The sequence below is a fragment of the Grus americana genome, chromosome 2 (genome assembly GCF_028858705.1).
Source record: "Grus americana isolate bGruAme1 chromosome 2, bGruAme1.mat, whole genome shotgun sequence".
NCBI classification, from domain to species: Eukaryota; Metazoa; Chordata; class Aves; order Gruiformes; family Gruidae; genus Grus; species Grus americana.
In genome coordinates, this window is record NC_072853.1 from 43,532,466 (window position 1) to 43,603,821 (window position 71,356).

The 71,356-nt window shown below is 40.5% G+C and overlaps 2 protein-coding genes across 5 annotated transcripts; one reads left to right on the forward strand and one right to left on the reverse strand.

Annotated features, from left to right (window-relative positions):
• The first annotated feature begins 777 nt into the window (after positions 1-777).
• Positions 778-28,965, forward strand: TCEA1 (transcription elongation factor A1). Of its 2 annotated transcripts, XM_054817421.1 has the most exons (10): positions 778-1,053; positions 7,241-7,303; positions 12,435-12,540; positions 20,644-20,731; positions 21,756-21,904; positions 23,751-23,807; positions 24,807-24,961; positions 26,453-26,599; positions 27,538-27,609; positions 28,657-28,965. In XM_054817421.1, exons 1-10 carry the CDS (start codon positions 985-987, stop codon positions 28,663-28,665), a joined length of 915 nt encoding a protein of 304 aa, XP_054673396.1. In that variant the 5' UTR covers positions 778-984; the 3' UTR covers positions 28,666-28,965. The 2 variants fall into 2 exon arrangements, with proteins under 2 accessions (XP_054673396.1, XP_054673395.1); XM_054817420.1 differs by lacking the exon at positions 28,657-28,965 and having other exon boundaries at positions 781-1,053; positions 27,538-28,602.
• Positions 28,966-34,249: 5,284 nt separating this feature from the next.
• RGS20 (regulator of G protein signaling 20) lies at positions 34,250-57,173 on the reverse strand. Of its 3 annotated transcripts, none has more exons than XM_054816325.1 (5): positions 56,844-57,173; positions 41,268-41,416; positions 37,126-37,209; positions 36,043-36,277; positions 34,250-34,823 (listed from the first exon to the last, which is right to left on the reverse strand). In XM_054816325.1, the coding sequence occupies exons 2-5, from the start codon at positions 41,411-41,413 to the stop codon at positions 34,635-34,637; spliced, it is 654 nt and encodes a 217-aa protein (XP_054672300.1). In that variant the 5' UTR covers positions 41,414-41,416; positions 56,844-57,173; the 3' UTR covers positions 34,250-34,634. The 3 variants fall into 3 exon arrangements, with proteins under 3 accessions (XP_054672300.1, XP_054672299.1, XP_054672301.1); XM_054816324.1 differs by lacking the exon at positions 56,844-57,173 and adding an exon at positions 55,464-55,877; XM_054816326.1 differs by lacking the exon at positions 56,844-57,173 and adding an exon at positions 53,556-53,625.
• Between the last annotated feature and the right edge of the window lie 14,183 nt (positions 57,174-71,356).

A 71,356-nucleotide genomic window follows, 5' to 3' on the forward strand; every position in this document is an offset into this window, starting at 1 on the left:
GTGCAATCTTTCTGTAAGCTTCAGGTATGCTTCTCAGTTTCTTGAAGTAAATGGTTTAATGATGCTGTTCTTTTCAATAACGAATCACAGTAACAAGCCATATAACTCGATGAACAGAATTCCATTGATACTATAAACTTGTCCCATGGGAATACGTACAAGATTTAGACTAGTCTTAAGACTCAGAAGCACTGTAGTACATTGCATTGGCCAAGTATCACACTGTAAAACCTTATCTCCATCTCTGTTGGACTAACTCTAAACTTGTAAATCCCGAATTTGCTCTAAAATTGCGATTTGAAATCCTCACTCCATTTTATACAAAAATAACTCTTTAGGGATAGACTTTTAAAAAAAAAGAAACCTCCACAACTTCTCAGTTACAGGGAAATGGGGATTTTCCACCCATTTGAACCTAACAAAACCAAGGGTCTACTGTAATTCTGAGCCTTCTGACCGCTGAAGAAAAGCTTGAAAACAGGGAGCGAATTCCCGGTGCCGTGTTTCGCAGTGCATCGCGCGTGTGCGAGCAGGACAGCACGCTAACGAGCTGTGAGCGGGTGATACAGTGTAAGAAGTCAAACCATTTAATTGTACTTCTGTTGAGTTTTGTGCATATTTTTGGGGGTGTGTGGGGAGGTGTGTGCAAGACTCACCCACGCAGCCTTCCTCCCCCCCCCCGCCCCCACGCCGGGCGCCCACGGCTCCCGCTGCCGTGCAGCCCCGCCCCCGCGCCAATGGTCTCGGCCTGCCGCAGCGCTGCCTGGCTCTTGTGGCCGGCGCTCGACGCGCGCTGCCTGGCGCCGCCGCTCTGGCTGCTGGGTCGGGGCGCTGCGCCGCGGCCTGCCCCCGCTCCTGCCCGCAGAGTTCGGCGGCGGCCCCGGGAGCTTCCCGCGCCCCGAGGGCAGGGCAGGGCACGGGGGGCTGCTCCGTGAGCTTCAGCTCCCACGCGCCGCGCCGGACCCCGCTCGGGCCGCTGCAGCCATGACCACGGAGGACGAGATCATCCGCATCGCCAAGAAGATGGACAAGATGGTGCAGAAGAAGAACGCGGTGAGCGGGGGCGGGACGGGACGGGAGGCGGCTCGGCGGCACGGAGCCGAACCAAAACACCGCGGGCCCCGGCCGGCCCCGCGCTCCCTCCTCCTAGCGGGCCCGGGGCCGTCGCCCTTCCCGCCGCGCTGCGCCGGGGGCCCTTCACCCGCGTCTCTCTGTCTCTCCCCCCCGCTGCCTGGCGGCCTCGGCGGCTTCCTCGCCGCCCCGCGCGGCTGGCGGGGTACGGCGGCTCCCCCCGCACCGCCCCGCAGCGAGACGACGTGGAGCCGCCGGCCGGCGCGGCCCGCCCGCTGCGGGGGGGGGCTCTGGCCCTGCCAGCCGGCCCTCCCCGGCGGATCGCCCCGGCCGCTCTCCGCAGCGCCGGCCGGCGGCGGGTAGGGAGCGGCGCCTCCGCCCGCTCCAGCGCGGCTTCGAGCCATGGGGAGGTTCCTGCCCGGGCACCGGACCCTGGCTCCGAACGGCGTTTCCCCCTCCGCTTCCCATTCATTACAGTCGCGATATGGGCCTCGCTCGAGAGCTGAAGCGATGTGGGAAGCCCCGTCAGCTAGAGGAGGGTGCCCGCAGGGGTGGTTCTCCTTTAGATAGCTGGTTTTCGCTTTCAGGTGTGAAGGTTAGAGTTTTACGTGGGGTGTGCAAACTAAAATATGAACGAAGAACTCTAATCCTGCTTCAGCAGGGTGGCCAGAGGTGTGTGGGCAAACTTCTGAAACAGGTGGGGGATGTAAGCCACTTTTTTTTTCTTCTTTTAACCTGAAACAAAGTATGAGTATCACTTTAACTGTGTTTATTAATTTGGGGAATAACTTCTGCCTCAGAATGGAGGTAGGATATAGTTAGGTACAATTCAGTTAACAGTTTAAGCGTTATTCTCACGTACGCCCTTGATATAGAACTTACTTAGATAACATGCAACATCTATACTAACCCATACAAAAACATCAAAATAAGTAAAATCAGAGTGTGCAGCAACAGCCAAATACCTGGGTATGGCTACACATAAAATAGCATACAAGTAAATTGTAAACTGTTTACTACTTCTTTATCAGGTGGGTACATTTTTATTCTCTTGTAATTTGTGTGATTGCTGCTCTTCCTGCAAGCTACTATTTTAGTACATAAAGTTAAGGGGTTTTTCTGTGTGTTATGATAGTGCATTAAATGCTCAGTGTTGGTGACAGTTCAGAACTGGGTGGTGTGCAATTTCAGTTCAGAGAAGTCTTTTTTTTTCTTGGTGTTTAAGATAACAGAAATTACAAACAACATTTTTTTAATAAGATTTGAATTTTTATAGAAATACTGATTGCATTAAACCAGTGAAATTTGCTTCGTTCAGAATCCAAACAAATTCCTTGCAAGTACCCACAGGTCATGCTTCAGTGTGTTTCAAAATCCTTGATGTTCAATAATATTGTATGGTTTAACTCTGATACTTTCGAACCCTCTGATGATTCAGTGTGGAGACTGGAGCCTTGTCTAGCGGAAAGAGTTTTTTACAACCAACGTTTATTCATTTGATTTTTTTTTCGCTTTTTGTCCCCTTCCTCTTTATTTCTATTTCCCCATGCTTTTCAGCACAAAATAATTCACTGTCCTGACTCTAAAATTGAAGTAGTGGCTCTTTCCTATGAGGTGTTGAAAGGGTGAAAACATGCAGACTGTGAAATGTTTAAATATTGTGGTAATGAGAATGATAAAGCACAGTCAATTCAGTTTTATTTGGAAGACTTCTGATGATTGATAGGAAGAAAATGGCAACTCCCAGGTGATATGGCAATGACTGTTGACACTGAGGAGCATCACTGCAGCGATCCCAGAGATGCTCCTGGTGACTACAGTGTATTTCTCTGTGATCTGGGAGGCTTAGGAGTTTGGATGTAATTCCTAGCAGCAGCTGGGGACATGCATTCATGCTGTAGCATGTGTAACCTAATTAACTTTCAAAGCTCCAGGGAGCGGTGCAGTGTCAGAGCTGGGGTCAGCATGGACCTGATGTGGCCAAACGCAGCACACACAGCTGGGCCAGGCTGTGCCTGGCTGGAGCCAGCGCCCGGGTCTTCATCTTCATCCCTGTCCCAGGAGCGAGAATGTGGGCAGCACCAGAAGCAGTTGCGCTTTTGTACTTTGTTGGAACAGAGCTCGTTCGTTCCAACTCGTTACTGCACACAAGTGCTCTGTTGTTAGATGCTGTCTCAAAAAGCTTCTAAGGCTGAGGGCTTGAGCTGCCTTTGTGGCCAATAGCAGAGATCTGAGTTTATCCAGAGCGCGTGTGTGTACTGTGATAAAAGCCCTTAGTTTTATGATAGGGGAGGACTTTGTGTTTTTCTTACTAGTCTTTGTCGTGGATAAGGCATTTCTTTAATTGCACAGTGATTTCCTACCCAATCCTGCCCTGCAGTTAAAATGCTAACTTGAGCAAAATTATTAAGATCATTTCTGTGAAGAGGTACTTCGTTGTCTCACAACCATGAAGCTGACTTGAGAAATGCATTCTTACATAAGTACCCACTGGATAACGATGCTCCTGGCAATCCCTTGTATTCCTTTCTCCATTTTCACTCAAGAACAGGTATTTGGTGTATGTCTTCGAATGAGAATGATTTATTGAAACCCATCAATAAAGGAAAAAAAAAAAGCTTTGATACTTTTTCCACTTTGAAGTTGTCAGGACTCAGATGGCAAGAGGTGCTTCATCTCTCACATAGAAGGTGACTCTGTGACTTGTGGCAAAGTGCTGTTTGGCATTTCTTTTGATGACTTGAAAAGGCAGGCTGTGCAGACACCGTTCCTGAGTCAGACTCTTGGTGATTTGCCTCGACTAAGGATTTAATTGTAGCTGTGCAGATTTCATAACTATTTTAGTGAAGTGATATATGCAGTTCTTTTGTTTTAATGCAGTGCTGTATTTAATATACTGTGAGATACATATTTCTGCTGTTACCTCAAATATTGGTTGCATGTTCGAAATAGATATTACTCCTCCTTCAGAATAACTGTGGTTGGATCAAAACACATGTAGTGCCTTCCTTATAGCCTTTGTTGTACGTAAGTACACTTTTATTAAGCTGCTGTAATGAATAGGTACAAAAAATAAGGTTGCACCCATGGATTAAAAAAATCAAGAACAGTTGAGTAAGCTTAGAGAAGAAAATGTGAAATTGTCCATGTTGTTAAATGTTTGCTCCCTTAAGTAGAAACAAGATAACTGTATAGCTCTGCTGTCTTCAGAAATGTACTCCATTTTCTATCACCTGAAGCATAGATTTAAAATATGAATATAGAACATCAGTCTGGTGCTATGATCTGGTCAACTTAGAGAAGCTGAGAGGAGTAAGCTACTAAATCTGTATGAAGCTAACTTCTGTTATTTCAAGTAACGAGGTAAACTGGAAGTTAGCCAGCCTAGTGGAACACGGCATTGCCTTTCATTTCATATAAAATTATAGAAATGCCTTTAAAAGGTAATGTTCTTAATGATTGAGTTTTTGGGGGTTTTGTTGTTTTTGGTTTTTTTTTTGAAACAGAGAAGCCTTGCTTTAGAAAAATAGGAATTATAAGTTTTACTGTGCAACTTCCACTCTGGTTTCGAGGAAAAGAGGGTATTTACTTTATGCTAAGAAAAATGGTTATGAAAAACTGTTTAGTTGCTGTGAGTTTAAACTCAATTTAATTTTAAATCATCTAAATCTTGATACTCTTAATACAGCTGGTTAGAGAAGAGCGAAGGCTTAGAAAGCATTAGTGCATTAGAAATTTTGGTAATTTGGTACAGAAAACAGCGTGAAATATAGGTAACATCTGTGTAGAGAGCACCTGGAGTTTTGTACTTGTTCCATGGTTTGTTACTCTCCTATGTATCAAGTTACTAGTTTTAGAAAATATTTAGACTGGGAATACTAAAGTTGTTTTGACATGTACAATTGGAAAGGGATTTTACAGAGGCAAAGAAATTTTGACTAGACTATTTCTAAGATGAGGTGAAAAGAGTGCTACTTTGCATTGCAGTATCATTGTTATGCTGAAATTGCAGACTAAATAACCTGTGTTTATTTTGAAATCACACACTGTGTACAGTTTGCTAATAACTTAATTGGTTTGGAGGTAAATGTTACTGGATTGTATTTTTGAAAATGGCACATTGACTTTTGTCATTCGTTTTGTTTTGGCTCAGAAAATTTTCTTGGATTTGATTTTGTTTTGTAGTAGCAAAGATAATTAACTTGCTTTACTTGGATCTGTGTTTGCACAGAAGAAACCACACTTATGGCTGTTTAGAGAAAGAAATGGTTTAGTATGCAAAGTCAATTTAGCACCTGAAAACAGCATGACGTTTCCCAGTCTTGCATCATTGCTGCTAAAATTCTATGGTTAAAACTGGAGAAGTTTTGTATATCATGAACAAAAGCTGAATAAGACTTTTTGCTTTCATGACAAAACAGTAAAACTTTAATTTTATAAGTGAATTGGGTTTATGTGAGCTGGGATGTAGTGAAATGTTTGGTTTTAGAGGCTTCTTTCATGTCAGATGTGTTTAAAAAACAGAGGTTGCAGCAGACATTTGAAAGCGTCCAAAGCTGTGCCTGTTTGGATGTGACACAGAAGTTCCACTTTCATCTTCCACAGCCTCTTGGTGGTTATTTTATGTGCTATCTTTAGTAGTTAAATTGTAATCTCCTGCTGCATCTGCAGGTTTACAAGAGTTTCCTTGCAACAGGTGTCATATTTATTAGAAGTTGATTAGGGAGAATTTAAAAATAAAAGCAAGCAAAATGCATATTAAACAAAGTAGGATGAGTTGAGATAGAGGTAAGGAAAGAGAAGAAAATCAGCATTCCTAAGATCTGCAAGATGGAAATTTTGTGGGGTTTATTTTAAGGAAAAAAAAAAAGAAAAGAAGGGGGGAAGATAATGGACTTAGCCTGGTAGTGTGGCCTCTTACATCTGAAGGTGGTTGCCTTCTTGCCGTTCATGGCTCTCAGGTTCAGAACCATAGGCGCTTGAATAACAGCACAGTCATCTCAGCTTTTAGGACGTTGCTGTAGTCTGACAACCCCTGTGCACAGGAAGAAGCAAATGGTGCAGAGCTTTACTGAAGCAGAGGTTGTAAATCATCAAGCATGTAGAAGTTGAAGTAAATAACAGAGCTCACGTGTATGAAAACTTTTTAAGTAAGGCCACCGTTGCCAAGGAATGAATTGTTAGTCAGAGTAGATGTGTATAGAGTTTATTAATGCCTAACAGTACAATCTCTGGAATTAACTCATTTATCTAGCAAGTCACTGCTTTCACAGTATTGGCTTGTACCTTTCCTTGTGATCTTAGCAAGGGAAAAGGAAAAAAGAAAAAGCCATGACAGCTGAATAATAAACAAGTTCAGATGTTAGAGCACGTCAGGATGTGCTGTGGCTTCTAGTTTGGAATATGTAGATGCTTGGCCAACCTGGTGTAGGCAGAAGAATGTTGTCTGCACTTATCTGTGCAGCCTAAGCTATGTATTTCATTGAATTAATATTTAAACTTGAAAGCAAGTCTTGCTCAGGTTTTTTTAATTTGACCATTTGTTGTTAGACAAACTCACAAAGTTGTCTTTTTCTATTGGGGAAACTATAGCTGTGTGTCTAGTGAAATAGTGTAGTCTATGATCACAGTTTTTAAACCAGTAATTATTTCTGGCTTTATCACACCACCGCAAATACAGTTAAGAAGGTTGGCTATATATGTTTTACATGTATATATGCACTAGTGATGGACTACGCAGAGCTTCTCAACTCCCAAGTTCTTGTGCTAAAACAGGCGAGGTTGTTCTGAACTGAAAATTGCTGGTGTTGTCTGGCTTGTTTCTGATGCTGTTAAGTGAAGTACCCTTGAGGCTGTTTTCTTGAGGATGTGTCTTGGTTAAGTAGTAATTGATAGAATGCTTCAACTGGAATTTGAATTATATGGGTTAAAACTTCTCTAGTCTTTGAGTGAATACTTTGATTTCTGAGTTAAGGCCTGTTAATGCTGAGTGTTTGTGTAGCAGAACATTCCTTGTCCTAGGGTTGTTCTGTCGATAAATTGGGAACTGATGGTTTGAATCCAATCTGGGACCTTGAAGGCAGATAAGAGTATGTTGTTGATGTTTTATTTAAAGTACCTGATTGCTACTAAATTGACATTTTTCTTTTTTTTTCTTTCTCATTTGCAGGCTGGAGCTCTTGATTTATTGAAGGAGCTTAAGAATATTCCCATGACCCTTGAGTTGTTGCAGGTATGATTTTTCTTATTGTTGTTATGTTGCAGATATTAACTCCATAATGATGAAGCTAACAAATTTGGAAGAAGATTGCACTATTAAAGTAGATTCCTACGTAGAAACTTCTTGAAGAATTGGTGTTATTACAGGGTAACCAGTCTTATTTCACCTTGATTTAGGGCACTTATTTTAAGTGTATTCTTCCAGTAGCAAGCTCTTAAAGTTTATCTTTCTGTTTAAGTTGAAAATAGTGAATATCATCATGGACAAAGGGAAAGAGCTGCTTATAAAGTTACCTTACATATAATCTTAGGTTCTTACTAATACAAATATGATGTGTTTCCTTCCTTCTGAAGGAGAACGCACCCAGTTACAGCTGATACCTTCTTTTTTTATGTAGTTAGTTCTGGTTTGGGATTGTAAGTGAGGAGAAGCACAATTCATACCTTCAGGCAAGTTGTATTTGACCATTTCCTTCCCCTGCCCCCAACTCTGAGTAGTGTATTTCTTAAGGTAATCATAATACTACTCCTCTCCCCTTTTACTCCCCTGGGCAGGAGTGATGGTATGATACAGTCTCTCTCACTTGCATGCATGCTGTCTCTAATTTTGCTTATATCTACATCTCTGACATAGTATTTTGTATATTATTTATAAATTCTTTCACAAAGTAACTCAGTGAACTTTATTTGCATGTCAAGTTTCAGAGTTTGTCATGTAATTCATCAATGAACAACTTTTGTTCCAAAGTAACTAAATTTTTTCCTATCTCTGCAAATTTTCCAAATGGCAGAGGTAAGTGTAAGCTGACTTGCTGTGGTAGCCACCTAAATTGGAAGAGACCGAAAAGTAACTTTTTTCTAAGTGACAATTAATGGTCACAGATACAGAATTAGCTATAAAGTTCAAATCTTAAGTGTCAGTAACAATGTCATACTTGACATATGCATCCTGTATATTTGCAGTATGCGCTTAGTATGTTATTACTAATACTGTTTCTGATAGAAAACAGGAATTTGAAAGTGTCACCTTCACGTGTGAATGAGCATGGCTGATATGATGCTGCAACCTTCTCTTCTATATCCAACCTCCTTCCTTAAAAAAAAAAAAAACCCAAACCAAAACCGCACTGAAAAAAAACCCTCTCAAGCCCCAAAACAACAACAAAACCCAGAAAAAACCCTCTGTTAACCTGATTCTTTTGAGTTCTTTCTGTGGATCTTAATACTTGTGTATATTTGTGTAATAATATTTTTTTGCCTTTGGAATGAAAAATCTCTCTGGAAGTGCTCTGGAAATTCTGTGAATGTTGTTATGCAAACCTGTTTTGCTTAGTGTGACGAATGAGACAAGAAGGAGAAGCTTTACACAGGACAGCAGAACAATTTTACCCTTAGACTGTGAGGATCTGAAGAATGTACAAGTAGATAACTTTTTTTTTGTTGCAATGAAAACCTTAGTAATGTTATCAACAGAGGAGGACTCTTAATCTTGCTAAGTACAAACAAACTCAACTGTCTGCCTTTTAGGGCACTTGTGTGACCCTGAATTAATTTGTATAGGGTTGCATATTAATTCTGTCCTGTTTTCTGTCCTACTTGAAAGAAGCTTATTTATTCCTATCCATACAATAAGTGCCTGTTTTAAGAGTGAAATAATATTTGCAGTAGAAGATTGTTTTTAATCTGTATTCGGGCAGGCACCAGATGAGTTTGTAAAGAAAATTTCTCTGTGTTACAGTAGGTCTAAAGGGATCAGGTATTTTAGCATACTCTTGTGTAGTAGATGGACTGTAGCTTAGTTAAGAAGTTTTTCTTAAGTATCCACTGCTGTATTCAAAACAGTTTTGCTGCATAAGATTGCATTTAGGAACATGTTTAGACTAAAATTTACATTATTTTTGTTGAAAGTTTTATAAATATGTTAAATCTGCTGTAAATTTTCTGTTAGTCTCCCAAATTTGCTTAAGCACTGAAGGACTCAAAGCAATAGTTGAAATGCAAAGTAATTGTACGTGTGGCTTTGGTAGCGGATCATTAGTGTGCTAATGTCAAGAAGGGCAATGATCATGAGAAGGTGGGTGCGATAACTTCCTCTATGTGGATTGAGATATCTATTGATGTGTTTGAACTGATGAAATGCAGGACGCAACTGAAAAACATACTTCCACACTCATTTTTAAGCAGTTTTGAAAGCTGGCTACATTGAGAAAAGAGCTGCTAGCTGATCAGATAGTTTCATTATTCCTGTGTAATAAGAGAAATGATGATTTTTCCCGTAATGTGACTGTTGCTTCAGTCTGAGCTGGCAAGGTTGTCTGAACAGTTTACAGGTGTGTGGAATGGGAAGGTGCACATCAGTAGTCTGGGCTTGTGCTTGTGTCTGTCTTGCCTGAATTTTGTCAGAGAAAGCTGAAGTGGTTACAGACAATAATACAACTGTGTCATATCTAATGACTTTTGTGTAAGCAAGCTGATCCTTGCTCAGCTAGGCAGGGAGCCAGTGGCCTTCCTCACATGTGATTTATCCGGTGGTCAGAATTGCAAATCTGTTTAGCAGCCACTGCACAGTGTTAAAGGCATTGTGTCCCTGGTGCTAATTGTGGGTCGTGCGCAGCCAAACGGTGACACAGGCGGTCTTTATTTTAACAAACAGGTTTTACTGGAAATTACACACATGTGTACAGAACTAGGCTATGATGTGCAGTCCTTGTTAATGACTTCTTGGCAGTTCCTTGGCGAGCTGGGGAGACCAGGTAACCTGGAGGTGGTTATTTTTCATGGGTTGATTTGGCTCTCCTTTCCTCCAGGTGCTCACCAATTCTCTGTCCTCGTGCTCTCTTACAGTTTAAAGTTGGTGACAGTTCTGCTTGCTTCAGTGGATCCCTTTCTTCCCCAACTATTTTCCCTTCATTTTGTCCTTCGGTCTGGTTTAGAAAAGAGCAGCCGCCACTGTATGCTTTGTTTTATGTTCAGGCAGGGGTTACTTAGGCCAACTGTTTGCTTGTACCAACTGAAGGCTGCTTGGCCTACAGCTTGAATGCTTCGGGGGTTAAAACAGCTGTCTCTGAGCCTCTCTGCTCTAGAATTTGAAGTGGGGAAGAATAAGCCATTAAAAATGCATTTTGGATAAGCTGAGGAAGGTTTTTGTGTATTTGCACGCTTATAAACTGGCACAGAGATAAAGCCGTTCCACAGGTAACACTGGGCTAGGCAAAAATACCCGAGTTTTCCACTGAAAATGGCTCTCACAAGAAGAGCTCCATAGGCTGAGGAAATTTCAAATGCTGACAGCTGGTTTGTCATTAAAGCACAGTCGTTTTGAGAATATAACACTGATCTCTTGTGAATTACCTGTGTCAGTTTGCAGGCAAATAAATTGATTGATCGTTCCTTCCCCCCTGTTTAAGTGAGGCCAGATCAAGTGCTCTGGAAAAGCAAGCAAATGAACTATGAGTACTGCCTTAAGAAAGCCGGCAGTTTAGACAGCATGATCTGTTTCTCTTGTGTGATCAGAGGAGGAAATTAATTTATCCAATTAATTCTGAGTTTTACTTGAGTTTTTGAATTTTACTTACATAATTAAGGCTGTAAGTTGGTGTCTGTCTTTTTTGCTGTTGAGAGTAGGCTGTAGTTGTGCCCGGTTATCAGTGGAGGGTTATTTTTTTTTTTTTGTAGATATATTTTTCTCATTCAGATATGATGAGTATTTTATGGAGTTCCAAGCACTTGTTATTCTTTATTGTCTGAACATAACGTCCAGAGTATGTGTTTAACATGTCAAGAGAGTTGGCCAGTACTGTTAATCTGAGTGAGCAGGGTCCATCTTGAAACACTTTAGCTACAGGTGAGTAACTATCTTTTTTCTTTAATGCAAAACATGTATTTAGAGCTGATGCTCAGACCTGAGCTTATTTGATGTGTTTCTTTTGCTGAAATAGCTACTGAATATTTCAGTACATTTCCAATCGTTTAGCACATCCATGGTGCCCCAAAAAGTGTTGTGTGGGTTGTAAAGAGTAATTTACAGGAACAAATCATTTCCATTTTTAGTGAGCCACAAAGATTTAAATTTTCCTTTAAAGGAGAAGGAAATTTGTGATCATCTACTGCAAAAGTAAGTGGAATAAATGATATTTAGTGAGTCTCGTTAATAGTAAATGTAACAAAACCGAGCATCTTAAGAACAATTTAAAAATTGTAGTCATCAATCAAAATATGAAATGACAATAAAATACTTGTTTGTATTGTTAAACACTTTTTTCCTCTCATGAAACAAAGAGTGTGGAAATGGTCTACTTCTTAGATTAAGACGTTAAAAGTCTAAAATGAAACTTCTGTTGCTGTTGAGCTAAATTTATGTCCTCATCTTGCGAGTCTTAAAAGGAGTGGATTGTAAATGAGTCTCCTCTTGGCTCTGTAGGTGGCAGTAGTGCCAAAGGCTTCAAGCCTCTCGCTGTCATGGCCTTCTCAGAGGGGTGTTTCTATCTAAAAGCAGAACCCTCTGGGCTAAAGAGGTTAAAGAATCTCAGTATTGCCAAAAGTACCAGGAATCTAAAATGTGGTCACTCCCAACTGATGTTACAGCTTCTTCCGCAGCCACTAAAAGGGCATTCTAAGAGTATGAAGTCACTGAAGCAGTTGGCAAGCTTCTGATCATGCCAAAATATACATACAGTCATTGCTTCACAGAAAAATAAGGTTTTGAGGCTAGAACCTTTGCTAAAAATGTTATATAACATTTAGATGTGTGTGATTTTCACATTGTTAGATGTCTTGAATGCCGTATTTAATTTAGGGAAGTAGTTCTACAGAGCTTTTTGAAGCTGTTTGGGAGCAAAAAATCTTCCGATTGACTCCCCTTAACCCTCCTGCCTCCCTCCCTTCCCCGCCCCCAAACTTCTGTGATGGAGACAAATGGTAATACTGTTGTATTCCTTTTTAAAATGTCCACATTGTTAAAATTTTGTTTGGTAAAGGCTTGCAGCCTTTCATCCTGATATTCTTAAACCTATTAAACAAAACCTAAAACAAAGAAAAAAAAGATAATTTAAAAAAATGATGTCAAAGTACAACTTTATATCTGTTAACTTGTTAAATTATCTTCATGTCACCTTTTATAGTGTATATTTTTATTTCTGTTGCAGTCTACCAGAATTGGAATGTCAGTGAATGCGATACGCAAGCAAAGCACAGATGAAGAAGTTACATCTTTAGCAAAGTCTCTTATCAAGTCTTGGAAGAAACTGTTAGGTATGACAACACAACCTTTTTTTTTTTTTCCCTGCTCTTGCACAGTTTAACTGTATGCAGTTTTGATGCAAATCCTTCACACTGCCTTGCTTTAGACATATTTGTGCTCCTGTGTAAGTATTGAAACTTTCTGCACTGATGTAGTTGTTTTTTACTCTTTGACTATCACCAGTGCGTTACTGTGAAAGTGTATTCACAGAAAAAATTAATATATTTTTATCAGGGCTGGCAAGCAGTAGGAAGTCAGCTTCTGCGACATGACTAATTTCTGAAGTCTTGTTGCCTGCTGTTGAGCTAGGGTGACTGTACTGCAGTACTAAGTGCTAACGAACCTGATCTTGACTATTTCCTTTGTCAAATGTAACAAGTACTCTGAAGAACTTGTGCAAAATCTCATATGAGAGTGTGAAGGCTTTGAAGTTTGGTTATAAAGTGATTTGTGAAGAGCAAAAAAAAAAACCAGTAAAAAACTAACGTTAAAAGTCTGTTAGAAGTTGCAGGTAGTGAGAAATAGAGCTACACTTTCTAAAACCTTCATAGTTTTTAACAACTAACTAGTGAGTTAATACTTTTTGTTTAATTTCCCTTAAAGCAGTGATTGCAGTTAATGAAACCCTGATAGCAGGGTTTTATTCAAGGTTATTTTGTAGTACTTAATTTTAATGTATTCGAAAACACTCAAATCTCAAACTGTGTTCAGGTATTTTTGTTCATACACTGTGCTGTACTCTATTTTGTTTCTTTGTATCTAATTTTAGGTAAACTAAAATTTAGGAAGCTTAATTTTTTGAAATAGAAAACAGTTTACATTATTTTCTACTGATGTAAATATTTGCCATTCTGTCCAGAAAAATATGCTAAACACCAGGAGGTGTTAGAGTCCCATGTCATTTGAAGTCAGCCTCATTTTTATCAATTATGAGGTATTTTATCAGATACTTTATTACTCTCTTGTAAATGGTGTAGAAATGACTTTGTATCCATCTGACAATATATGTCTGTAGAAATGGACAATTTGTCACAGCTTTCAACTTCTATATTCTAATAAACAGCAACCTCCACAGTAGACATATTTTTAACCTACCTTTAAAAGTTAGATAATAGTAATTAGGTTAGTTTTAGTAATTAAATCTAGATAATACTAGATATGCTGATAAGATATTTACAAAAGTCATTTTAATGATTTTTAAATAAATTAAATGCATACTTTATAAAGGATCTGATCAGAGTTCACTGGTAAATAGTGAAAATTATGTGCTTTTTATGTTTAAATTTCCACTTAGAGCTTGAAGTTCAACTGTATTATATCCAATGCATAAAAGTGGTGAGATACATAAGTAAATAGACTTGCATGTTAACTTGAGTTACTCTAAAGATTTCTAAAAGCAACAGCTGGATTGAGTGGCCTAGCTCTCAAGTTATTAATTGAAGTTTAAAAAAAAAAAAGACCCTATCAAAGTTTTGTTGTGTTTGTTTTTTTTCTCTAAAGTTCAAATTTTTGATACTGCAACTTAGTTAGGCAGCAAAGTAGAGGAAATATTCCTCTCTTTTTCCCCACAGAATTCTCAACTTTTGGGAGTGCCCTAGGATACTGCTTTTTTTTTGGGGGGGGGCTAACCCTTCTGGGTATCGCTGTCCTTTGCTCAAAGGAATTGCTATTTATTTGTTGAGACAGCAAAACTAGTCTTCTGTCTCTTTTTTTTTTTTTTTTTTTTAACACAAGATCTGAAGTCAGTCCAACTTGTTTTAATATGTTGTTACTTATAGCTGACTGATCTTTAAGTCTTCAAACACTGTGAAACAGAGGTAGTATTATTCCTATCTGAGGACCCAAGCGTGTTGATGCTGTAGAGATCTGGAAGAAGTCTGTGGTGCCTGATGGTCAGGACAGGTCAGTCTGGGTGTAGGCTGCTGCTGAAAGGGGTGGTTCTGGCTTCCCCTTGGCACAGGTGCCTCCTTGCTCCATCCTGTGCTACACAACTCATGCTCAAGTGGCTATCCAGGAGACCAGAGGTGGGAACTGACCAATTGGAAACCAACCATTTTGTTCATTTCTTCCAGCTTAGATTTCAACTGTATCAATTTTTTGGTCCAGTCTGTTTGCAGTTACTGTTTCCTGCACAAGGATTGCGGCAGTAAGGTACAGTTGGGGCAAGGTGGACCTTCCCCTTTTGATGGCTTGCCACATTCAGATTGTTTTAAGACAGTTGGGAGAGTTTACTGAAGGCTGCTTACATCAGATGAAGTCAAACGTGAGGAACTGGAAAGTAAATAGCAAATATTTTTGATTAATCAGAACTGAATACTTTTTTTTGAGGCAGTGGGTATGTGACCTTTGTTCATGCTCTAATTTTTGTTACAGGACAGATATTATTGTGCCAGGTGTAGTATGGTTATGGTTGTGCACGTATATAAAATCAAATTATTCCTGAAAATACAGCACTGCTTGTATTCAAAACTTACGTAGTAAAATTCTCCTTGATCGTAATGTAGACCTTATAATAAAGCATAGTAGGGCAAATATTTCACCTCTCGTTTCACCACTCGATAATTCATTAAAACTTAAAATCTTAAAACTGTGGAAGGTAGGGTATCTGGGCTGTGCGAAGTATGGGTGGGAATCTTACAAAGTACTCTTATTCTGTTTTATCATTAGTTTTGACTTTCTCAGAAGAATATGAAATACCGTATGTTGAGCTGCTTGAGAAATCAGTTTCGATTATGCTGTTTGTAGTGCATGTAAAATGGTATGGATCAAAGATGGCAACAGAAGCGGACAGCTGTTAATCGTACCAAGCATTGTACTCAGAGATCTGAAGTCTTTGTGAGTTATTTTTATAAATGACATTTTGAATTTAGGCAAGAATTGTTGACTGTTCAGGCTGCATGTACTGTTTAAGTTCAATGCTATTGGAACTTGTTTTAAGAATGCATGGGAAACATGAGAACAAATCAAAGTAAGGTTGTGAATCACCAGATGTTTGTGGCTTGACCAGAGCCATGCCAGGTTACCGATGGTTTTCCAGGCGGGTGGGAAGCTGCCCAGCAGAGGGATTGCAAGTGTTGTCTGAAGTGACTCACTGAGTGAGCTGCAGTGGAATATCACTTTCAGATGTTGCTGTAAGAATGTTAAACCACACAGCCAAGTTGGTTACAATTTACAGAAAAAAGCAAATTCTGCTCTCAGAATAAAATACTGTTCAGTTATAACACAGAATTTGCAAATAATGATTGTTTTGCCAAGTAGATGAGTATATAGAGTATGCTATGCGGATAATGAATCTATGCATACCCATTTAGGCTATGAGGTGTGTTCCTTTTTATTAAAAAAACCTAACAAAAATTCTTTAAGGAATTTAATGTCCTCCATCACAAATAATTACTTACTGAACTCTAAAAGTATACAGCGAAAAAGAGTGTCCAGACCTCTAAGTAGACATAACTCCAGTAAGTTTATGTACTGAACTGGAAATGCAGAATGACTGGACAATAATCTTAACATTAAGTGGAAGTGTGATCATCTGTTGCCAGTAATAAAAACTAAAAATGGGACCACGAACATTTTGAAACGCCTATTTCAAAAAGTGCATGCCTGAGTAATTTTATTTTAAAAGAATGTTTAAGTGCTTACTGTTGTCAAGGGAAGATAACACCAGCTAAACTTCACAGAAGTGTTTTACTCAGATGACTTTGTTCATACAATCCTTTGTTATTTCAAACCTGGGTTTGATTCTGCTGGAGTAAACTGGTACAGCCTGAGTATCTTACAGGTATGTTAATGCTGTCATTAGGTAAAGTTGTTCAAGGACATCTAGTAACCTACTGGCTTTGCTCAAAAAAAAAAAAATTGTTATTGACGAAAGTTCCTAAATTACAGTCTAACAGTGTTTAAGAGTGTTGTTTACTATTGATAAGAGGACTACATGTCTTCATAAGATATCAAGTAGAATTAAGTGCAAAAATAATTTCAGTAGTTTCATTTCCATATCAAGTATGAGCCGTGGAAATGACCTCCTGTCAAATGTATATTTGGAACTGTTCCACATACAATTAGTAGATCTTTGTTAGGATTATCAATGGAGAGATAATAACACATGATGCAAATTACATTGTACTATATAGGAGAAAAAACATGTATAGCAAAGAAATTAATGTGTCATGCTCTTTTGTCACTTATGATAAAAAATCTTTTAAAATGGCAAACAGTTAATGATTTTGTCATTTATTTATAGATTTTTAGATATTATTCCTCCCTATGCTACTACTAGGAAGAAGCTTTTCTGATCTTACCTTCATGTCTTACTACGTATTGCAGAGGAATTGCTGATAAACGTAGCTGCTTGTGCATCTCAAGATTATTTTGGTCAGGGTCTGGAAAATGGGACCTAAAGAATTATTAAATATGAGGGTCATTGTTAAATTAATGACTATGCCATCTGTTACCTGTTCTCAGATCGCTTTCCTCTAACTTAAATGGAATACTCAGAAAACTTTCCAACTTTTGGTTGTGATATCTGAATTAATAACATAAGATAACCCACTGTATTAAATTCTTATGTGCTTCTAGGGAATAACTAGCCACCTTTCATTAACATTTCTGAAAAATTCTTACTTTAAAAAATTAGTAATTTAAAGTTAAATTTATAAATTAATAACATTTTTATTTTCTGATTTTTCCTTGTTACTAGCAGATGTCTTGAGTTCATTTGTAATATAATTAGAAGAATCTACAATGAAACTATTAATGGCTTGTAACATTCAAATTAATTGTATTATCTCTGGCCATATATTATTACATTAAAAATTTTGTTGTGGTAACAAAGAACACTGTCATGTTGTGTTTTATCCTGGAGAGTTAGGGGAGGAGAATGTAGAAGTATCTTTCAAATGAATTGCAAGTCCCAGATAGAAACTGCAATGCACCAGTCAGAATTTGATAGTCTTATTCCAATGGCTAATAGTCAGTTCATGTTCTTTGTATTTTAAAGAAGCGTTAATATAAATTAGTTTAGCTTACAGGGTTTTTTATGGCCTTCTGAAGCTGCAGTAGCTAAAACTGAAGTTTTTAATCCTAAACTTGATGACAATTTCAGTTTATTTCTGAAAGAAAAGTTTTGGTAAATTTTAATAGCTGTACGAAGTTGAAAAAGTAATTATGCCTCTTTAAAGCAACTTTATATATATTATATAAATATTTATGATGTTCTATGGACTTCCTGATGTGATTCACTTGCTCATTGGAATTTTTAAATATCTTTCACAGAAGGGCCATTTTTTTCCCTCTTACTTGTTAGAATTTCCATGGTTGTTTGTAGTTCCCATTAGCTGTCATTTTTTCCTTTGCATTAGAATCTGGCTGTTGAATGCAAAATAAGTTAATTAGTAGGGACTTTTAGTTTCTCAAGGATAACTTTTTTTTTTTTTTCCTTTCCCTAGGGGACAGTTGAAATGTTGTCTAGCAGGCTGTTAATTGCATTCCGTTCTTTTGTCAATACAGTATTTTAGTAAAATAAGAAATCCTTATTAATGTGTGAGTTTAAGAATAAATACTGCTTGACACTGGATCTCCTCTCTTCGGTGCTTTCCAATTTATGATCCATAAGAGTGAGTGACTTAAACACTTGGGTGAATATTTTGAGCGAACAGAGAATATTGTTAACTTTATTTTCATATTTCTGAAACTGGGTTAAACAAAAGTGTCTATAAACTCTTCTCAAAGTGATTACAGAAATTGTAGTTTTGAAGACGTATTTGTGGAAGATGGTCCAGTTGTCTCCGCTGCTGAAGTTAGACCTTGGTTTGAGAAATGCTTGCATAGACTGGTCTGCAGGTGTAGAAGAGCTGTGCTTTTACCTCTTGCTTTATCCCTGCACCTCTCGTATATCCTGCCTTCCATAAGCGCAAGAAGCAATCAGGGTATTTATTGGCAGATATTCTCAGGTGCCTGCCTTCTCTGATGAAATGGTGCTGAGCTAATGGAAGCGTTTGATAATCTAAAACTACTTGCCAGCTATACCATAGTGATGTATTTGATGCAAAATAAGCAGGAGATACCTAGGTCAGCTCTGAATCTGACAACTTGTGTGCCAGAAAAAAATGTGGAGGTAAATGGGCTGAAGCAGAGCTGAGCTCTAAGGCAGGTCTGCTGCTTTGCAGAACCTGAGCTGTACCCCAAGATACCTGTTCGATCTATCGGTTTGTCTTAAAGCCTCTGACAAAAATGATCGTGTACCTCAAAAAACCGATGAGAGTAAATGCAATTACATGCATTTTAGAATATTTTTAAAAATTATCATGTAAGCATTTGTTGCCATAGAGAGTAGTCATGTGAATATGCATGTTAAAAATGGGATTTGTTTTCTTTCTCTGAGTATTGTGCACGTTAGGTGTCATAGCAAAGAACTTCTGTGATCCATTCAATTTTATAGCCTTGTTTGCTTTGTCAGTGAAATTACTTTTTTATAAATAATAGTTGATTGAATTGATATCTTTATTAGGATTTTTTGAATAACACCTTTATCTTATTAAAGACAATCAGTCCAAGTGCATCATCTACTGTGTTTGATTTTTCCTTTTTTTCTTCAATGTATAAATTTCTCAAGGATTGAATACAGAGTTACAAACTGTGTATGAGAAAATCACTAAACTTTTAAGCTCCTGAACGCTGGGGAAATATTCTGAAGAAGTATCTCTGTGCTTGCCTGATGCCTATACTGTTTTGTAGGCATCTCTCTTTAGGTGCAGCTGGAGACAGGATAGTAGATGGGTGCTTGGTCTGATCCAGTTCAGCTGTGTCTGTGGTGCCCATTTATGACGATGATTTTTTTTAAAAAAGTGATATTTGATTTGATAAATTCCTTAACTCAAAAGGAAAAGATCAAAATCCTGTTTAGTTTAATATCTTTTCTGTGTAGCTTTAAATGTAAATTGTTCCTATTTAAAAATAAGCTAATACATTAATTTTCTGCTCTCTAGGAAAAAAACCCAAAACCCAAAAACATCTCAGTGCTTGAATACGAGACCTGAATTTGTGTTCCATACCACCAAGTTCCCCTGAGGAATGTGGGATGGGGCTCTTCTGGAAATGAAGATACTTTTAGATGCTTAAACAAGGATTTAGATACCTAGTTCAGGACATCTTCATGGGAAAGACTGTATCAGGTTCCCCTCCTTTTCTTGATCTGCTTTTAGTTCCTTTTAAAGTTTGCAGTATATGTCTACAGATTTAGAACTGTAATGGCAGCTTTATGAGGGCTTGGAGAGAGGAATTCACAAAATCTAACTGTGAGTGAGTGATGCCAATCTCACTAGGCTTTCTCTGTAGGCAGTGGAGAGTTAGCCTTTCTAGAGAGCAAATCAAAGCGGGAGCTCGATTTAGCCACTCTGAATTCTTCTTTACAATAGAAGGGTGTATGTGTTCTTGCTAGGCTAAAGTTAAATATTGTGATCACCCTTTTTAATAAAGGCTTTCATGTTTATTCTTTATAAAATCATCATTAAACATAGCCTGTATGGGAAAGGCAAATTCAAATATTTTTAAACACTAAGGCAAATAATTTAAGAGCTATCACAGAAAATACTGTGTGGAAAACTCCTTCAAAAGCATATGAAAATGATCTTTATATTTTTTGGCAACCATGGTAGCTTTCACACCACAGTTCTATTTGGTTCAGTCCTTTGGTAGAAATCCTGTGAATATAATTAAAAAGAATGACATGTATTTAGTAGGAACTTATATTTAAAACATGGAAGACAAACCCCAGAAACTTGATGCAGTAGTTTAAGAAGATATTGTCTACCTCATGCAGTGGAGTTGGCAAAAATAAATCATAAAAGTATACATTTTTATCATGTCTTCCCTGTCACTTGAAGCAGATGCTGGACTTGACTTGAAGGATCTGCAGTGTTATATTTTCCATTTGCTTGGTTGGGGAGGGTGTTGGGGAGTGGAAGGCTGTACTGCAAGAGAAGGTCAAAGCAGAGAGTGGGAGCTGATAGCATTTCCAACTGGTTCAGGCGAAATCATCAAAGATATTTTACCACTGCTTTAAATCGGTTACTATTTCTGGGTAAAAGACAGTTTCTCATGTTTTGTACTTCCAGATGGACCTTCAACTGATAAAGATTCTGAGGACAAGAAAAAGGAGCCTGCATCTTCCTCACAAAACAGCCCTGAAGCAAGAGAAGAAAGGTGCTTAATTCTTCATGACTGTACAAATAATCTTACTCAGTATAAATTAACATTAGACTATTTGGTCCAAATTTGTCATATTAGAGACAGCTTCCACATTCTTTTCAGAAATACAGAGAGTTGTACAAGAACTGATCTGTTGATAGGGAAGTAAATCCTGCTGCTGCTGATATTAAAAAATATGAAAACCACAGGTCAAAATATGGCCAGACTAGTTACTGTTTATTCTATCTGTCAAATACTCCTTCCTTTCTCAGTACTAGCGCTGAGCTTTGAGAACTGCAAAACAACTTTCAGTCACAGCTTTGTGGTAGTTGCAGAGGCTTAGAATGCTACTTTTGTCTCTTAGCTTTTATGTTTATTAAACAGTCTCACTCTGCACTTTTTTTGGTAAACACAAAATAAATGTTAGCAGAAAAAGAAGCCCATGTTAATCACACTGTAGCAGCTGAAGAACATTTGCAAAATAGTATCTGCAAGGCCATTTCTTCTGTATGTTTCTGGTTTTAGTGAATCTGTTTCCAGCAGCCATTTTCAAATTGAAATTTAACCTCTAACCATTTGTCCAAAACTTTTGGGTTTACACTTTGCAGAGCTACATTAATTGTTTGTGACCATGGTACCACTTTAGCGCAGTAAGCAAAGTGAGTGCAATGCATTCACTGCAGACTGAATATTTGTGTGATGTATCTTTGCTGTTTTTTAAAGTAAAGTTCCAAGGGAACCAAAAAAAATAAATTTAGGTTCATGTAGAGTATTGAGAATTCAAATGTATGTGCCACATAATGGAATTAAATACTTGCTGTGTCTCTGTTGTGTGGACTATCCTGGTGAATATTCTAAAGACACTTTTAAAATTATATTGACTCTAGAGCTATAAGTAGCTTTAAAAAGGTGGCCTGTGTTCTTATTTTTGGAATAACATTAAATGGATATAGCAAAAGACCTGTGTTTTGCCCTGGAACAAAGTTATTTGAAGAGGGGGAAAAACATTAATATTAGTTTTCTTTTTGCCTTTTTTTAGCAGTTCAAGTAGCAATTCCAGCAGCAGGAAGGAGGAGGGTAGTGCTCCCTCAAATTCTTTCATCCCTTCTTTTCCCCGGGCTCCAAGCACTTCGGATTCTGTGCGAGTGAAATGTAGAGAAATGCTCTCTGCAGCTCTCAGAACAGGAGGTGAGCTTTGTAGACAATATTGTTAACTATTTCCTCCTTGTGTCTTTCAGTCCTTTCCACTCTCTTTTTCTCCTGCCCCATAGGGTAGAATAAGCACCATTTATGTCCATTTGTTTGTGTATACCCATAGACCAGTTCACCCAAGTTGCAAGTAATTAGTAAACTTGACAGCATGGGAATGTATTGCAATCCATTTTTGTTGCTGATGATATGGGATGTTTTGCGGCTTACATTCATCTGATATCTTGCCTGCAGTGGAACTTCTTTTCAGGAAGTTTATTGTTTCCTTAATGCCTCATTTAAATCCTTTTGTGGAAGCTGCTATTTTTTTGTCTTATGTCTGACTGAGAGTGCCACTATATACGTGCCTGCCTTTCTTACACCAGAGATCCTGCGGGCCTTCAGATTTTGGTTTTTGAAGGCTGCCTTTCTGTTTGGATGTAATCAATAAGAGTGTCTTGCGTTGCTCTATTTTCATGCCTTTTGGGTATCTGTAAATTCCTTGACTGTTTTGGGTTTTTTTTCTTTTTTCTTTCCATGTACACTTGGGTGTCTTTAAACCAACAAATTGAATGATATGGTAGATAAGGAGCAAACTGAAAGTGGGACTCCTCAGAATGACCTGATTTTTTTTCTTGTGGGTCCTTCTCTTCTACCAGAACTTAGAACCCAACTGCTGTTCCTCTGTTCTTAGCTTAGTGTAACCTGACCCAGTGTAAGCAGACTTTCAGACTCATCGCATTTTTTTCTTCGCTTTTTTTAGTCTTTAATTCACATAAATTCAGATACAGACAGTAATAAAAGCTGACTAAAGACAATGAATTTGTGGTTCTTTAGATATGTAGTTCATAGACTTCTAAGATAATTTGTGACCAGAAAGTTGCATATAGCATCTTAGTATTCGTAATTCTATGTAGTCTTAATTTTAGCTTGTTTTCCAAGAACTTTTTTTTTGCTATGTTACTTTCTACAGCATATATAAACTGATCATCCATGGGTTGAATGCAGATCTCAAAAATAAGGTTATTTTTTTGGTTTTATGGCCTTCTGCATGAGATCGAAGGAGAAATGGTGTTTGGATTACTCATTGAAGTACACCCATGTTAAAATGAGAAGGAGGAAAACACATACTGTATCTAATTTGTGCTAAACTGTCTTGGAAAGGGAGCTGTCTTTATGAGTAAGGGTTTTGGTCAGAAACAGTAAACAATTATTTTGAGACATTTTAGGTTGAGTGTTGCATTGTCTTCAAGATTGCTATGGTTTATTTATTCTAATTTACATGTCTTATGACACATCTCTGCATTTTAAAAAAAAAACTAATAATATTGTTTTGGTTATTTAATTACTATGTTTCTAATGAAATCTTTCTCTTGCATGCAAGACATTAATTGCTTATGCTTGTATTGTGTGGACTGAATTGACGGAACACAAGAAAAAATGTTTTCTTTTTATAATAGTCTATTCTATGCACAGATACACTGTGGAGATGGGTATTTGCCAAGCCTATTAGAATACTTAAAATTAGCAAAGTTTTTTTTTTTGTTGTTTCTGCTTGTGTTTGCAAGTAGATGTCAGATTTTTGTTTTTGTGAAAGATTAAGGGTTGTTCTACTTTTTTAAACTTCTGTTGGTCTTCATTTCACTTATTTTTGTTCTTCCAAATACTAAGTTAACAAAGTTTTGAAAGGATAAGTATACAGTAAATAAAACTTGCCAATACAAAAGGAGAATTCACTGCAGTTGTTTCATAATTTTCTGAGTTTCAGAGTTTTGAATGGGCTCTTGGGTATAGAACACTGATGAGATTGTTAGGTTGCTAATATTTTAATATTTGTTTTCCTCAGATGATTACATTGCTATTGGTGCTGATGAGGAAGAGCTGGGTTCTCAGATTGAAGAAGATATCCTTTGTTGTACATCTGTATGCTCTAGAACAGGATTATTTTTTAAAAGCATTGATAATGTTAAAAATTAACTTGATCTATATATTGAATATTTTTTAATTGAAAACAAAAATAGCAAACTGTTCAACACATCAGTGCAGAAATTGTGTTTAAAAAAAACTAGCGCAACCTAAATGATGTGCCTTAAAACATGTAGGAATGTGTGTAGGTGAATATGTGTGGGTATTTTTCAGTTCAGTGTGTTTTCCTTGCAGCAGTGATACTATATCTTACTGAAGCATTCTGACATAAAATGCGAGGCTCTTCTATGTTATTTTGAAATCTTTTCTTGTTAACAGTTTTAATCTTTTTCTAATGTCTTTATTTCATTTTTAACAAGTTTATTTCTAAATGAATTTGGAATTTTCAAAAGGGTTGTTCTGGTAACAGTGTTTGAATAGTTACAGAGCAGAGGTCTGGGCTTCTTTTTATTTTAGGGTGGTTTTTTTTTTTTTGTGGGAGGGGAGGATATTCTTAAGCATAGAAATAGTCTAAGCTTCCTGATTCTAACTTGCTAATGTCCTTTGGTAATTACAGTCAGCCACCATTCCTGTTAAGGAATTTCCTGTTTCTGTTGCAAACTTGGTTTAAAATTCTATTAGTGAGCTTGCCGGTGTTTGAATATTTGGTTTAGAAATCAGTTAATCCTCATGGTGAGGTCGAGGAACTGGACGTAAAAGTATGGGTGACTTTTTGCAATTTCAATTGAGATCCTTCTGCCCAAAAACTTATGTTTCACTGACCATGTGCTAAACTATGATTAGGCTTCAGAAGGATGTGAAGTTGGCTGTGTTGAACAGGAAAGTAGCTGTTGGTAGGGGTTGGGGCAGGGGGAAGGACTCGGTCAACAGTGGAGAAGTACATTGCTTTAGAAAAGTTTCCCCCCAAAATGAATCCTTTATAGTGCTCTGTTTTACTTGTTACTTGTTAATGTTCTGTTCCTTAAATCCAAAGCACCTATTTTTCAAGAATTAAAAAACACTGATATGAAATACAAAAATAGGGTACGAAGTAGGATAGCAAATCTCAAGGATGCAAAGAATCCTAACCTAAGGAAAAATGTGTTATGTGGGAACATTCCTCCTGACAAGTTTGCCAAAATGACAGCAGAGGTAAGTAAACCATAGGTCTTGAACTATTGGGTTTATGTCCTGGCCTGTATTTATTAGCCATAAAAATAATTTTTGTAAGCTGCCTGCACTTCTGAAAGGCTATGGCTTGTTTGTGGCTTGCACAGTCTGAATTAGACAGGGCTGTGTTGGGGCAGAGGGAAGGTAAGTGGTGTCTGGTAATGGTTCCTAAATACCTGATTTTGTCTGGAAGTCAGAAGGCAGGTAATCTGCCTGTCTTGCCATTTGTTTTTCAAATGCTAACCTCTGCTGTTATACTCCTATGCAAAGTATAGCACTGTGGTTTTAAAGATCAGTCCCTCTGCTGTTGGCATTTTCAGTGTTCATTTAAAGCTTATCTCAAATTTGGCAGAGTACTTCAAATGATTTTGAAGGAAACTCTTCACAATAAATAGAAAAAGCCATAAATGGTAGGGGAGAGAAGCTAGGAGAATTGCCCTTTATATCAAATTGAATTTAATGTTATTGAAAGAACATTTTGGAGACTTAAATAGAAATCAAAATAAATCTAGGAAGTCAAATGAAAAATTAGATTTTGTGGGAGCTTTACATACAGGTTAGAGAAGCAGGCTGATAAAGGAATGCGTAAAGAGAAGTAGATTGTATCTTCAGTGCATATTTTGAGGTGTTTTTGTGGTGCATGTGTATGTACGTATGCACAAACATACATTTTGTGTTGTCCAGTGCCTGTTCTTTGTTTTAATTAATGTCTTGGATATAAAATTTTAATGACTGAAAAACCCCTTAGTGTTAAGATTACTTCTAAAATGAAACAGCGTTAATAAAAGATTTGAATTCCACATCTGCATGGAATGTGGAGTAAAACTTAAGAAAAGTGGAACAACTGGCTTTTTTGCTGTGCACACTTGATTACTGCGCATTGTGCAGATCCTGCACATTTAAAGGAAAATTGGTGAATCTGAGGTCTTTGGTTTGCATTTTGAAATTAAGTGTGTACGACTTCTGGTAACATATGGTAAATTGTGGCTATATTGTATTTCTCAGTACTAATATGAAAATAGTCAAAATAGTGTAAATTTTTCTTATAATAATCTTCTGTAGGTCAATGAGGTAATTATACAAGAATCTAACCTGGGGAGAGGACCTTTTTCCTCCTCTCTAGAGAAATTTAAAATCATCCTCTATCGTGTGTCTCTATTACATTTCTGAACCTCAGAAACGTGTTTGCCTAGAAATGTTTCTAGGTGTTTGATATTGTAACTTTTACAGATTTTTTTTTTATTATTTTTTCCCCCAGCTGTGTAAAAATGCTTAACTTCTTACGGCTTCTGCGCTGTGAAATATCCCAACTTAAGTCATGTAAAATTTAAAATATGTTGAATTATTTTGCCTTTCAATAGAATTGTTGTTCATGGATTCCAAATCAAAAACGGTGTGTACTCACACAGTGGTAACGACTCGTTAAAACCAAAAATTCTCTAGTAAACTCTCTCTGCTTTTTGTCCATAACAGGAAATGGCAAGTGATGAGCTGAAAGAAATGCGCAAAAATCTGACCAAAGAAGCAATCAGAGAGCACCAGATGGCTAAAACAGGAGGTACCCAAACTGATCTGTTTACATGTGGCAAGTGCAAAAAGAAGAACTGTACATACACCCAGGTACATGGTTATTCGTGCTCTTCATTTCCCTTTTTCAAAGCTTCAGTTGTGTATAAAGAATGCCAGAGAAAAAAGTTTTAATTACAGAATGAACTCAATAAAATGCTAACAAATATGTGCACACAGTGGGATTTACTTTGGTGTGCTTACATAAAGAATGTTTGTTGTGTTATTTTAACAAAGGTTTTATGCAAATCCAAGCTGAGTATCTATATAGCCTGAAACCTCAGTTTCTTTGCAATGCTGAGGTTTTTTTTCTAATTCTTATTACATCTTATTAATGTGGTTTTATGTGGAGGAGAGCTAATTTACTGTTTTTAATGTGAGTAAACTTTTCTTTACAGAGGGAATAAATAGCAGAAAATAATACATACATATATACACACACGTATATATTTGTTTATATATATAATCTACCATTTGACCAAGACTAGACCCTGATTTAAAATCATTCCTACAACCTTTTTCTATTTTAATTAGGAAATATGTGCAAGAAGGGCTTTAATTTATTTAGTAGTACTTCAAGACATGTAATTTTGATCATAGGATCAGTTACATTTATAGTTTAATCTGTATATCAGATGCTTTAAATAGGAGACTGATTTTCAATCATAAGACTTTTAAGCCTTTGCATCAGTAAACATATGTAAAGCTGTACTGAACATGTAGTTTTACTGCAGAATCTTTTCCTAGAAGTGTGTAGACAGTTTCTGTGCTGAAATCGATATTTTGAATCTGTCAAAACATAAGTTTGATTGCTTTATAGTCTAGACAAAAAAAAAAGTTTCAATTGATGTAGAAAGTTAACTTGTATTTTTATCCAAATGTGTTTCCTTAATGTTAAACTTTGATTTTAAACCTTTACATTGAACATATACTAACAAAAGTTGAAGATACTAATTTTCCTTTTCTGTTCTGGCTCTTTGCCTTTGCCAAAGGTTCAAACCCGCAGTGCTGATGAACCCATGACAACGTTTGTTGTCTGTAATGAATGTGGAAACAGATGGAAGGTAAGACTGTTAGACTGCTCTGCGTATTTGATAGCAGACAGCCAGGCTCTGTGCTTAATTTTGGTGTACAGTAAATGACAAATGAGTTTCTGTTGACTTTTGGTTACTTCTTAGTCCATTAATAACATTACGTGCTGATATTGCAAAATAGCTTTAGGTTGGAAAAATATTTTTGACTGAAGGTGTGAGATCACACAAGTAGGGCAGTGGCAAAGGCAGAGAGAAGTCAGGACATTGACTAGCCCTCGTGATATTTAGTTAAAATACTGCTTTGCCATACAAGGTAGTGGCAGGTTAGTCACTGGGTTTTCTCTTTCTTTTCACCCAAAGATAGTCTAATGATTTTTAATCTCTGCTTCAATGAATGGAATAGACCTTTTTAGGCCTTTTGTTGTAGTTTTTTCTTTTTTTTTTCCTACTCTGAAAAGAAGGGGATAAAAAAAGAGATGACTGCTGCCATATTCATGTCAGGATAAGTGTAGGGCAGTGATAACTTGACTTAAATTTTTTTTAAAGTTCAGGAAATGGAAATTGTAAAAGCTTCTGAGGAACACTGATAGTCCAATAAAGCGAAGAAACACTCAAATGAAGGCCTGTAAAATATACAACCTTACATGTGATAGCATGCAATGTGAAGCATGATGTCTTCATTCCATTATTTTTCTGTGTTAAGAATGCTGCAGCTCTGCAGAACTGTGTTGCACAGCATACATTAAGATTACTGCATAAAAAAATTCTGCTATGCATCTTGTTTTACATATCTTATTTTACAAATCTATGCTCAAAGATATCTAATAATTTATAAAGCTTAGAAATTGTTTGGTGCATACCTGGAAAAGTTCATTTGTCCTTAAAACCTTCTGTAAGTTGGCAGTTACAAAAGTGTCCATATAAAGATGCTTGAGTGAAGGAATGGTTATGATATAAGCAAATGCTTTAACTAGTAATTTCCATATCCTAAGTATGGTGTCATATTTCTGTTTCTTCTTGCAAAGATGTAGAAATAAGCTGTATGAAGATCTCATAAAAATTCTTTTCTTTTGACAGTTCTGTTAGAAGAAGAAATTGTCAAGACATCTGGACCAGTATGAAAGAGGATTTTGTAATTAGCTTTAAAAACTAGGCTAAGCATCTAGCTTCCTGCAAATGAGAGATTTTTTGGGTTTTGTTTTCTTTTTTTTTTTTAAAGCAGCATACATGCCTGAAGTTAGCCTTTGTTTTGACACAACCATCATTTCCTTAAATGCTTTCCTATAGCTGATAGTCAGTAGGGCCAGGTTGCTCAATTGTATGGTGAATGTTAAAATATTTTTTCATTTTTATAAGTAAGTTGACATTAAACTTTTACCAATTAAACATTTTGGTAATTGGTTTGGTTTTTTTCCTAACTATGTGAATAATGTACTGTAATTTTTGCGGTCTGAAACATACACACTCCTCCCATATGTGTTTTACCTCTCATTTGTTCAGCTGTAAGAATGGAATTTGTTTCTTGCTGCTGTGTTTGCTAGTTTTGCAAAGAGAAAAGGTATCTAACTTCATCTAATTACGTTAAACTCAGTTGTTAACTAAATCACGATTTAGTTAACTCTCCAGTTTGTACGTATTGTTTCTGAATTAGGACGGAATTTGTGGTCATGGGGTTTGGAAATTTATTGGTGGATATGATGACCTCTTTTGCAGCGGTTGGTTAAGCTTGTTTATGTAACCAGCTTTGATCAATGCAATATATTTTATTTACCAAAGCATGTCTCTTACATTCTATCAGTGGGTATTATTTCTAGGAATGTCTTAAAATAGTTGGTTAAATCTGATTTGAGTGTTCAGTTTTGCTTAACATGCTTGATAACCAAGTTTAGTTTAGACTTTGTAAATAAGCAAAGGCATTGTGTTGCAGGCTGTCCTAGCAACCACTTCATCACAATATAAACTGGCTGGGGAGGTAATATTAAATTCACTTCATATAAATGACATTAATTTTGTTCATGAACTGAATTTTGAGATGTAGAGTATCTGTCAATCATAGACCTGCAGGCGAGAATAAATTAAAGTTATGGTCTCTTCCATATGTGGAACAATACAAATACTGCTTTGTTAGAGCCTGCTTTTTAATGGTGCACATGTTTAGAAGTATTTTCAAATGCGCTTTCAAGGAAAAACATGTCAACATCTTTAGAAGATATTAAATTCTTTCATTATACCTAAGTTATCTTATTAAATTTATCAGAGCCTGGGGGTGAGGACTTTTATCTTGGTAATGTATGAAGGATTCATGGGGGGATGGGAAGAGTATGTGCGGTTGCTGGTGAATAAATTCCTTGACTGTAAAGGAAAACCAAGATTTTCTATGTCAAATATTTTTGTGTGATGGTGGCGATCGTAACAAATGAGTTAGAAATAGTATGATGATACTTGAGCTTTGCAAGACAAGAAGTGTTTGGTAAATACTTTATAGAGCAAGCTTTTTGAGTCAGCTTGTGCAAGGAAGGACAAGTGGCTTTTCTGCTGAAAGGAAATTACTAAAATAGAAGTTTAGTTACAAACATTTTTTAGGCAGAAAATTGTTCAGCATTTGAAGTTTCTTACGTAACTTTATATAAAAACGTTTTTAACTCAATTTGTTTGCTATTAATGCTCTAATTCAGAAAACATTCTTTTTTCTGCTAACAGGGTTTATTTTTAGCCTGCATGTAGGTCCTTTGGCAGGATTTCTTCTTAAGAGTTACTTAAAAATGCATAATTAATTTTCTTTTCCAAGTTAAGACAGCAACAAACTAATGACAGACATTTAATATCAATAGCAGTGCTTTGATTGGAGACCTTTGTAAAGGAACAAGTCCAAAAAATTATGTTAAAAATGATCACAAAGTGGATGCCAAGTAGACCTAAATTTCCACTGCTGTTCGCAGCACACGCACAGGGCAGGCACGGGTTGGTTCGCGTAACCTTCTTCACGCTACGTGTCCTTTAATCTTTATGCCTGACTGGAACACTCAGGAAAATTACCTTGTGAGGAAATACAGTAATTGTCTTTCTGTACTTACCGAATTATAGCTGGTCTTTGTTCACTAGAATTGTGGTAGCCCTTTTTGTGATGTAGGTGTATCCAAGTAGGAGTTCAGATAAAATGTTGTTTCACCTAATGTTACCTTATGGCTGGGCAACAGCCTTCACCCTTTCTCTCTTCTGTCCCCGAGGTAAAAGGAACGCTTACTTTCAGTGAAAGATGAAGTCCAAGAACTGGATCCAGAAAAAGATCATAGGTGCCTAAATGTGTGACTTGTGGTCACATACATGACTTTTAAATTGAAAGTTACAACCCATACCAGCTTAGGTAGCACTTAAATTTCGTGACATGAAACCATTCTGTAAAAAGTGATTGTATTACCTTTCAGACGCATGCCTTTTGAAATAGGTTATTCGTAGTCATTCATATAGATAAACCTGAGGAGTTTCACCTCTTTAAGTACAATTTCACACAGCTGTCTATTAGCTTCTGTTTCGCTAGATCATCACTACTCTTGAACTGTTTTACCATTTTAAAAGGTTTGGGATTCATTTAATTACAACATTAGTATAGAAAATCTTTCATTAATGTCATTGAACTGATACCGATACCCTTTGTGGCAGAAGACACATCTTCTCAAGTGCTGTTTAGAGCAAACTTGTTTAAAAATTACTTCACATTGAGATTGTCTTTTCACTTTCTTTTTTCCAGATATCCTTTGTAATCAGAATGCACAAGTATGTGCTGTTTGTGTGATAAATTTTAATTTATCTTTATATAGTAGAGCCCTTCAGGGGAGATAGATATAGACACACTTACTTTTTTTGCCCCCTCCATTTGTATTGTGCTAATGACTTTGGAATTTAAAGGTCAGTGTGAAGCACAATATGTTGGCTGAAGGAGCCCATGCAATTTTAATACTGCTTAGCAGGCTGGTGAAAAGAGCAGTCTTTAACAGAATGCGTGTTCTGTGGGAGTTATTGGTTTGTGAAGTGCAGACATTGAAGAAGGAATACCAGTGGACTGGAAAGTTGTTAGAGCTTAATGATATCCTGCAGTTAGATAAATGCCAAGACAAACCAACCATGCTTATTTTCAAGCTAGGATAAATTGATTTTGTGATAATTTCTTACTTGATGAATTATAAATAATATCTTGTGTCAATATGATTATTTCTCCTGCTATTCATGTAACAGCTTGTCTATAGTAACTTTTCCTTTTCAGTGCAACTCACTTTTGCCCTGAGAAAAGTTTGTGCATAGTGAGCAAGTATATAGTAATGGAATGTAGTTAAAAACCTGTCTTCTGTGCAGATGGGTTTTTGGTTTCCTCTTTTTTTTCTTTTTTCCCTCTGCAGTTAAGTCCAGTATTAAGCAGCCTCAAAATAACATGATATTTAGGGGAGTGGGTTGGTTGGTTGTGGGGTTTTTGTGTTTTTGGTTTTGGTTTTGTGGGGGTTTTTTTACGGATACTCTCAGGGTACCTGGGGACCAGCATTCTGCCATCGGTGTTGGGTGTAAGCTTAAACCTAAACCACAACATTAAAATCTGTTAAGATTTTTCAGGAAAGATGCACATTGCAAATGTCATCATATTGTAATGCAGAAGTAAAATCAAAATTGCCTAGAGAATTTTAATTGCTTAGAAGTTGTGGCACATGGAAAATAGGCTTAGAATTTGTTATTTTCTTTTAATAATCAGATGTATCAGATGTGAACCATAGAACTGCCCAAACCAACATAGTTTTCTCTCCCCTCTAATTTCATTGCATCTTTCTCTTTCTTTTTCTTGCAAAATAATAGAATATATTGTTTGATATAGAGTATGAATGTTCGGTCTGTCTTCCAGCTCTTAATGAGGTATCTTTGCAGGGAAGAGAGATAACTTAAAAGAAACAAAATCCTCCATTTCATGAAATGACACACTTTGAACTTTTTTTTCATGTGCGTGTCTGATCTTTCCAGCAAGCTGAATTTGACCTAGTTAAAATTACTTTGTCAACTTAGAGTTTTAGAGCAGCCTTACCCACCCTGATTAAACCAAGTACAGCATCGTCAGTTTGACTGCAGGCTCCCCATGAATGCTGCCTTACTGCTATGTCCAGTTTGCTTTGTTGAAGTTACTACCTGTCATGTAATACTTTATGTAAACTGAGATTGTATCAAGAGTGCTTTGAATGTGTTTACTACAAATTCAGCTGAGATGACCAATGTTGATACGTTCAGCAGTGGCAAATGGACCATGTCTTAAATAGTGGTATATAGAAGAGCTTCCTCTTAACTTAGTCATCCAGAGGGCAAAAGCACTTTGTTTTGCCGTCTCTCTTAAGCTTTTTGGCTTGCTTTTTTTGTGTCGACATGTTGAATAGTACTTCATTTTTGGAAGGAGATGATTGTAACTGGTCCATAGCTATAGTTGTTAACTTACTGCATATTGGGTCTTCTCCTGTGGTGCTGTGTAATGAAAAAATCTCATCGTTGTTTGTTTAATAACACGAATGCAGTAAGGGGTGAACGTGTCTCCTGCCGAGTGCATTTAGGGAACAATTAAATTGATCTCCTAAATTCTGCCTTGTTATTCCCATTTACTTTTTTCAGAGACAGAAAGTCTCCATTTTGTGCTTTTTCACTAGGCAAGGAGTAGGCTTTAGAAGGGCTACAGTAAATGTCACTGAACTATGCCTGTCTGGCCCTTCCACTCTAGGGGTATTTTTCTTCCTTTGTTCCCCATGTTTCCTTTTCCTGCCTGTATGTGTTGTTTGATTTATTTAAATAAATGTGCAGGAAAAACTACAATTTAATGGAAGCCCACTGTAAACTCCAAAGTTTAATACAGTGGAGTTGTAGTGAATCTTTTCTAAAGATTCACTACAGATTAAATCTTTTTTATTTAAAACAATGAAGTTGTTAGAATAACAGATTACATACAAATGGATTTTGCGGATTCAATTTACTTTTATCCTAGTACTTCCTGTGATTACTGATTTTGAGATATGATCAGAAATCAAGTGTAATGTTCTCAGGATACTGTAAATGAAGTGGTTTATTAGCAGATAGAGCTGTTGCTTTTCTGTTGGACAGTCTGAAATAGTGCTATATCAGAACAGAATAGTTCCAGCTTCCTCCTTTTGTCAGTTAAATGTATGAGTATCTGTAATAGAAACCTTTCAAGATCTGTCAGGTTAACAGCAGAATATATGTACAAAACCAAGACGGTTGATACTGCCATCCTCTCAGGAGCAAGTACTGAAATGTTTTTTTACATCTGCCTACCAAGGGAAGAGAAGAATATGTGAGAATTCTTGTGCTTTATTTCAGAATTTAAATGCCCAGACTCTTTTTCCTCTTAAGTAAATAATTTAACTTTATAAACATCAACAATATGAACTTAAAAATGCTTTCAGCAGACTCTAGTAGTAAAATAACAATTCCTCAGGAAAAGATTTTTTTATAGGCAGCATTATTTCAACCATTAGCTTTCATAAACTTGAGATTGCCATACTGATTTCCATTAGCGCACCGTATATGCATTGAATATGCCAAGACAAGTGGAGTGTACCTGTGCCAGCTACGATTAGTACAATGTGTGAAACCTTTTGTCTAGTGTAACTTGGATGTTGACGGTCCTGTTTTTACTTTGGTCACAGTGTGAATGGGGCAACTGGAAAATTCTAACACTCCACTTAAAATTTAGGTTTTGTTGCTCAGTTGGCATTTGTACCTCAGACATACGTTGTAACAGATTTGCAGCTGAGTTACGTGCTGCATTGAAAAAATACTGCATTTTTTGAACAACAACATTTTCTGTTCATTCTTTTTTGTAAAGTAACACTGAATTTGATCAGAAACTGTAGTTAGCTGATTGTGTCAGAGCCTTGTGCAGGTTTAAATCATTCAGTCTGTGATAAAACTTGCCTGAGTTATTTTCAGGTAAATATTGGATTAATTCTGAATTCCCTGTGGATTGGTGTAGCCCAGAGTTCCATTTGTTTTAAAATAAATATGTTTAAGAAAAAATCTTATGCTTCAATGGATTTTTCAGATAAGGACCGAAGCAAGTCCTTATAAATAGCAGAGTTCATAAACCGTGGGTAGGAGTCTCTGTGCATTAAGGTATAAATTTGAAGCTGTGCGTCATCAAAGGTGTGTTGTGAGGGTTCCAGCATATTTCGGTTAATAACTTCTCTTACTCTGGAGTCCAGACTGACCTGCATATTAAAATAGAAAGTCACATAATTAACGGTGAATAGTACATGTGGGGCTTTTAGGTCTGCTTTATTGGTTTGAAAAAGCAGTCGGGTTTAACCATTTCAGCTGGTATCTTTCAAGAGTGTAAAAACTGCTAAATATACTTAGGCAAAAATGACTGGTTTTAAATTTGGAAATAGTAACCTCTTGAGTATGGATAGAGAAATTTTCTTACTGAGGTGACCTTGCTTTGAACAAGGCTGCCTGCAATCCTGTTATTACTGAAACCTCAGAGACTGGCAGACTATTTCCAGACCAACTCCCTGCTCTGTAGTAGAGAGGATTTTTAAATTTTTGTGACAGTTTGTTTCCTTGGGAGTTAGTGCTGTTGTAAAGAGACTGAATTTGGAGTAAGCAGTATGACGCAGATGAAAACTGTCACCTGGGAAGCTATTGCTTAATCAAATTCCTATGTTAAAAAGCAGGGTGAATTGATGCGAACCACAGGTATGGCTCTATAATGATTCCATACAACGTACAAGTAATGTCATTTTTTTTCTGTAAGGCTCTAGTCTCTGTAGAAAGATGTTAGTATTACTGTGCTAGACTGACCAGAGTTAAACAGCATTTTTATAAGTACTTAAGTATGGTTTGCACCACAAACAATTAAGTTTATGAGTTTTGCAAGGATATTGGAAGGTTTAAAATTCCAGCCTGCTTGGTAGGATTATATTAACATTGAACTGAAGTGTCTTGGGAACTTGACACGCTTGCTAACAGCAAAGTGACAAGTAGCTTTGAAAATTTTCAGGAAGTTGGTGTGTTTGTTCTATGCCATATTTTGTCAGCTGGTCTTTGAGCAGTCTGAGCTTTGCAAATACCACTTTATCTGTGGTTACTGTGCTTTTGGAGAGAAGCGCAAACCCCCTCCTCGTGCAAAGACAAAAGAAACTGATTTGTCCAACAAATAAAATTGAAGTTGAGCAAGGATAAAGCAATCATCTGTATGTGTGCACCTCAAACTAAAGACTTCACATCAGCATGCCAGGGTAGCACAGGAAGAGCTTTGACCTCATCTTGCCTCAACAATGTCTCTGCCTTTTCCCCTAAATCTCTATTTGTTGGCAGTGGAATGTGGGTGGGAAAAAGTTCTCACTGAGTATTATTGTGGGTGTAAACGTGTGTTAGAACTAATTGTGCAAAGTAGCAGCAAAGAATGTATTGGGGAAAGTAATATACCTCTTTTGGAGAAAGGATAGAAATATAATCTTCATAAATTAGTCTTGCTTTTTCTTCAATGACACTTTTGTTGGATTCTTGTTTTAGTTCCTCACAGGCCATCCAGAAAAGCATGTTTTCCTCGCTGAATTCTGTTCGTAGAAATTCACGAAAAGCATTTCTGCCAGCTGGAGTAAGCATCAACTTGTCAAATGATTGAGCCCAGGCATTTACTTCTTCAAGAGTAGGAGCAGGACTTGAGGAGGAAGGAGAGGACGAGAAGAGAGAAATGAATGATTGTTACTCAAGCTGTTTGCAGCTGGCAGGAGGCATCTGCCATCACGATGGAACAAAATCACAAGGTTCATGGGGCTCCAATTCCTCACTGGAACTACCCAAGTGCAAACTCTAGTAAATATATTTCTAAGATGCTTTTTGAAAGTGTGCTTATCAAAACCTCTGAGGCAGATGATTGCCAGCACTTTGATGCAGAAATTGAAGTTTACTGCTCAAAGTAATTGCAACAAAGTCGTCCCTCTGCAACAGCTATGCATTTTTTTCTATACCCAATAGTCCTTGTTGAATCATTGTTAAAAATTAAATGAAAATATGTAGCAAGAAGCAATGATTCAAACCCCATAAAAGGCACCCTCCTGTCTATGATGGTTTTACAGGTTGCTCCTACCTGTTTGAGCAATTCTGAAGAGACAGTTGCCTGACTCTTGGGAGGATCGAGCTCTTTATATTTATTATTTTTGTGAGGCTGAGCACTGCCAGGTAGCTTCATCGCATAGTTGCTGGGTGGGAACAGGATGTATTTAAAAGCTATTTCAGAAAAAAGGGTTCTGTGTTTACAATGCTGGTTTTGATCTGCTGCGTTATTAAAGTGGGGATGTGGTTACATGCCGCATATAAATAAGGTAAAACATTCTAGATCAGACCTTTGATTCCTTAGGAAGTAAGAGACAGATGACTGCAAATTCAGCAGAAGTGACAAATAGATAACAATAGTTATTTGCATATTCCAGGTAATTCACTTTATTTAGTATGGTTTCTTGGGTTTGTTTCATTTTGGCCTGACAGAACACTTGGCAAAAACCATACCTTTCCTCGCAGTTTGGAATACTCTCTGCTTGGAGTTCATGAGATGTTCGTGTTCTCTCTTCATCTTGATTTCTAACAGTAAGACTGCAAGGTAGCAAAAAAAATTTAGTCAACTTTATAAAGGAAGAGGCCGAACGTACACCAGATGCTTTTCCTCCAATATTTAAATAAAAAAATCAGCTAAAAGGACAGAAACTAACAGTAGCCACGTTACCCGTAGTTATACTCTGACATTAATTTTACAGTTGTATAAACCTGGCAAACTGTAATGTAGCTAAACGCTGTTCAATATTGTATCACATAGACTTTCTGTACAGGGATCATAGATTCATAGAGTATCTCGAGTTGGAAGGGACCCATAAGGATTATTGAGTCCAATTCCCATATATATATATATATACACACACACACGTATGCATATATGTATACATGAGTACCCATTCTCACATACCAAATCTGTTCTCCATTGACGCTTATTATACTGTGTATGCTTGATGTAAAGCTTTTACTGAAGTTAGACTTGATGTACTGGTTTTATGTGAGTTAGCTTTCAAGGTTGGTGGTTTTGGTCTTTGGTTTTGTTGTTCTGCCTGGCTGTTTTCTATATCCACAGGGCACGGATGAGGGCCAAGACTCTGGTTTAGAATGGTGATACCACGTTCAAGACAGCCAGAGTTCAGAAGCTGGAGCACAAGTTTTAAGCGAGATAGATGCTTCTGTACGTGTGGTTGAAAGCGTCAGCATCTTTCAGAGTTCAGATGTAGGTATAGCCAGATTGGGTGATAATTGATTGCAACTTTAAGAAAGTGCTAGTATATGCTTCAAAATGTGAGGCCTGGAGCACAAGGAGTAGATATATAATTGCCAAATATCATCTTGAGTATGTCTGACTGGAAATGAGTATTAGTTTGTAGCGTTACAAAAAAAATAAATATTTGCGGCCATCACTAGTGATCACTGAGTGTTTTTCACGTCCCGTGGAAGGGTGGCTGTCAGCTCCTGCTGCTTTCATCACATGTTAGTTTAAATAACTCTAGTTTTTAGAAATTCCTTTTTGGTTGCAGATGATTCTTTTTCATTTGAGAATATACATATTTCTTTTTAGGGAATGGGGATTATGTTCCAGTTCATAGGCTATCGTGGTTTAGAGAGAAATGCATGTGCATACACACACACATACATACATTCATATAATCTGTAAAGCTGCTTAAAATTTGTCAAGAAGAAAATTGCCAGTGAATTACAACCTGTAATTTATATGAAATGAGTCCTTCAGCTGAAGTAAAGCAATACAGTTGTGATAACTTCTAGGAGAATATCGAACTTAATTTCTTCGTTTGTGTCTTACCTTTCTTGAATGCTAATGTTGTAATGGTTTTGTTGCCTTCATCCTTAAGAATCTCGTTTATCTCTAGAAGGCTTTTTGTTAAACCAGTTGATTTTTCTGTCCTTTCTGCCTTCTAAACTCATGGCTGTGTCTTATTTGCAGCCTTACTCTTCACTGGTTATCTCTTTCTCTTGCTTTCTCTAGTGATAGTCCATAACGTGCAGAGACCCGCTTTTCCCTTTGCCAAGGCAGCCCATGCATTGAAGAGGTAGGGGAGCTTTCCTGTTGCTAAGCTGGAGAGCAGCTACTGCAAACACTTTTTTTTTTTTTTCCCCCTGCAACATCTGAACCATACTTTCAAACCAATGAACTATTTCCGTTCACCTTTTCAGAAGAAGAAAGTAGTTAATGTTAGTTTTCTAGTCTTTTGGGGTATATAGGACTCAATCCTTTAACTACATTTTTAATCAGTGATTCTGGCCTTTTTTAATATGGGAAGTGACATACTATGTATTCTTCACACACAGGCAAGAAGTGGTATGCCTATCAGAGTTATTTTTAGCTTGAGGGGAACCAACAGATCCAACAGAAGGGATTACGGTTTTCATAGGGTAATGCATGAAAGGGGAAAATGACAAATAAGAAAGGCTTCCTTGGGAGAACATGCCATTCCTCAGAAAATGCTTTGCAGGTAGGCTCTTTCCCGAGAAATGTACAGGTAAGCAAAAAAGAGATTAGTGCAATACTGCGTCTTCTCAGGATCTGGAAGAGTAGCAGGCTTGAGTTGTGGCTGTAGGAATGAACACAGGCTCCAGGCATCCAGCTGAGAGACTCATTTCACCATTTTTTCATTCTAAATCTACTATTAAGAGTATGCTGAATATTGGATGTTCAGCAACTCAGCTGCATGACTCATGTAGACTGTTATTTTTATTCCTATTCATAATTTTTCTGTTCAAAGTACTTGAGCTATTTTGAGGAAAGGCTCTATGAATAGGGAATAGAAATAGCTTAATTACGGTTTGTTTTGCATTTCTTGCTACTAGAAAACAATTGTTCTCAAAAAAAATCAAATTATTTTAAAGCTAAAACAGGCTGCTCTGTTTTGGAGCTTGTACTGGTTTTCAGATGATTCTGAAATGCAAATAGGAATTTTAAGCATCAGGAAATTTGAGTAATTTCACACACCCTATTGAGTAAATTGCTTTCTTTTGAATTGTTTGAATAGTGAGGTGCACAGAAAATGAGCATCTTGGAGAACATCAGGTAAAATAGCAAAAAAGCACTTTATCAACAATTTGAAAGACAAAATGCAAATTTTATGTACTCTGACTTAGTAGATAAATGTACCTTATTTTTTCCTTTTATGGAAATACGCGTGTTTGTGTAATATGCAGCTCTAGATTGAGCAGCTTGTGATTGCACTGGACAACTGTTCAGATGAACCTGAAATTTGTATGGTAATGCTTTAACACAGACACCATTCTGTGAGGTAGCAAACTCTGATCCTGTACAGGCACAGTACTTAATCTCTCCCTAAACTCTACCTTAGTTTACCTCTAAGCCACTGAAGAGCTTCGTAGGATCAGAGCCAGTTTACTCGACATGTTGCAAAAAAACCCCAAAACAACCAAGCAGCCTTTTGTCCTTACAAAATACTCGCTATTGGCATCAGAGAGGACAGAATTGGGTATCTCGGCTTCTGATGAGCTGAGTACCAATAGCAAAGGAACAATAACCTGCTCTTCCCCTGCTTCTAATGTTGTTCTCCAAAGTATTTGCTACCAGCTGTGGGGGTGGGGAAGATGGAATAGATTCTTAGCCTGGGTTGTAAGGTTATTTATGACTTCTCCCCTTCACCTCAGTGCCAGGTTTCCTTGCTCTGAAGTGTTTATGTGATGGATAGCTTGCTGTCAGTCTTTTGACTGAACTTCTATGGCCGTTTAAGACTTTTTTTTCTTTATTTCAATGCAAGTTCTGGTCTTGCCCATTAATTAACACTTGGCCCCAAATAGGTACAGGACTTTTGAGTATGGGAAGCTTTACTTCAGTTTTGAATGAAATCGCTTGGGATCTGGAGGAGCTGGTAAGAGAGAGAAGGTGAACACATGATTAAGGGATAAAGTGATTCCTTTTCCTCTTTTGCTTTGCTTCTCTGATAAATTTTCCTCCTTAACACCTTGTAATGGGAGTTCTTCTGAATTAACGTTCTGCTTAACTCCTCATCTTCAGCAAATAGCCACAAAGTCTAAAGTCTCTAATCCTAAGGATTAACTTCATATGAGTTGCAGTTGCCATGAGTTGGCAACACTAATTAATGACAACAGCTCCAGTTGCCTTCGAAACAAAAGAACAGTGCTGGGCACCTGGTTATTCATTTTCTGACGCACAAATTCTTCCACTTTCTCCTAACTCCATTTAACACCATCTGTGCTGCTGCTTAAGTCCCAGTCCTAAATCTAAAGCTGTTACTTATTCTGGTATTGCTTTCAGTTTTTACTGGAAGACCTGGTGAAGCTCAAGGCTGAGGAGAACCAGTCCTACACAAAACAGACCTTCTGTTGCACAGTATTGACAACAAAAGCACAACAGAGATATTGTACAGAGACTTTTTAAAAAAAATCTCTTATTTCAATGGCAGGAAAAAAAAGTAAATGAGTAGAAGGTTGTGTCTAGTACAGTTCTCTCAGTCCCTCAGTCTCTCAGATTTGCTGAATTCCCCAGGTGGTTTCTTTGGCTTATGTTGTCCTACAGGCTGGCTATTGCCTCCCTGCCCGCTGTTGTGTTCCCCAGAGGCTGGAATGAGAGGGGTTACCATGAGCAGCTGCAGCAACAGCACCAACAAAAGCAGCAGGCATTGGACCCTCGATTTCCTGCGCTGTGCTGAGCTTGTGCAGCGCCTGGGTTCTCCTGGGTCGTAGACATCTGCCGTTTGCGCATCTCCATCCGCTCTGATCCCATGGGCTGCAAGACAGCAAGAGAAGGGGGAGGGTAAGAAACGTCTCTCTTTTCCTTTTGTTTGCTTTAAAAGTCTTACCAAGAACCGCTGAAGGCCACAGCTCCAGAGGAAGTGAAAAGCTAAATGCTTCCCCCCCCGCCCCAGAAGCTCTTCTGTGTTGAATCCTTTGGAAAATTCATTTTATTTAAGTGCTGTGATGAAAGGCAAAGGGCTAATGAATTCTGCACACGGGTGGGAATACAATGAGAAGAGAGTGGTGATGCAGAGAGCAAAAGGTGGAAGTGAGGGGTCTTGGAGAGCTGCAACTCTGGGCACAGTGGTATACGTAAGCCTAGGAGTTGAAAAAGGTTTCCTGAGGTTTTGACTTCAAGGCCAGCCCTAAAGACAATGAATGGTACAGAATAGAGGTAGCTTAAACCTTTTCTTTTTTTTCTTCTCTTTATCTCTCTGTTTTAGCCAGTGCACAGGCTTAGTGATGCTTGAGTGAGACACCTGAGCTCTCCTGAAAATCTGGCCTTCGGTGAGTATCGGGGATGTCTCAAACCTGCTGGTTGCCCTGTAGCAAACGGGAAAGGCCAGTGCTTATCTGTCCGTTATAGCTCTGACTGCCACAGGTTTTTTAAAGTGTTTTTCTCTCAGGAAGCAATCAAGTGCTTCTGTGAAGATTAGGAATTACTAACGGAGAAAAAACACAACTGAACATTGATAGTCAACGTGCAAGTTTTTGGTCACCTCCCCCAACTGAAGACAGGATGAAAAAATTTTGGTGGAAAAACTTGGGTTTTTTTGCACTGTTCTAGGAAACCTTTTTGGAGCATGGATTCTGCAGATAGTACAGAGAAGTGGTGTTAATGAAATGCCCAGTCCCCTTGAAGTCCCTGTCCCTTTCTGACCTCTCTCTGAGCTTCAAACTTGCTCTACAGCACTTAATAATGCGCCCTCTATTATGCTGAGGGTTGTGCCATACCTAAGTGACAAGTGTCTTGTATAGATGAAATGCCAGCTTGTACAAAGATGAGTACATTTTTCTTCATTTCAATTGTATTTGATTTTTGGATATGTAACTAGTCACCCTCCTGTGTCCTGAGACCCCTTTGTGTGCAGGTTTTTTCAGGTTGCTAAACCTTCTTTTGAGGCCATGACAATTGTAGGGGAATTAAAATCAACTGCTACCAATTTTGATTTCTTTTTTAATTGATAATTGAATACCAGACTTGAAAAATAATCTGATGAGCTGAATAGCAGAGAGTTAAAAATTGCCTTCCTTTCTAAAATGTTCAGCCAGTTTTAGGAAATACTATTGTTGTAACTTGAGGGAGAATGCACAGATGTTGTCATGGACTCAACAGAAGTGTCTGGAGAAGAAAGGACATTATTTTAGCAGAGTGCAGCATTACATTTTGCTGATTTTTTTTTTTTTTTAATGCTGAATTTGTTTCTTACAGAGCTTAATAGTTTTTGGTTTTGTGAGAACCACCCACTCTCCCAAGAGAAAAATGCATGACATGCTGAGCAGAAGATGCACCTGTTTTGCAGGAGGAATAAAATATAAAAACAACAGTACAGATAGAAATGATAACCTATTTTGTAACTCTGTAGACCTGATCTGACAAGCAATGCCTAAATGCCCAGAAATAGAAAACTGGAAAAGAACACAGCTTCCAAAAACCCCACAACCTTTCTTCTCAGAATGTGGAAGAATAAATGTGAAATGTAAAATTGTAGATTCAGAATTCTTTCCTTCAGAGTTTCAGATTCACAGGAATAGAATGAAGCCCTAAGTATTAATTTCCTTCCAGATACCTATACTTTTTCAAATAGAGCATCTTCATATTTCAATTAGAAAGTGATAGCATATAAATCGTTATTGGAATGATAATGTATCTAACAATATTTTGGACAGTAAACACTTATTGATTTGAAAAGTGTAACTTGGATTCAGATATGTGCAGTTTACGTAGCCTAATCCATCCACTCTTACTTGTGAGATGTTTTATGTGGATAGTTCACACATTCATCTCCCTAATCCATATTACCATTGAACTGATGGTGGTGTGAGTAGAAAAGCTGGTTCCTGTTCTTTGCTTTTTTCAAGAAAGGTAAAGGACGGCGGCACTGTGGCTTAATTCAAGAGACCTTTCTGGATCCATTGTTACCATTTCAGGTGGTTCTTTAGAATTGTTCTTTGACATCTTTAATGCAGGGAGGAGTATGTAAGCAGCTGTATGGCAAAAACTGCCCAGCAGCACTGTGGTGGTTTCACTTGCGAATCATACACCTTACTTAGTTTTATGAAGGTTCAGCATTGCATGATTTCTCACACAGTTTACAGAAAATGAAGGATTGAGCAACACAAAAATTTGAGACACTTTCTTTCAGATTAAACGATGCATTTTCATTTTTATTTGGCAGATGTATACTAACTTTCTCATGGAATAAGCAAGTAGATTTTGGTCATTTATGTGATGAAGATTTGTTTTGAAAGATATTTTTAGCAGATAAAGCATGCTTTCATGATAGCAGAGCTGTATTAGAGTAATGGGAAGTAAGAGAAAGATGACTGGAATATATCTGTTGGCTTAAAGACGGCCCAGGTTTTAGAATTACAGAGCCGTTTAGTGATTATCGTGCATGTATGTCCTGTAGCAATTGACAGTCATATTGTACATTCAATAGAGGTTTGGAGTGGATCACAAACTAATTGGGATGTGACTTTCTGCAGTGTATTAGCAGGAATACTGTGGTAAGATACAGGAAGTAATTTACTTCTCTGTGCAAGTACTAGGAGTATCGCATTTGAAGAAAGATAGAGCATCTATCTAAAACTCTAACAAGATGTTTAGAAAGTGTGACTTACACAGAAAAATTGTAGGAGTTTGGGTTGTTATTCTAGAAAGGCGAATTGAGAAGCATATTGATCAGTAAAAGGTTATGATATTCTGTTGTTCTCTGTTTCTTTCAGAGATAAATGAGTTAGCTTGGGCTAAATAAAATCTAGGCTCGATTTTATAGGATAGCAAGGTAGAGAGCTGAGCAGTGGTGCAGGTTATTACAAAGTTGTAGAAACTTCTTTGGCACAGATAGTATTAAGACTCATAAACCAAAAACATATTGGGCTAGTCCAGGTTCAGAGAACAAGCAATGAGTAAGTGATCCATCTCAGCATTGTTTTCCTAACTTTGTTCTTCCCTGCTTGTGTTGGGGTTTTTTTTTTGTTTGTTTGGTTTTTTTTTTTTTTTTTTAAATGCAGCTCTGGCTCTAAACCAAACTCGTCAAGCACATCGTTCTACATACCCTTCTACCTGGACCAACTCCCTTTGGCCACATAAGAATGATTAATCTGCAAGAGAAGTGGATGTCTTACATTAAAAGTCTAGGGTTTTGTGGTTTATCCTCTAACCAGAATTGCAAAATAAAGTTGAAATGTTCATGTTTGCAGCACACTTTGTTGCAAATGTATATCCCAATCATGATTGTACCGAGACCATGCAATGCCAGACATGAGGCCTGAGCACACAGTGAGACATAGGCTCTGCCTAAGGGATATGTCATAATTTCGTATGTATATTGATGGATATATGCTGGCTTTCTAGATTTCTTTGCTTTTTAAAAAAAGATGTAATAATAAAAAAAGGGTAAACCAGGGCAACACAAACCCTGAAATTTTGCAGCTGTGCATGGTGATATAAGATTACCACGAGCTCCCTATCTGCTGCTTTTGCTCTTCCATAAACTGCTCCTTGGCTGGAACAGTGGCAAAGGCACAGACACTGAGTTTGTGCAAGTCATGCAAGGATTCATTTTCAAAGAACAGTACCTTGAAAAGCATTGAGCTTATCCGAGTATGACTGTACACAGGGAAGTATAATGATCTTGGAAGGTGCATGGAAAAAAAGTCATAGAGATGAAGCAAGTTGTCTGAGGTCATGCAGTGAGCTAATGACGGGGCCACTGATGGGACACAAACAGCAACGCCTTATTTTATGTCTGTAGTTGTTTTCCTGCTGCCTCTAGTATATCCAGAATTTCGCTATGAGTGACTGAAGTTCGCCATCACACTTTGCTGCTTCTTGCTGCAGCCACCATAGGTGTGCAATGAGCCTTTCCAGACACCTGCTCAAATTACTGTTTTGAGTTGCGTTGTCTGCAGGAATGGACAGTAGATTTATCAACAACTCCAGTGAATAATATTTGTAGGAATTTACAAAATTCCTTGCTGCTTTACAGTACAACCTGCATTAGCAACAATTTAAACAATCGCCTGACTCGTGCATCTGTGGGAATGGAGGCGGCTGGTTTTTTGCCTTCAGTAGACTTTAGGTGCTCGTGGCAAAAAGGAGAGGGGTTTTTAAAGACCTCTCAATAGGTCTTCTGTTCATATAATGTTATGGTTGTTAATTTGGGACATCAGATGGTTTGACTGGGTCATGCAGTAGGTGTAAAACCAATTAGAAAATCTAGTGTCTGTTCTTTGCATCAGCGATGAGACTAACTATGTATTACTTGAAGAATTATTCACCTGTGGATGCTACTGCTCTAGTACATGCTACCAGTGATTGGTGACCTCTTCAAGTTTATTATCCCACAGTATTAGGCGAAAGGTTTTCAGCTAGCTCTAATCAAAACTAGTAGAAGTGTGACTGCTAATTTTGCAAGAGAGCTTTCCTTATTTTCCAGACTGATATTGTGGATGATCCGGTGGTTTGAATAACGAAAAATGTCAGTCATTAACAGCATTTTAAGCTAATAGCTTACCTTAAAGTTGTTAAAGGGAATGACATAGCTTGGTAATTAGGTTTAGCTAAGTATTTTTCTTTCCCTATCCTAGTTGAGAATACATTCAGCAGACCTACAAGTGGTGGAGTGGGGAAGCAGGATAAGAGGCACATAGAATGATAGAATAGTTTGGGTTGGGAGGGACTTTTAAAGGTCATCTAGGCTGACCTCCCTGCAATGAGCAGGGATGCCTTCAACTACATCAGGTTGCTCAGAGCCCCGTCCAACCTGGCCTTGAACATTTACAGGGATGGGGCATCTACAACCTTTCTGGGCAACCTGTTCCAATGTTTCACTACCCTCATTGTAAAAAATTTCTTCCATATATCTAGTCTGAATATACCCTCTTTTAGTTTAAAACCATTACCCTTTGCCCTGTTTCTACAGGCCCTACTAGAAAGTCTGTCTCCATCTTTCTTACAAGCCCCTTCTAGGTACTGGAAGGCTGCTATAAGGTCTCCCTGGAGCCTTCTCTTCTCCAGGCTGAACCACCACAACTCTCTCCGCCTGTCCTCACAGGAGAGGTGCTCCAGCCCTGTGATCATCTTCATGCCTCCTCTGGACTTGCTCCAATGGCTCCATGTCTTTCTTGTACTGGGGCCCCCAGAGCTGGACACAGTACTCCAGGTGGGGTCTCACAAGAGTGGAGTAGAGGGGCAGGATCATCTCCCTCGACCTGCTGGTCACATCTCTTTTGATGCAGCCCAGGATATGATTGGCTTTCTGGGCTGCAAGTGCACACTGCCACGTCATGTTGAGCTACTCCTCCACCAACACCCTGAAGTCCTTCTCCTCAGGGTTGCTCTCAATCCCTTCATCCTCCAGCCTACATTGATACCAGAGGTTGCCCCAACCCATATGCAGGACCTTGCACTTGGCCTTGTTGAATCTCATGAGGTTCACATGGGCCCATTTCTTGAGCTTGTCCAGGTCATTCTGGATGGCATCTCATCCCTCAGGCAAGTCAACTGCACCACTCAGCTTGGTGTCATCTGAAAACTTGCTGACTGTACACCTGGTTCCACAGTCTATGTTGTTGATGAAGTTATTAGACAGTACTGGTCCCAATACGGACCCCTGAGGGACACCACTCATCACTGATCTCCATCTGAACATTGAGCCGTTGACCACTACCCTCTGGATGTGACCACCTAACCGATTCCTTAACTACTGAACAGTCCACCCATCAAATCCATATCTCTCCAATTTAGAGAGAAGGATGTTGTGGGGGACCGTGTCAACGGCCTTAATTTGGTATGGGTGTTGCTCCCCTGCTAGCTGCTATGTTTCATAAGTGGCATAAAAGGTGACTTAAACTTGTCCGAATGACCTGACTGTGCTGCTTAAATAATGATCTCTGTGTATGATGTTGCAGAGAAATGCATGTACAGAGCTGGGCAGGTGAAACATCAGTTGTAGCAATCAGTTGGAAGAAGACGTTGGAGCTCGAGGAGCCCTGGGAGCTGAAGTGTATATGAAAGTAAGTGCAGTCAAGGGTGAGGGACAGTTCAGAGCTGCTATTTGGCTGTAGAACAAGAAGATGCATTCTTGAGGAAAACAAGGTGTACTAACATCCTCCCAGACCTGACACTGGCGGGTAGATCACTGCTCTGACAGGAAACTGGTTTTTAGTCAATATGGCATTGAAGTGGGAAAGAACCTGCAACTGAACTGGACAGATTTCTCCTCATAGAGAAATTTTTGTAATGCAGTTAGAAAAAAATGGATAAACTAGGTGCATTTTCTGTAAACATCAGTGCAAATGTTCTTCCATCAGCCAAAATATTCTGTACCAGGTGTGCACTTTGAAAATGGCAATTGGTAAATACGGCTTGTTGTCACACCAGTCTCCCAGGACAATCACTTATTTCATCAGCTGACACTGAAATAAAAACAAGATGGAGATGCTGTTCCTAAGGCTTTCAGTTTGCATGGCATGCAGTCAGTATCTGGTTTTAAATGGATTTGTTACTGGCCAGCGTCAAGTATTTTCTCTTTTGTTTCCCTGGGCAATCAAATATAAGTATGCCTATCAGCAAAGAGGATGTTTTCTTTAGAACACCAAAATCCTGGTGTGATGAGAGAAAATCCCATCCTACTTTTTAAAACATTCAATTTTAAAATATTAATGCTGATTACACATAGTACAAGTCAAATTTTCAACTGCTGAAAAACTACATCACGATGGCCAGTGAAGACAAGGGGGTCTATACCAGCTGAGGATCTGATCTGGTACTTGTATTTATGCTGCAAAGAAAAGTGACTTCATATCTTGGGCTGGACTTAATACCAGGTGGTGCTAAGCGGAGGTGTTATGAATTGTCTGAAATGCCTTTCTTCAAAATTGCTATGAATGTTTTGTTTAAAAATCCTCCTTCTGCTTCCTGAATGCATTTACACAGATGGTTACAAACAAGGAGAGTTTTCCCTTATCACTGAAAGTGACTTTTTCCATCTTACGCGTTCACCCTCTGCATTCTCTTAGTATCTGTATGCATAAACAATTGTTCTCTATTTCTACTCCGATTGAATAGTTTTGTATTTATTCTTTGAGAGAACTCTTACTGTTTTGACTATAAAGTAAATTTAGAGATGGATTTTTATATTTTTTCCAACGTAGTTTATGTATGTTTAGATTTTTAGATATATTTCTTTAGATAAAGATTCAGACCTATGAGATGCTGTTCTCATTGAGGTCCTTGCAAGTTGAGGAAGATCAACATCTCGCAGGTTCAAGCTCAAATTACTGCTCTGGTTTTGTTTGGGGTTTTTTTTTTTTTAGTCACTTGGGTAGTCATACTGAGCTCTAGTGCTTTCCCTCTTTAAGATTGAGGCAAGGTTATATTGCATCTTCAAGGTAAGAGAGGAAGGTCCAAGAGGAGAACTTACCTCTGAGCCCCAGTGGAGAAATTCAACTACCTAGTTTGTGACAGGTTTATCCCCTAATACACCTGGATTTCAAAAACATTGGATGCTCCCTGGTCTCTTGTTCTTGTTTAATTCCTCATTACCTTCAACTTCCTTACTAGGTTTCTGTACTACAGGAGAGATCCATACTATAAAATTTGGCTTGCTGAGGAACAATAAGCCAATCAAAAATTGCTTTTCTTCCTCCAGATTATCTCCCTCATGAAACGGAAATTTCACTGCCCTACACTCCCTGTGCAGTGAGCATTCTTTCTCAGACTTCTAGACCTCTCAGAAGGTGCTATGAGAAAGAACAAATGGTGTGAAAACCCTCTGTGCTGGATGCTCTCCGCACTTGAGAACTGGTGTCTGCCTTCTCTGTCCCCACCATCTGGAGCAGATACATGCCTTGTTTGAAAACAGGTTGGAGAAGACAACGAGGGATTTAAAAACTGGAGATGGACCGCTATCTCGTACATGTTTTGCAAGGAAGCCAAAAATACTTTCAGACTACTGAAGGAATGAGGTGAGATACCTTTAACCAAAGAACTTTAACTTCTACCATCTCCAGCATTGCTTAACCCCAGCCTTGGTACAGTTTTAGCCAATTGCTGGATATAACATGAAATGTATCTCTATGTCCAGTTATCTCAGTTTGCCCGAAGTAATGACAGCACTGTCAGAGGCACCTACGTCTGTTTGCTGAGGGCTTGGGTAGCCATAATTTAACAGAAAAAAATATGACTTTCTGGTTCATATGGATAGAGAAGGACTAAAAGATGCTATTCTGCTGGTTCTTGGATAGTCAATGGGATCTGATTTTGCTAATATTGAGTCACTATGGGGAATCAAATCTTTGAACAGGACAGTCAGTCAACGTCCAGATGGCAACAGGAGTTTCTATTGCAAAGGTCCTTGTGGTGGTGGTGGTGGCTGGACCAGATCAGACTCCCTGAGCTGTGCTTTGCTGCGCAGTTCTTGTATCCAGCTGGCCTGTGCTCCTCGGGACCACTGCAGCACGTGCATGACCCATCCCTAGTGATTATCTTGAGCTACATACAAAACATCTCCTGACTACCTAAACTGTGTGCAAAAGACTCCCCTACATGATCATTCCTGTGTCTGCAGGAAGTTTCTCCTGACTACTTACAAGTGACTGGCGACTTGGAAGTTTCCTGTGACTACCTGCAATCTATGTAGAGGTGGATCAACTTTGCAGACCAGGAGTCTCTGGCAGGGCCAGATTCTCTGCTCTGGATGTTGATCAGCACATTGAAACACACAGGGACTGGTCTGGGTGCAGCAGAACCTGCCCGAAGGAACCCACAGAACTGTCCAAATCCCGCATGGAGAGCACTAATTAGTCAAATACTTAATTGAGAAAGGGGAGTAGGAGTTGAGTTGATCAGCTTGTCTCTGGTTGGTTCACTGTTTCAAGTCAATCTAATGTTGCATCTCTGCAGATGCGTAGGTGCGGAGTTTCTGGATCTCCCAGGGAGAGAGTGGTCCTTCTCTATATAATGGTATCAACAAATTTAGTCCTTTATAAAAATGTCCCTAAAAAGCAATGAACCAAAAATAGAGAAAAAATAATGGCACATGTTCTTGTTTCTTACCCAGCTAGACAGCATCCGTGATTCATATAAAAAGTACACACTCGTATTACTGAATGCTCATAAGTAATTAAAAAAAAAAAAAAGTCCAGGCATTTAAGCAAGCATCTGGAAAGCTACTTTTGACAATAATGGGAAAACTACTGTATGCCTTAAGAGTAACGTTGAGGTACTGACATAAGTACGTCTGTCCTACCTTTTCCATTCCAAGGCATGCCTAGCTGACATTCAGATTATGAAGCATTTCTGTATGTAACCGTATGAACGCAAAGGAGCGTGAAGGTCAGGAATGAAAATTATTTGCCTGGTTAAAAGCACCTCAGGTGATATTTGGCTATATTTAAAATCTAAGCCACAAATGTCAAATTTAAAAACAAAACAAAACCCCAACCAAATTTTAAAAAAACTCCACAGCCTAAACACAAGAATGCATAGAAAAGATTGTAGACAAAGCTTTTATACTTTTATCCTCATTTTATGATAAAGCACGATGGCATTTTCTCAGCTCAAAGTGCAAAGATTCTATTACTTAAACATAATTTCTTAAAGATAACCTGTACTCTTGTACATGTTACAATTAGGCAGGTGCGCAAGCCTTAACTTCTGCTCAGGTCTGATTTGCACGGCCACGGCACGAAGCTTTCACAGTAACCACACGGCCTGGGAAGCCCCGTGCTGTAACGCTAGCTGACAGCCAGTTGGAGTGAGTGCACAGATGTGGATCATCACAGTCCAGTTATTTTTCAGTAAATACTTCATGCCTGATCCAAACTCTGTTATAACAACGGAAACCATCTAGTGGTTTCGGCGAGCTTTAGGCGAGGTTACCTAACTCTCACGGTTGCTGCTCTCCCTTTGGACCCCCCCCCATAATGATAACCAGTGAGTTGGAAGAAAGAGATTCTGTCCTTGTCTACTAATGTCATAAAAGGCTTGCTACTGGGGTCAAGCTCAAAGGCAATCTCTGAATCTGCATTTTTATTAATTTAGAAATGCTTGGGGCTGCAATGTACTCCCACTGAAGCCTGTGGCAGTTTATTGTCAACTGAAACATGAACAGGAAGGTTGATGCTTGTGCTTCTTCCTCTTCATTGACAAATTTGACACGCAGGCTTTCTGCATCAAGCAGTGTACTATTTTAGATAGAGAAGAATTAAAATATATGTTAATGAACTCACCCACACATATGCACATGCTTTAGGCACAGTTATTGGATTGCCCACTTAGTGAGTTAAGAGCAAGAGCTCTTTGGAATTTTTTTTTGTATAAGTGGAAATTTGGCATTTTGTAATGTGGTAACTGAAATGGTTGAGAGTTTACAAATGCAAGACGGAGGTTAGCACAGAGGAGACTGGCAGCCACGCTGAATAAAGCAGCTTCTTATGGCACTGCTGTGCCCGAGTCTGTCAGAGGCTTAAGTGGATAAAATTTTAAGAGAAAGCAGTATCCTTCTATGAGTTTAAATAACAATTCTGGGATGCTTTTATGTAAAAAGTCCAGAAATTGAGTACCTTTACCTGTTTAATTTATTTTTCCAGTGGAGCAGCAGCTCAGAGGAGCTGGGTTCATCTATTCAGATTAAAGCGTTGCTGTACGTTTCAAAAGGAATGGCTGAAAATGTATCACACCCACATAGTAATCGGTAATGGTGCCTTGATCATGTCACCTCTAACTGAGGTCTTTTCCTACCAAGGGCTTAGATGTCTTCTGCTCCTTTTTCTTTGCTATTTCAGTGCTGCACATTTGGCCACCAGATCAGCCCACTGTCTGCAAAAAACTTCCTGCACTAAAGTATTTTTCTGAGTAAAATCCGAGTTTCTTGTTAAGAAACATAGTTACTTGGGGTTTTGGTGGGATTTTTTTTTTTTTTAGAGGGATGCCCTGTATCTCCTCAGGTAGTACTGTAAAGTATTTCTTTACTTTGGATTTTTATCACAAGAGACTTCACTGAAAATGTTACTCTAACGTGCAATTAGCAGGGTCACTCTCTGTCATTATTTCTCCTGTAATATGGGAAAGACATGAGAGAATTTTTTACCAGTTGCACAGAAAAAGCAACAAATGCAACCTGTCGCTCTGGTCCAGCTGTTTCTGTGGGTTCTATGACAGGGAAGCAGTACAAGTGCAAGTATGGATTTAACTTCATCCCATGCTGAGTCCCCTCACAAACCAGGTCATTGCAAACCACAATTAAGTTAAATCAGTGTCGAGTCCTCCTCCTCTGCACAGCAGACTGTCGGCATCCCTTGCCTTGTCTTCTGTGGCAGTTGGAGTCAGCCTCAGTGGATGTTTGTCAGTTCACACTGGCTGATCAGCTGTCTCAGAAGCAAAACCAAACCAAATAGACCCCAGGCTTCTCCAGTGTTGGGAGTTCTACCACTGCTTCAGCCCTGCTTTAGCTGGCTTTAAGGTCAGAGGAAGTATTTGCTTCTAGTTATTTTTATGCATCTCGCTTTAAAAAAAAAAAAAATTCATTCAGCCTAATATTTTACAAACTTCTTTACTATGCAAACAGTGAAACCGGTGCATGCAGCAGATTGCTCTGCTCACTCCCATCATCTCCTACTGAGCGCTTGGTTGCATCGTGCTTAATTCTGAATGGTCTCCAGAAAGCCCATTTTACTGTACTATGAAGTGACTCATATCACACAGAAGCTCTGACAACTAGCACTGGGTATTGGAGTCACATGGCGCTGTATTAGCGGGTGACTCATTTCATATTGTACTCGGTGCTGAGATCTGACTCATATCGAACTGTGCGAGGAGCTGACTGACATTGTACTGGTCTGAAAGCTGGTTTGAATCGGGATGACTCACCCCGGAGTGCATTAAATAGTGATTCACGTACCGTTTCCTATTGATTCCGATTGTCGCGATTCACTTCAGATTGTACTACGCTGGCATCTGGCCGCGCTGGCAGGGTAGGCACCGTGGTAGCTGCCCTCTGCCTTGCGAGCTCGGCTGCAGCGCCAAGTGGAGCAGCGTCAGCCAGGAGGAGCAGTACCGAAGGCAGCATAAAGCTGAAGTGAAGTCAGAATTTGACTTAGCACACTGTCATTTTGGTCATGACGCTCTCTGGACTTCTTTCCTTCACCTGACAATGACAAATTTTGAAACGTGCCTATAAGCAGAAAGTTAGGAGTCATGAACCTCTAGCTAAGAATACTCTTGCTTCTGAGTGCTATGAGGTCGCTGCAGTATTTCTGAGACCTGCTGCCTCCTTGTGATAGCTTTTCGTAGTGACAGAAGGAAGGGTTAAGTGACTCAGTACTGGCAGTTGCCTACACTTCAGGTTCACCAACTTGTGACCTGGGCTCTGAAAGACACACAAAGCTTATACTCAGAAAACTCCTTCCTGGTACGGTAAGCTTTTTCACTCTGAAAAATGCACACTGTTCTTTCCAAGGAAGAAAAAGGTGTGTAACAGCCGAGGCGATGCTCCGTGATTAACTATTTGGGACCCAGAGTAAAGATATCAAATTAAGTATTGATGGGAGGGGTAGATAAGAACATAAAGGGGAAATAAAGTAACTGTTCCCTCAGAGCATTTTATAAAACACAGTGCTAGTTTACATTCAGTTGGCTTGAACATGCTCTTAGTTTAGAAAGACGCTCCTAGTTTTAACACAATGCTCATAATTTTAACCTGACCACAACCAGGACTCTCCTAGCTGATAGTGATTTCCACGCTTCGTTTAGTTGAACTAGTGGTTACTGGGTTTTGGTCCCGTAGCATAGCAGTGGTGTAACCAGCACCACGGTACATAGCTCCTGATGCTGATGTTCTGTTTGTGCAACGGGCACAGAAGTACAAGGAGATTCCTCACCATTACGTCATACTGATGGCACTGCATGAAAAGTTTCGATCTTACATCTTTCAACAGCAAAAATGACATAATGGAACGGTTGCATGAAGTAAATTACATCAGTATTAAATTACTGTAATTCTTACGGGCATATACAAGAATAATCTTATTTCACTTTCTGTAGTTGTGTCCAATTTTCATTACCTGCTTTTTCTTACCTACTGACCCATAACTAACGACAGAGCTCAGGAAGAGCCCCTTCTCTCACCCAAGAACGCGTGATGTGGCAGGCTGATACTGGCAGAGTCTATATGGGAACGTTCGCTTGTTGCTACTCATCTCTAACTTTGCAGGGGAGCCGAGGGCCCCGAGAACGGACGTGCCGCGGGACTCCCTTCACGAAGGGGCGGGGGGTGATGGATGCTGCCTTATCTTCATCCTCACTCGTGAAAAGAGGAGGAAGGGCTCCTGGGGACACGGCGGGAGCCGAGCCGAGGTGTTGTTACCTCCGCTGGGGCGAGGGAGGCGGCGCCGAGCGGGGCAGCGGTGGGGCCGACCCCGCGGGGAGGGGTCGCTGCCCCCGCTCCGGGGCCGGGGCCATCCCGGTGCTACCCGGGGACCCGGTGGGAGCGGCTCCGGGAGCCCGTGGGGAGGGACGGGGCGGTGCGGACCCCAGCGCGGGGTGCTCCCGGCTGGCGGCTCCCGACTCTCCGAGGGACGGGGGTAGCGCCTTTTGCGCCGGGTCCCTCCGGTTTCTCCCGGGGAGGGCGGACGCGGCTTCTCGCCCGCCCCTACCGCGGGGGCCGCCGCTGGCAGCGCCGCCCGTCCCGTCCCGTGCCGCTGCACCCGGGGCGGCCTCGGTTGCGGCGCGGGGGTCGCGGCCGCCGGCGACGAACCCGCGCGGGGCCGTGGGGCCCGGCGGCTGCCAGACGGGACCGAGTGGTACTTACGGTGCCGGCGGCGGGGCCCCGCCGGGAGTCCTCGCCCGCTTCCTCTCCGGTAGCGGCGGGCTGGGCGCCCGGGGACGACGGCTCGCCAGCCCCGCGCATGCGCCCGGCTCTCGCGGGCTCGTCTCACGGTACCGGCCGCGGACGCGGGTGGGCTTCGCTCGCCGTGGCCGGAGCCGGGGAGAGCGAGGCCAGCAGCCCGCGCCCCGCGCCCCGGCCCCGGCACGACGAGGCGGGCTGCCGCCGGGACGCCCCGGCGAGGCGAGCACCGGGGCCGCGCTGCAGCTCAGGGGCGGTTTACAACGGGAGCAGCCGCCGCAGCGCCCGCACCGCGGCGGCGGGCTGGGGAGGGCGCGGGGGGAGCCATGGGGCCGGCGCCGGGGGGAGAAATGCCGGAGAAACCGGCGTGAGAGTGTGCGTGTGTGAGTGAGTGAGTGTGCGTGTGTGTGCGCTCAGGGGAGGGGATGGGAAGGGCTTGAAGAGGCGGCGATGCTGCCGCGGGGCTCGGTACTGGTGCTTTAATGTTCATAGATGCCTTAAATGAGAGCCGTGCTTATAAACCCGGGATTGGAGCACGCTTGCATTTTAAGTAACTGCAGGGATACATCTTCCCTCCCCGCCCCCCAGCCGCCGCCTGTCTTCCAGAGGCGCACAGCTCGCCGCCGCCGGGCTCTCTCGGTCTAGTTCTCCCGTTTCAGCGGGGCACGATGTTACCGGCTGCGGCAGCCGGGGAAGGCGTGTGCAGGACGGCGGGCAGGAGCCGCCGGGCTCGGCGCTCACCCCGCTCCTCCGGGGCGGCCCTCTCAGCAACGCCCTTACCAACACCGCCACGTTTCGGGGACTCTCTCACCGATAAGGTCCCGCCACCGCGGCCCCCCGGGCAGTCCCAAACGCCGTCTGCCGGGAGCGCGCAGCGCGCCCGTCGGCGGGACAAGGGTTAACGGGACGGCTGCAGCTGGCTGGTGTCACCGCCGTCCCCGGGCAGAGCGACACGGTCTTCCCGTGAAATCGAGACTGATCCGGTGCATGAACGCCCTGTGCGTTCCCGGTTCCCGGAGCTGGGCTCCCGGTTCCCGGGAGACCTGGCGGGCAGCCCTGCCGTCGAGGCTGCTCCCTTCTCGCCTGAGCACCGGGTGCGGAACCCGGCGGCCGCAGGAGCCGCCTTGCCGGAGCCAGCGGACCCGGGGAGCGATGAAGATGGCAGATGGGGAGCGGCGGGCTTTGCCTGTGGAGCCCGGGGCTCTCAGCCCGGGGAGCTCAGCTAACGCACCCGAGACTCCCACGCCGGTGCCGGCTGGGGGACGTGGGCGGACAGCGGCTTCCCCGGTGCGGGGAGGAGGAGGAGGAGGAAGGGGCGGACGCGGCCCCACGAGCGGTACTCACAGCGCCGGGCGGCTCGGGGGCAGCGTGGGGCTGCGGCGGCGCGGCTCCGTGACACGCCGGGCATCTCCGGCGCTCCGCGAGGAGGCGGCTGGGCGGCGGCGGCGCCGGGGCCGGGGCGGGGGCCGGCGGCGGCGGCTCAGCCCAGCGGCCCCGCAGCAGGGCGGCCAGAGGGCAGCGGGCGGCCGCCCCGCTCCCGGCCAGCAGCGCCGCCAAACCCACGGGGCCGAAGCGAGCCCCCGGGGCGTCTCGACGGGGCGCCGAGACGAAGTGCGGGCAGAGCCGGCGGACGGGGAGCTGCGGCCGCAGGAAGGGGCTGGAGAGCAGAGCTGACAGCGGGGCGAGGGGCCTGGCAGGCCTCGGAGGCTGCGGCGTGCGGGGGAGGTGTGGAAGCGGGGGGACGGGGCGGGGAGAGAGAGAGAGAGAAAACACAAAATAAGCATTACCGGGTGGGCAGGCGGGCGCCCTGCACAGCCCAGCCCCGAGCGGAGCCCCTACACCGCGGTGCTAATCCGTGGGGTGGCAGACTTGAACACCCACCGGTCAGTCCCTGGGTGCTCGGGGCTGCCCATTCAGCCCTCCCGCGGGCACGCTCTGTGTTTTTAACTTTTCTAAGCCGTCCCTTTAGGTGCGGTGTGGACGAGACTTCTCGTACCGAGCCAGTGCCCCTTGGGGTTTAGGGCTGGCCATAGTGCCAGAGGAGCACGGGGAGGAGGTTGACCAGTTACAACCTACACGCAAAGAGCACCCCCCCAAAAAAAACCAACCCTACCCAAAAAGCCAACCACAGTCGGCGGGAGGAGCTGCGGCAGCGGGCGGCCCCTCGGGAGCGGAGCGGAGCGCAGCCCCCCGCCCGCCCCAGACGCCGCCCGGCCCTGTCCAGGGTACTGAAACTGCCCCGCCGCCTCCGGCCCCGCTGGCGGCTCGGGGGTGGCCGGGCAGCTCGGCGAGCCCCCTCCAGTCTCCAAGCGGCAGGGCAGTATGGTCTTCCCCCTTCCTTGTTGAATGTCATGGTCCTGGAGAGAGGAAGCCACCCTACTGGAGCGTGAGCCTGGAATAGGAACAGACAGAAATCACTGCCATTTGGGCTCTGCCTCCCTTTTCTCTAGCGGTGATTTCTGCCTGTTCCTGTTCAGGGCTCTGTTTTTTCATCAAGACCCAGCCATTCCCAAAACATCGTCCCCATTTCTGGCCTACAACCAATCTCTTGACACCAAAGAGACAGAGAGGAACCGAAGTCTGCACAGTGTGAAGAAAGCCCTTCCCACAGTGATGGCGCCGCCCTTGAAGGCCAAAGCCATTGCTACAGCAAGGGGAGAAGACAGCTGTGGTGCTGTTGGTGCCAGGAGAAGGTGCCCAGTAGAGCTGAGACCTGCAGGGAAAGCTGCCATTCCTGCACATAAGGCGAGCTTGCTGTTGCTTAGCAGCAGAGAGTTCCCCTAGGTCTGTTCCGAGTTGAACTAGGGCGGAAGCTGGACAATGTTCCCATGAGAGTGGAAAAAGTAGGAAGGTTGATGCCCCCCCCCCCCCCCCCGCTTAGTATTTCTCCTGCCCAGTGGCAAGGAGCCCTTCTGCAAATCTCTGCCCTTTTGATCGTGGCACAAAGCACACAACTGGGATGTCAAACACACTTCTGTGCTGAATTACAATTGTCAAGGCCCAGACAGGACCTATAGAGGTATTACAGGCTTGAAAATTAGGATTAAATGATACTGCCTCAGTCTTTGGCAGAGAAAAGGAAAGAAAGACTCAGTAAATGTGCCAAGGTGGTTCTTCATGTATCCTGAGATCAAGATCAAAACACCTGTTAACACCACTGGCCTTTGAATCTAGCTCCTAGTCACACTGCCAGGAAGGGCAGTCATTTCTCAGACCAGTGAGTGGATGTAACTCCCCTAAGCCCTCTCTAGACCATGGTCCCAGGTGGCTTCCTAAATCTTAGCAGGAATGCTTGAACAAGTGCAGGCTTAAAATGCTGGCACAGTCTAACCCCTTTGGAAGGTATGGTCTTGCTCCAGCCTTTGCATTTGTCTCAGGAGGGTCATGATCAACTAACACCTTATTAAAGATGGCTAGTTTCTTCAAGATTAATAATGCATAGTGATAGTACATAGTATTATATAAAAAGATGATACTTATGCTCCCTAGCATGAATGGTATTAGATAAACAAAGCCCCTGAAGCTGAGCATCTTCCAGTGCTTGTGGTTGTAGACAACTCTACCTAGCTCTGTTGGCAGGTACATCTGCATCATTGAATATGTACCCAACCACCTAAATCCTGAAACTAAGTGGCTTGGACGCCTAAAATCCTCTCGGAATTGGTAAAATAGGCATCTTCTCCTTTCTCCCTGACTAATGGATGCAGGCTGATGTCCAGCTGCATAATAGAGAATTGCATAAACAAGTGCTTGGACTTCATTGAAATGGAGTTTAAAGTTGAGGGACTTTAAGAGCTGAGAGACACAGATTGAACCCCTTTGTCTGCCTAAAAGGAATGTGAGCATGTATTTCTCATGTGTGAAAGAAAATTCCTTCAGTCATCAGAGCATCTTGCTCTGCATGTGCATGTCTGTGACCGTAATCTTAGTCCCCACTGCTGCCTGACTTTGTACAGGTTAATTCAACTTCACTAGGACAGACAGGAAGCAAAATGTGTACATCTTGGCAATCTAGTTAGGCATGGAAGTATTTGGCCTGGTTCTTGGTTCTGTTCCAAAAAAATGTTATGGAAAATGGAGTGTTCACACATGTATTTAATGAAATTATCCCATATAGTGGCACCTTTGTTTGTAACATACAAGGCAAATATTAAATCAGGACTCAATTTCAGTATTGATGTAGCTACTGCTACATAAGGCATTAGAAAATAAAAAAATCTCTTTACTAGACTTTCCTGAACACTTTGCATTAGGTCTACAGAAGTTATTGATAAACTTCTAGGAGGGAAGTCTATCCAGCATGCAGTAATCTTCTTTTATTCTACATCAGAAAGAAATGGCTTTATCTGAAGGTGTCCTTGCTATTTAATATTGTCCCTTTGCATGTGTCTTAGACTCCAGCCTTTCTGTTTCTGCAAACTTATCCAGCGAATGTATTTCCTAATTTTGCCTTTGTGCAAATGAATAAACCCATTATTGTTGTTGTTATAATTTTATTATTACTGAAAACTTGTATGGCTTTTTTTTTTTTTAATTTGTTTGTTGTCATTAGAAAATGTTAAAAGAGGTTATTAGAAAGGCAATATACAACATGTATGTGTATTTTAATAACATTGTAGTCCAACTTACTTGTGGTCACACTTCAGTGGGTGACATAATGCACACATTAGCTTGTTTGGGGCCTGTTAGGACAAATTGCTGGGCCTCCCACCTGAACTTCTGCTCCTTGCCCAAGGACAGGCCATACACATTTGTATGATGGCTTAGGGTACTAGTCTATTTTAGTGTTTCCTGCTCACTTCAATTGTTAAATAGAGAATTTCTAGACCATTGAATGGAGCTGATTCATAGTGAATTAGGGAGCAATTTAAACAGAAAGTAAGAAGCTATTTTTGATTATTTTCATTGACATGAAAGTGCATTTGTTACAAATCACTTTGATAGGCTGATCACAGACTGATAGGCTTTTCTGGGAGAGGAGGTATTTTCAGAAGTAAAATGAGTTTCCAGTGACTTCAGTTGAATTTAGATTTATCTATCTATCTATATCAGCAGTATTCTAGAATTTGCTTTATCTTATTCCTCAATAAAAACTTTTTATATATATATATATATTTAAAATATGCATTTTAGGTAACCGCGTTCACATTTTGAAGTGAACATGCTGATAGTGATATTATGGGAAACAACTTTCTTGAACTTTTAAATATTTGTATTCTAAATATTTGTATTCTTTCAACATTAGTTACGTACAGGTGTAAGTAACTTTTCTTAATGCATCTGTTAGTAATTTATTTCAAATAGAAGATGTAGGTTCAATGTCGATGGGAGGCTGAATAAACTGGAGTCTTCAAATATGTAAAACTAACCATGGAGCTGCATGGGTCCACAGAGCATTAGCTAACTTATCCCACATGCAGGGATGCCTGTTAGTACTTGGTATTTCATCAACAGTAATAGCAATGCGTTAATTCACCAGTGGAATTTATTTTGTGTAAGCCCAAGTGTGGAAGTTCCTCCCAGTGCCACATCATTCATACTGTCAAAATGTAACCGCTCAGTAGCATCTATGTAGAGCACAAGGGTTTTCTTAGTCTTTTGCTGGAGGATTAAAGTTCCTCAAGGTCCTATGCTAAAACCTGTGACTGCATTACGTTAGGACTAATGCTTGAAAAGTTATTGTAATGGTTAGCCTTGGCTTAGATCTCAGTGCAGCCAGAATTTTTTGCCATTGATGGCTCTGCTTAGTACTTTGCTAATTATTTCAGCACTGTAAGGTTATTTTCTAGGGTGATGTACATTCTTAGGGTGGGCCAATCCCAGGTGTATGTTCTGCCAAAACTCTCAGCCTCAGTGTTTGTATCGGTCAGCCTCTACTCCAAAATCTTGGGAAGTCTGGCAATTAGCCTCTGCTGTCTCCACTCACAACCCTGTTTCTTTTCCACTCCTACATATCACATCTTTGTTACTTCTAAGGAAGAGGAAGCTTAAAGAGAAATGATCTTTGAGATGGAATTAAATATTAGAAATAAGGAGATGTTTTCCAGTAATAGGACTGAATGCCGGGTTTTAGAGCGTCAGAGTCATCCCAGTGATGGCTCTGCTCCCCATTCTGGCCCCAGTCCAGCTGATGCATGCAGGCACTGCAGGGTTTGTGAGCCCTCGGACAGAGTTCTGTGGCACAACTCATGTTCTTAAAATCCTTGGTGACTCAGAGTTTCTGGCAGATTGACAGACTACCCAGGAAGCCGGCAGCTTGGGCAGAGAAGGTCTAATTAGAAATTGCAATATGACACATACAAAAAAATGAACTCTTTGCTGAAGTACAACTGCATTAAGCAAATATGTCATTCATTTTGTTTGGCAAATTGAAGCCTCACTATATTCTGTCTGACCCTCTCATCCTATGTATGACAATAAATAGTTAAAAATTTAATGCCAACTACATTATTTTTTTAAATCACGAGGTTAACATATATCTCTAATTCTATCCTTTTTTTTTAATGTGCGTGTGTGTGTGTAAACCTTTGAATTATTTGGAATCATTAAAAAGAAGCTACAGGTTTGGATTGATTTAAACAAAAAAATAATATTCTCCCATTACAAAAACATTCTGTTAGTGTATGGCCCAGCGACATCAGGGAAGCTGTACCAAATGCCTGGGCAAAACGTTGACCAGAAAAAGATTAGCTTCTACACATAAAAATTGTGAGTTTCACGACGGAAGCTGCTCGGTAACGCTCATTCCGACCTTCCAGAAGGTGTCACTGTGCACCTACAATTTGAATGGGGAACCTCAACAGTTGAGGATTTGTGCCAAAAGCACTATTCCTTCTTGTGCTATTAGGGGTCCTCTTCTCTGGTCGTAATGGAAATTAAATGAACTAAAACTGGAGACACAAATATTTTCCTCTTTTCATGATGAGTAAAGGAAAAAAAAAATCCTTATAGTATCAATGTCACTCAGGAGGTACCTATCCAGTCAGGACCTGCAGGAACATTCCTGGGTCACACATAACCTCATTATTACACCAGATCCATACCACACAGGTGTCTGGTAAGTAACATAGTTAAAGAAGAATCCAAAACTGACATGACTGCAATTTTTAGGTCTAGAAAGTAGTTTGTAGTTATATTCCAGAGCTGAATCAGAAAGGAAGATTAATGGGGCAATTTGGAACGAATGTTCCCAAACAGCTCGAGGTTTCAGCGGAGTTCAAAGTGTATCTGAAAGCGTGGTTGCACAATGTGGCTGCACAATAATATTCCAGCTTGACAAGATTCCTGAGGAAGCCACTGTGACTTCTGCCATTGACTTTTGATCAGATTTTGGACCTTAGAAAATCTGGAGGAACTGGGGGAATTAAGCAGCCATGTTAAAAGGCTGATGGGAGAAAATATAACTCATTCACAGCATGTGGTGGAGAACACAAAAAAAGACATCAGAGCTAAAATACACTATAACTCCTTTGAAAAAGAAGAACAAAAGACTAAAGAGCAGGCAATGAGAGACTGCTAAAGAGTATGAGGTTTCAAAGAACAGGATCAGAAATGAGAATGTTCTAGGCTGACAGGTGCTGGCATGAAGAGCAAACTCTGTATTTGTCTCACTGCAGACTTGTTTGAGGTGGTGACCAGCAGTATTTCTCCAGCATCTTAAAAAGACCTTTGAATGATGATGGGAGGAAGAGGAGCTGATCTGATAAGAATGACAGTGAGGAGAAGGTGTGGACATATTTGGGAAATGGGAAAACTTCAGGTGATATCTACCCCAGTGTACTAAGTTATCAATGGAGCTGAACAAATACTGATTTAGAGAGGTCAGGTTATCCTTGTTATGTAGATGCTCCTGCAGAAGTGAGCAGAAAGGCCTAGGGACTTCCTTGCAGAATCTCTTACTAATCTTTCTTTCACAGATGCCTGTGATATAGGAGTGCATGCCTGGATTAGAGAGACTGTGATTGCAGACAGCACAAATGACTGTCTAAATGTCATGCTTGCTTTAGGCTTAGGAGCAGATTTACAAATGGTATCAGTTCCCAGGTCTCCCTTGACACCACAGATACCAAGTTACAGGTTATAGATACAGAGGAGCTCAAGGGGGAAAAAAAAAAAAAAGAAATAATTTAAAAAAAAAAGCTCAGAAGTACTGAGCTGTTGGGGAAGGCATTTGATGTGTTCCTGTGAAACCATGTTTCTCCTGACTGATGCTCAGAGAGACTGAGACTCCTTTCTGCAGGCTGGACCTTTTCCTCTGGCCACTTCCTGGGCTGTCTGTCATGTTTCCCTGTGATTGGAAACATGATGCACTTTGCTGTGATTCTAGATGTGTCCTGAGAGTGGGAGAACAGCAGTCCAGATGGGTAGAAATTTGGACAAACCTATTGTTATATCCAATCTTTATGCATCGTTCTTCAAAACAACTCATTAACAAGACCACACTTGTGGTGGTTTCCCTCTGCTACGCTACTATTTTGAAAGACCGTGTCCTCCTCCTGGGCGGAAGAAACATCCCTCCCGATCTCCTTTCTGCACTTCATTTCAAACCTACCTCCTGACTGAGCGCAGAAAAGACAAAGTGGGACTGAAAGTGTCCTGCCTGCAATAGCCTATACTTTCCTCTCTGATCTGTAATGCCTTTAACATGTTTCTCCTGATGATTTGGAAAGGAAACCAATGGAGTTTGACTTTTTTTTCTGTTTAAAGTGTGTCTGCTTACAATCCAGTATGAAACTTGAGAGAGCACAGCTTTTTTATGAGTCTGAAACAATTTTATAGTCTGAGTATGCCACTGTTGGTGAGGTAAATCATTCAAGCAGATGCTATTCTTGTACTTAAATGAAGCGCGTGCATTTATCTGCACAGGGTCCGTACGAACAGAATAAACACAGTGCAGTGAGGAAGGCTAGCCTGTCATAAAAATAGCAACCATCTTTCAGAATCAAAAATTTCAGTGAACATAAAGAAATGCTAGTCTGAAGAAAAGTCCTTGGCATTTAAGGCTGTGACTCACTTTATCAGTCTTCCAACTGGACAACTATCCAACTATTCCATGTCAAACTGTCCAGAAGATCTGGATGTAAATCGAGAAGCACCCTTTAATCCTCTTATTTAGAGCTCACTTTAAATATAGATGTTATACATATCCCATTTATTGACATGCAGAATTCTGGACAATGCAGATCAGCAAATGGAACAAGAATTTGCAAATGAAAAAAACGGACACTGGGACAGAGAGGAGACACTCAGCCACTTCCCTGGTGCAGTCTGAGCATCCCTGCAGATCTGAGCACATTTCAAGTATCAGAAGGCAGAAAGAGTGTGTGTGCCAAAGCTTATTTGGCATACTAAATTCCAGCACTGGCAAGGAATCCCTAAAAGGAGATTCCCTTCCCCAAAGACATCCCTTCCAGAAGAATGCTTGAATTTAAACAAACCAGTTTGGTAAAAAAAAAAAAAAAAAAGACCACAGATTTTACAAAATCAAGCACTGCAATGCAAGAAAATTAATACTTTAAGATATTATAATCCTCCTACCTCTCATAATAAATGCCAGTCTTTATGCAGTTCGAGAACAAATACTTTATCCTATCTTGGTCTAAGTCTGATTCACTGTTTTTTGCTCTTAGCTTGATTATCCTCAAAGAAAACAGTGAAGATGACAGAACAGTAGGAACTGTTTTGTTTATTTTTGAGTTCTAAAGTAAATCACACAAGTTGTCACAGGAAAAATCACAGCTACTTCCCAAAATTAGGCTGTGTTCACAAATGGAATCAAATGAATAATGAAATGAAGTTGAGCCCTTTCTCTTTCTCTGTATGAATTCCTCAGCCTACACCTGACATCTCTAGACTCCTGGGAAAAATGTTCGTCCTTCTTGTGAGCATAATTAAGCACTTGCAACAGTGAACCAAGAAAAGTGATGTGACATTTTTATAAGATCATTGGCTGCTGCTTGGATGGTGTCACTGGGCAGCTCCTGGTTTGTTGCAGTCTGTTCTTACCTTTAACAGTTGATACGGTATTTTAGATTAGCTTTATTTTGAGAATAACACTAGAATAACACTGCTTACCGATCCTTGCCATTTCCCAAGTGTTACCCTTCAGCACACCTTTCGCGTGTGGCTGATGGAAAGATAACGTTCTGCCTGCCCCAGAGTTAAGTTTTAATGCTTACAATGAAACACACAGTTACTTATATTGAACATGAACAAGGTGCTTTCATTCCCTGTGTGGCCTCTGGGAGAAGAGCAATGGTCTCTCCTTTGCATTGCCTGGCTTGGTGGGGCTTTGACTTAGACCTGCTCTCAGGAGGATGCACCTAGCTGTCACCTAGCAACCTGCAGCTGGGCTTTGAAATTAAAATATTTGTGGTAGGATATTCCGATCTCTTTTTCCATCTTTCTTTTGACTGGATTATAAAGAGATGCAAATAAATGGGAGTAAGAAGCTGTCCTGTTATTGCACAGGAGGGGCCAGCAAAATGTAGGACCGAGTAAGCTCTAAATGGCTTGAAAGAAACATTTGTTTTCCCCTAGAGTCTTTGAATTTTTTGTGGAAAGAAATTGCTGTGAAAAAGCACGTATGTGATTCATGACTTTTGTGGGTTTGCACCACTCATGGGAAACACATATCAGGTAGCCAGCAGCGCAGACAAACAGGCGAGGGGAAGGAGTCAATTACTCCTCATGCTCACTACATATACAGCAAGGAGCAATGGATCTAAACTGTAGGCAGGGATATTTAGGTTAAATATGGGATTTTAATGGTAGGATGGTGAAGAACTGGAGCAAGCTGCTTAGACTGTCGAGTCTGTGTTAGTGAGGTTTTAAAGAGCAGGCGAGGTAAAGCCACGCCAGGAAGGGCTTGGGGATGGCTGGTCCTAGCAGTGAAGGTCAGATGATCCTTTCAAGCTCCCACCAAGAACTGCCTTTGATGATACTGTACCCCACATCATTCTCCTGGTCACTGGAAGGATTGGCTAATTATAATGGACTGGTTGATACCCACAGTCCTGGCATGACTTACTCTGGCACGACTTACTCTGGCACTTAGGGATTCCTCTGGCACTCAGAAATCCCTGAGAAATCTGAGCTGAAAAACACCCACACCACTATTCCTCTTTCAACTGGACATGGGCTGTACTGGAAATAAAACAGGATGTGATGGGAACACTGTGCTCAGGTGATCTCTGCCACATGAGGGCCTCTAGGAGAAACCATAAATCACAGCAACACTAACTGCATTATGTTGTATCATTCTGGGACTGGCGTTGCGTGAAGGTACTGCATTTTAGCCTTGTATTTTACTGGAAATCGTTTACTGTGATCAATCTGGGTGTGAGACAGATCATGGAGTAAAGGTCAATTCCTCCTGACCCACAGACACCCAAACTAGCTGCCTTTTCAAGAAGGTCTCCATGGTCTTCCAGAGAGAAAGAGTTGTTGTTTATCCCCAGTATCCTTTATCCAAACAGTTCATTCTTGCTGGTGGAAGGATACCCTAAACGAATATATTTCTAAATCTGAAGTTACCCGTATCTCCAATTAGTTGATTTAGATTTAGGCTGAGTGGGTTATTTATCAACCAGCGTGACATTTTGTTTCACTTAAAGAAGGTCATTGTGTATTAATGAAAACAGTCTCTGCAGTTCAGGTCAGTCTAGAATTGTTTTGCTGAAAAAAATCTAGAACTAGTGTAAAAACAGTTTATCTTTTGGTTTTTTATATTCATTAAATTATTTCTGACAGTAATATCCTAGTCAGCCCAGGATTCTGCATTTTTCCATTTCAAAGGTGCACAGCTAAAAAGGAAGTTTTAGGGCTATTTCAAAGGTAAAATATGTAAATCACTAAATTGGAAAAAACACATGATTGCAAATTAGTACAAATTATCTCTGAGGACTAGAAAATTTGCACACCATTAATATGCAATAATCCACCCATTAATGTGTAGTACAGTATTATTTTGACAACTTTTACAAAAGAATGCCCTCTGATTGCTGTCTGCGCAGCTATTATTGGTTCATAGACAACGCTGAGCAATACAGCCAGCTATTCTCGGAACAGTGTTTCTGGATGCAAAAGAAAAATCTTTTATGAATTAAAAAATATCATTATGCCATGTAATTACAAAACAGTTGAAAGAGAAAGAAACTGTGAAGAGCTCTTTGTTTCACAGAATAGTTGAGGTTGGAAGGGGCCTCTGCAGATTGTTTAGTCCAACCTCCTGCTCTCAGGCTTCGTAGGACCATGCCGAGCAGGGTCTGAATACTTCTGAGGATGGAGACTTCACAGCTTCTCTGGGCAACCTGTCCCACTGTTCAACCACCCACACAGTAAAATCCCCAACTTTTTCTGCCTAAGAGAATAATTCCTGCATAAGCCACATTCTTCTGTTCTTACATTCATGCATTATGCTAAAGATTAAAGCATATTATTTTCAAAAGAATTGAATTTAATTGTTTGAGCTGCCTGGAGCGGACTTGCATACTAAGGACATTCAGAGGAGACATGGGGAGAAGAAAACCCCAACCCAAACATGAAAGGTCCCTGCAAGGCTGCCCAGGAGTAGCAAGCAAGTGGTGAAAAAATGGAGAAGACTGAGAGGGGATCTTGTCAATACTCATAAATATCTAATGGGTGGATGTCTAGAGGAAGGGGCCAGACTCTTCTCAATGATGCCCAGTGACAAGGGACAATGGACACAAACTGGAACACAGGAAGTTCCATCTGAACATGAGGAAAAGCTTCTTTACTCTGAGGGTGACCAAGCACTGGCACAGGCTGCCCAGAGAGGTTGTGGAGTCTCCTGCTCTGGAGATATTCAAAACCTGCCGGGACGTGAACCTGTGCAACCTGCTCTAGGTGATCCTGCTTTAGCGGGAGGGTTGGACTAGATGATCTCCACAGGTCCCTTCCAACCCATACCAATCTGCGATTCTGTGAAAATGAGTCCTATCCACTGATACTAGCTTAAGTCAGTAGCTTGCTGCATGTCTTTCAGGGCTAGGCCTGCTAAATGGTGCCCCGTTCACAGCACATTGTGCTCCTCCAGGGCTCCCAGCAGGATCCACAGAGCTGAATTAGGCACCAGAGCCTGCTGCCTCATCCTGCGTGGACAGAGCTGGTATCTAAGCACGTCATCCAAAAAACACCAACACACTCCATGAGCAGCTGCCTCACAGGGACAGAAGAAACTCTCAATTGCAGGAAATAGCATTTATGCTGCGTCTTTCAAAGGAAGTTATGGGACTAATTTGGCACTGTATGTGCATCACCCTTCATTTGGGAGCCGCAGCCCCAGATACCACCCAGCCCCTACCCTCAGACCTACGTGCCTGAATGCTGCCGTTAGCGTATTTGTTGGAGATACAGGAGATACAGGCTCAGATCCTTCTTCCCCTCTGAATTTGCACAGGTTGCTCTCCCAGGCTGGTGTCCTAGCCACTGGAGATGGTCTGGCAGCCTCAGCTTTCAGAAATGCCCTCTCTGGCTTGGACCTGGCTAACCAGACGGAGGGAAAGGAGGATGACTTTCCAATCTAGCTCCAAGGGACTTCCCTGTGGATTTTGGTCTGGGCCTCACTGAATACCTGTTAAAAAGGAAAATGGAACTATTTCTCATTGAATCTCAGACCCTTACTTTGTGACTTCTGAAAGCAGCAATGAAACAAGTTTTTCCTTGGGGGTATTCTCTTGCAAACAAGAGAAACTACTTCAAATTTCTACCTGACCCCTCTTGCAGGGTTGGGGGCTGACAGCCTTTAATCCTCCTTACAGGTCTGCTGATGAGATGCGCCCCAATATTTTGCTGGACACTGCAGGTCTCAAAAGGAATGACACTAGGACTGATATGGTCTGTAAAAATATGCAGGAGTAGCCCTGTCTTAACTAGTAAAAACACTTCAGGGATAAGATAAAACCTTGTTATAAAGTATACATGTCAAGAAAACAAAATTAACCAGCGCAGAAGACCACAGAGAGAATGTTCTCCAGCTTGTCCTACAAATAATTTTGCTTACCTTTAAAACCAGCTGCATATGATTTTACCTCATTATTTTAGTCTATAACTATTCAGCAAAATACTCACTCTTTTCCCTACTTAAAAGTATATCGTATTATCAAAGAAATTGTCAGTACAACTAGAGGCTCATAATTTGATGGTCCTAAGTACCCTGTAATTTCTCTCCCAGAATTCTGTCTCCCTTTGAAACATTGCTCCTGAATAAAACAGACCATCAAACATGTCTCAAATTTTACATCTGCTGTGTAAGACTTTTGGCAAAGATGAAGAATCTTAGCTGCCAAGTGATTCAATCCACAGCCATACAGTTTGCATCCCCTGCCCATCTCAAACATAAGAATTAGATAAAATGTGACTATTAAGCTATGTTTCAGCCTATTTAACTAAGCACAACACCTGTTCAAAAGAACAGAAGGAATGTGTTCTTGGTATAAGTTATTGGTTGGTTTGTTCCTAACACCCTATGACACAATCACAAGCTTTAAGACACAAATGCTACTGTGACTAAGTATGAAAAACAGACTTCACCAAATAAACACTCCTGACATGAAAATGTACTTGGGAGAGATTATATTGACTGAAGAGGGTGAGTATATTTACTAATGTCAGGACTTTTCCTACTCTTATAAAAGATAAAGACAATATCTGACTTCAGAGGGACTGTTAACAGCAATAGCAATTAATGACTGACGACACTCATCACCTGAAGACACTTGACTACTTGGCAAAGCAGTGCAATCATTCAACTGGCATGCTGTCCTTTGAGAGTAGCATCTTTTATGGATTTTTGATCTTTCTGGAGTTGTTTGTGAATGGATTCTTATTTTATCAAGCAAATCATGATTCACAGCAGTTGCTGAATAATGTAGATGAGCTATGCATGGTCATGAGTGACTTCCACATTACATGCAGTTCATGGAATACTGTTTGACATCTTCAAACCCAAAGGATTTCTGTAGATCTGAGATCAGCTAGATGAAGGAAAAGGGATGCCATATTTCCCTTGGGCTGTTCCCCCAGACAGAGTGCTTTTGGCCATTTCAGTTTCTGCCTGGTTTCCCACACAGAACTCAAATGGGTAGGACTCGGCAAGCAGAAAGGCAACACTGGTGTAACTGGGGTCTCCTTAGGCCTCAGCCCACAGGTTGATGTTAAAGGAGGCTTAATACTTGCTCTCTTCTTGGCACACACCTTCTCATTTCATACTACGCTTTTGTCTCTGCTCCATGCCTTGGGGAACAGAGGAAAGCAAGCCCTTATAGGTAAGACAAATCTCAATAGGATTTGGAAAAGATTTTGCTTGCCAGAGAGCAGCAAGAGCAGGGCTGCTCCCTCAAGGAAGGTGCAGGCATCCAAGGGGATCCCACAGCCAGAAGGACAAGAGCCTCACCAGCCATAGCCCATCCTACAGTACTTGAGCAAGGCAAATAGGACAGCCGTGGAGACAGTCCAAGAAAGGTCCAGATCATAGGCAATATCACTGCAGGGTAGAAGTCAACCCCCCAGACCAAGGTTAAGATCAAGTCCCAAATTCACCAGGCAAGCCCACACTGACAAGGAACAGCCAAGATCAAGCCAGGAAGTCAGCCCAGGGTGCAGGTGAAGGTCTCAACCAGGTGGCTCCATCACCAAATGGGGCACGGCTATCACAGAATCACAGAACAGTAGGGGTTGGAAGGGACCTCTGGAGATCATCTAGTCCAACCCCCCTGCTAAAGCAGGATCACCCAGAGCAGGTTGCACAGGATGGCATCCAGGCGGGTTTTGAATATCTCCAGTGAAGGAGACTCCACAACCTCTCTGGGCAGCCTGTGCCAGTGCTCGGTCACCCT

Excerpts from the sequence above, each read along its gene's own strand:
- TCEA1 (XM_054817420.1), top strand. The coding sequence starts at position 985 with ATGACCACGGAGGACGAGATCATCCGCATCGCCAAGAAGATGGACAAG. Across the intron at positions 12,541-20,643 it reads GTCTTGGAAGAAACTGTTAG|ATGGACCTTCAACTGATAAA; the intron begins GTATGACAACAC and ends TTGTACTTCCAG. Across the intron at positions 26,600-27,537 it reads AGAACTGTACATACACCCAG|GTTCAAACCCGCAGTGCTGA; the intron begins GTACATGGTTAT and ends CCTTTGCCAAAG.
- RGS20 (XM_054816324.1), bottom strand. The coding sequence starts at position 55,562 with ATGCGCGGGGCTGGCGAGCCGTCGTCCCCGGGCGCCCAGCCCGCCGCT. Across the intron at positions 41,417-55,463 it reads GGGGCCCCGCCGCCGGCACC|CCCATGGGATCAGAGCGGAT; the intron begins GTAAGTACCACT and ends GCTGTCTTGCAG. Across the intron at positions 36,278-37,125 it reads ATTCCAAACTGCGAGGAAAG|TCCTGCTCCTACTCTTGAAG; the intron begins GTATGGTTTTTG and ends TTCCTCCTCAAG.